General features: G+C 32.6%; 1 protein-coding gene across 1 annotated transcript; it reads right to left on the bottom strand.

Moving 5' to 3' along the window:
• Window positions 1-37,755: 37,755 nt before the first annotated feature.
• On the bottom strand, window positions 37,756-59,742 carry LOC129222503 (alpha-mannosidase 2-like). Its single transcript, XM_054857015.1, has 3 exons — window positions 59,371-59,742; window positions 41,630-41,802; window positions 37,756-40,488 (listed from the first exon to the last, which is right to left on the bottom strand). The coding sequence occupies exons 1-3, from the start codon at window positions 59,740-59,742 to the stop codon at window positions 37,779-37,781; spliced, it is 3,255 nt and encodes a 1,084-aa protein (XP_054712990.1). The 3' UTR covers window positions 37,756-37,778.
• Between the last annotated feature and the right edge of the window lie 12,347 nt (window positions 59,743-72,089).

Here is a 72,089-nt window from a genome sequence, read left to right as displayed (position 1 = left end):
TGAACTACCTCCACCATGATCAGTTCTTTATTGGTACATTTGAGTTATTTCTTGGCATTTTTCTGTTACGTAAAAAATTAAGGCTGTGGAAAAAAAACTGCTCTACCCCCCCCCCCCCCCATCACGTGTCCTGAATTTTAGCTTGAAAAATCTGGTCACATTACGTTACATACGTTAACTAAAAATAAATGAATTGGAAGAAATGAAATCTGAACCACCTACTGATAAAACAAATCTTTTTATTGTAACAAAATACAATGCAAATTGTAAAAATATTTGTTTTAATGTTGAAGATTAAAAAAAAAAAACCTCTAAAATTAATCTTTCTTTTAACAAAGTGCTGTTAAACTACTAATAGAAACTCATGAGCTATCTCAATTACCCAACTATCCCAGAGATAGGAGTTGTCCTAAAAATCCTAAAATTTTGAGTTTTGTCCTAAAATTCCTAAAATGTTCACTATTTTATTCCATACTAGTGGTACCCGCACGGCTTTGCCCGTAATAAAAAAATTAAAAGATCTTTTAGTTTGCCTGTATATTTCCAAATAATGTATGGTGAATTTTCTCGCCAATTGGCTTGTACCCGTGTTACGGTTCCACGTTATGATAATTTCGTATCCCGCCAATTGGCTTGTGCCCATGTTACGGTTATACGTTATGGTAATTTCGTAATTTACTCATCCATCTTATGATAATTTTTTTCTTAAAATTGGAATAGAAAAAGAACCACATCAAATTTTCGAAAAATCACTTCGAGGTGCACACTAGGGTGGGCCGAAATAAGCCGAAAAAAAAAATTTCGAACTCAATTTTTGGATAGCGCGCAAAAGTTGTGTAGTGAGCTAGTTAGCACTCACAAAAAATTTCTTGGATATGAAAAAATATCTAGCCGGCGCTATTTGACACTGAAAAACCGAAAAAATAGAGAAAAATGAATTTTTGTCGAAATTTTTTCTAAAAAACTAAATTCCAATATTTTGCTGGAATGCACCGAAAATGTTATATAATGAGCCAGTTCGAGCCCATAAACTGTTTCATTGATTTTAATGAGCATTTAACCGCTCCTTTCTGACATCAAAAATTGGAGAAAAATGAAAAAAATACTGAATTTCTTTAAAAACCTATGTGAAAATTATTTTTCGAAATTAAATCATAGACAAATTAATTAAATATCACTATTAATCATAGTAATTATTATCACGCAATAGTATCATACATTTTCTAGAATTGCATATAGAGATAATAAAATTTTGAAAAAGAAATCTTCAAATTTGATTTATAATACCTCATGCATAATGAGTATTAATTTTTTGGAATAATATTGTCCCTTGTTATCAAATGATGGAAGTTGTTTCCTAGCTTGAAGTTTAACACGAATGTATCCATCTCGTGCAGTTTCACCACGAACTTTTATTGCAGCTTCGGTTATTAGTTTCACACAACATTCCACAGCTTGCACGTGACAGGGAAATTTCTCGAAAGTGAACTCTGTAGGCTGTTCTTTGCACATTTCTTTCAATTTTTGGTCTTTTAGATGCACTGTAAGAGGTGGCTGTATTACAACACAATTTGCCCAATCAACTAAATCAACATAATCAACGGCTTCAAAATTGAGTTTAGGACGCTTAAAAAATCGTACACCATCCGAACTCTTCGTCTTCTTATTTTTAGAGTTCAGAATATGCCTAACAGCTAATTCCCGAATGTATTTTCTTGAGTTAAACAACATTGTCAACAGTAGCTGTTCAGGATGAGTGAAATATGCCTTATTTGAGAGAACTTTGAAAATTATCTCCTTAACGTTGTCTGGAAACTGCCTTGCAAGAGAAATCATTTTCCAAAAATTTTGGGCACCATACTGGTAGTTCGGTTTTATTTTTATTTCAAACCACATTGGAGCATAAACTGTCATTACATACTTTACAAGCATTGTAAGATTTTCTGATGGAGTTGGAGTGTCTATATACAAGTGTAACAAACGGTTTGCAGTTGTCAGCCATCGTGCATGACAGAGTTTGCCTGGGCTACTGTTAGCCACGCTAGAGGGACAACTAGCATATTTTACTGCAAGACAGATTCTATACAAATATTGTTGTTCTGTACTTAAATTTTTTATACCTTTCATGTCCAAAACCAGAAGATTGCAGTCAATTTTATCAAGTTTGACCACCGGATTTTTTTCACAATCTCTAAGAAGTTGTCCGATAGCTCCAGAATACGAATGTGGTCCCTTTGTGCAACCGTCCAATTCCAGAATAAGATGCCTCAGTGACAACTCATTAGTATGCAGCAGACTTATGTTTCACCGTAAAGGTCTTGTGAGATATGTCTCAAGTAAACGAATTACTCCACCTTTCCATCCCGTATTTACATTTGTTCCGTCTCATCCAATAACCGATAAATTAAGCAAGCTCATATTATACTTTTTTGAAAAGCCTATAATACCTTGCGAAATTTCTTTTGCAATTTCACCACCTGTTAGTGATAAATGACCAATGTACTTGCTACCTGGTTCTTCTATCAGTGCTATACATGTGCTTCAGATGCTAATTTTTGATGGCCAGATGTCTTTTGAAGGGTGTCATCTTTGCGGCCGTCAAAATACAAACTCTTTATGGCTGCCCCTTTAACTGCTCTTAAATCCATTTCTCTTGGCTCACTCCTTTTTTTATCGACTATATTTTTGTTTTGTTTAGGATAAACTAAGTCGAAATCAGCGAGAACTGCTGTAGCAATTTTAGCCACTGCTCTATTTGAAGCGACAGTTAGATCAGCTGCTAAAGCTGTATGAGGCATAAAAATGTCAGCATGTCCTGCATTTCCTGTCAGGGGGTTTCGTCTCTTAAGTGGGTAGTAAAGTCGAGAGGAAGAAATGGCTTGAGAATAAGAAGAATATTTGCGTTAAATTCATTGGTCAGTTTAAAGGACTTGAGAGAATTCACATTTTTTTAATACTCAAGGGCTCTATTTGTTAACCATATATAAAATAGTTATAAAATAATCTTAGGAATAATAGAAGCAGTTGAGCGCCGTTTATTATCCAGGAGAAACAATTGGAACCGAAGATTAAAAAATTAGCATCTTATATAACTATTTTTTATTTGAGTGTGTGCATTTTTTACAATTGGTGTACAAATGTCGCATAAAATTGATTGAATTTTCCCTGTTTTTGCTACGTAACGTATTGCGTAACATTTCCGTATTTACGTATTTCGAAACATTTTTTTTTTATTATTTTCATTTTTCCCATGTTTCAGTCTTAAAGGAGTGTAGCTAAATATTCTACGAAATGCATAAAAGTATTTGAGGATTTCAACTAATTCACTGACATATACTTCTAATGTTTGCTGAAACTAGCTTCAAACTTTTATTTTTGACCCCTCCTTTTTTTTAATTAATTAATTAATTTAATTTTATTATTATTATTATTATTATTATTATTATTTTTGAAAAAAATTGCATTTTTGCCCTTTTTTTCAGTTTTTCAAGGTCAAATAGCGCCGGCTAAATATTTAACAAATTTAGCGAAATTTTTTATGGGTAATAACGGGCCCATATAGCAACTTTTCCGCCCTATCCAAAAACAGATTTCCAAAAAAAGTTTTTTCGGCCCACCCTAGTGCACACCCTCATGCTACGAACTAACTTTGTGCCAAATTTCATGAAAATCGGCCGAACGGTCTAGGCACTATGCGCGCCACAGAGATCCAGACATCCTCCATACAGAGAGACTTTCAGCTTTATTATTAGTAAAGATTTATACAGAAACAGAAAATTCAGCCTAAAATGAAACTTTTTGTGATTATATGCCTATATTTTAGGATAAAAGAACTTGCTAGACCCTAAAAAAATTTCTCTAAAAAGGAAAGAAAGAAAAACCTATACTGCTACTTTCTTTTTTTCTGGGGAAGGGGGGGGGGGACATGCATTTAACCATAACATATGTTCAATAGAAAGCTGTTTGTATTATCTATACTTTATAAACCTTGCAATCATTCTTGTTCTGCAAAAAAGATATGAAAATACAATAATAAAGAAAATAAAACAGCAGACATTGCAGAAAAAGACGGGGGGGGGGTTAAGATCTTAATATTTCATTCCCCCCTCCCCTTGAAAATAAATGATGTCACTCTCAAATCGGATTAACGTAGGAACTTATTGTTTGCATATTGTGCATAATGCAATGCGCAACGGAGTTGAAAAACTTTTGCTCCACATAGATAATTTTGCATTAGACATTCATCAATGGCTTAAATTATTGTCAACCTTAAGGGGGAAAGATTTTCATTCCTTGCAAGTTGAATTGCTTGATGAAGCTTTGACTGATCATGTCTTGTTACAATATGTTGAAACGGAGTGATTAACTCTTTAGCCTGTATGTGATAGACTCATTGAGCAGTATTTAGTTATTGAACATGATTTCTTAAATCTATACTACATGTTCAATATGAAGGTGGCAATTTAGATAGATATAATAGAACTCCAAGTTCATTGAAAGATCCATTTACACTTCCACACTTACTTTTTGTCTCATTTCTCTATGACCTGCTCAAAATAATGTACTTCTTTTACAAAAAGAAAGACCAGTTGTTCATTTTTTGTACCTAAAATTGGGCGAACTTATTAGAAATACATTTTTAAAGTTCATGAAATCTAAAGTTGTGGGAGACAAAAATGTCTATTTCTGTAATAAAATGTTTATTCGTGTACTTATTACAAAGTCAAATTCATTAAAAGATTTTCCTTTAAATTGCCTGTTTAGATTAACCCAGATTCAAATTATAAGGTATTTCTACTTCATAACATGTCACTGTGTTGAAGAAAAAAAAATGAATTCATTCTGTTGTCGTTTTTAAGATTGACTTTGAAATATTTGATCACCCACTACAAAAATCAAGTTTATAAATTACATTTAAGTAATTAAAACTTGATATTTGTTATGCTAAAAATGTCCTAACATTTTACCAAAGGGTCATTCCATGTCAAATCAACCAAAAAAAAAAAAAAAAAAATTATTTTCAAATTTACCATCTCAGATTTTCATGAAAATTTCAGGGATTATACTGTTTGACATTCTAAATTCAGATTTACTTTAAAAAAAATCAATCTCTTTTGGTTAATGAGTTTTTAATTTTTTAAATCTGTAAAAAAAACACGTTTTTTTTACTCATCTGTTGCGCTTAAGAATGCTACAATTATAGTTGTATGGGGTCAATACAGTTGGTTAATAGCTCATTTTAAAGAGAATTGCATAAGCTTTAATTTGACATATAACTTGCCTAATTTTCTTAATTTTTTAATTTTTTTAAATTTAAAATTTAAATTTTTTTAAAGTTAGTGTCTTTTAAAATTTTTGAAAAAAATATATGTTTTTTAATATGTTTTAGTTGATTTATCCTAAAAATTTCAGAGTGGGGACATGATGGGATCAGCAGTTATAGCAAATAATGCAATGGTGCTACTTAGCATTTTTGTTTAAAAATTAAAAAAACAATAAATAAATAAAAAATACTTTTTTACATGCACAAAACTTTTTTTAACAATTTAAATTTATTTCAAAATATACATGATTTAGTTGTTTTTAATAAAATTATAAAAAATTTGTAGTAAAACTATGAATAGTTCATTTAATTAAACAACCGTTAAATTTCAAAAAAATCTTAAATTTTGGTAATCTTTTATTCCTTTGAAGTTCAGTAAACAGAACTAGCACAGAAACTTCGAGGATGTAATTTTGAAATGTATAAACACAAAGTAGAATTCGATACATAAAAATACCTTGTGCAGATAAGTCTTTCATCTACTCAGTTTGGAAAGTAGCTTTTTACTCGCCTTTGAACTTTCAGATTCTGAGAGATTATAAACCCTTCCAGTTTGTGTTGTAGGGTCAACTTTGGTTAGTATTTCCGTTTTATTTACTAGCAATACATCAGGAATATGAGGGTACTTAAAGGATGAAGAAGGTCCATGAGGTTGTAAAAAACTTACTTTAACCTCCTCATTTTCAATTCCTAAAACGCAACCTAGCCACCATTCATTAATATATACACATGTTACAAAACCAACTATATCATTCATGTCCAAATCATCAGCATCATCATGTTTGCTTACTATCTCTTTTTTTGTGTGTTGTGAAAAGGAGTTATATTTAACGAAAACTGTGCTTTTGTTTTTAGGTCTGTAATTGTGGAACTGTTGAGTTCCTTTCACTGTTATGGCTTCTTCAAACCTTGTTTTCAGAAATGCTCTTTTTCGTAATCTTTTTCTGTTGAATATATGAAATCGATATTTTTAATATTGTCTTTAGACCATTCATATAATTGACGGGGGGGGGGGGGTCATAATCTGTTCATTATAGACCATACGAAGACTTGCTTGTGCAGCTAATCGCTTAACTGTGCCGCCTATACCATCACAAGCAAAACAAATTGCACAAATGGCATTGACTGCTGCATAAAGGCAAAAAAGGAGGCGATATAAATTAAGAAATAAAGGAAAACATAAATATTACAAAAAATGAAACAAAGTAGCATGAAAGGGATGATAAAAAACAAATTATATAATTTTTAAAAACCTAGCATAATTACCAAAGTTAGTTCAGAATAAAATTAAAAAGAGAAATTAGGTAAAGAAGTAGAATAAGAGTTGAACAAATTTAAAGTATTGAAGTCCCAAGTTTAAATTAGCAGCTGCATTACTCCTCTTTAAAATAATGAAACCTTGTTAAAATCTATTAGTCATTTAAAGCGCTCTTTGTTATGTCTTCACAAAAGATAACTGCTGCTATAAAAAATTTTCCAGCACAAAATTCGACAAACAGATACTCCTAGTTCAGTTCGAAATAATTTGCGATTTTAGCTAATTTTGAAAGAATTGATCAGATACCACAATGTCGATATATTGGTTTACGGGAAAGTAGGCTCGTTTAGTTCTTTACGGAACTGCTTGTTTTAATCTCAGAAATGATAGGTAACAAATAAATATGTTTTAAATTTCAAAACGTTGCACCTCGTGTAGATTTCAAAACAAAAAAGCTTTAAAATAAAATATAAAAAATGGTTTTCAAATCTAAAGACGATTTCTATAAACTTGGTTCGTACTAAAAAGTAGGAAATAAAATAAGTATATGATTTCTTGATCGCAATACAACAAATTTGCAGTTAACCTTTTTATCTGTATATTTAGGTTAATTCTAAGGAATTAAATTAAAATTAAAAATTTAAAAATAGAAATAAACGATATACAGTTTTGTACAAACAGCTTCTATTATTCCACCTATATATTTCGTTCGTTTGGAAGAAGAGTGCCACAATACGAAATTTTTAATTGTCTTTTTTTTTTTTCGTTTAAATGGTTCCAAATGACGTTATCTTCTTTGGAAAATAATGACAGATTTTTTGTTCTAATGTGAACCACTGGAGAGCACAGCAAACTTCCTTTTCTTAATGCAAATTGCCTGAAGAGTTCAACTTCAAACGCTTCTCCTGTAGAATTTAATTTCTTCGTATTGTGGCACTCTTCTTCTAAAAATGAGCGATTTCTTCTTCTCAAAATGGGGTCGATTCCAAAATTTTAGAAGTATTTTTTTCTGAAAGAGCATGCTTAAAAACATAGGATCTTACCATTTTTTAAATAATTTGTTTAACTTTAATATTTTAAAATAATTCCTTAAATTTGTACGCTTTCATTCTTTACGCTTCCACCGATGACATCACAAATTACGAAATTCCATTCAGTGTTACCTTTCTTTTACCAGGAAACATCACGATCAAGGAAATTCAAAAAAATTCCAAATTGGTGGCATTCGAAAGAGCATTGGAAAACATGTTTATGACACTGAAACTACGTGCCCTCGTGACCACGTTATCGAAATATGATGTCTTAAAAATTGCCGAAATTTTTAGTAAAGTCGCCAAATTTAGCGAGTTTTGTTCAGAAATGGAAGGTACGGCGCGAATTCAATATCTGCATCTGACAAGACATTTCACTTCCAGCTTTGGTCACCACCAAAGCGCGTGAGAGATATCGCATTAATTCTTTACTCGGGGTGACTACCATGGCGCGGGGTGTCGTGGCACAGACTGCGGCATTGAAATTTTTAGGGGCTCGTGTTCCAGGATATTAACGTGCAACTGTATAGGGGAAAACGCCACAGCCCGAAATATTTGTTTTATTTTATTGTAAAAACAATGGAATTTTTTGTTATTCTTAAGACTGTCTGTTAAAAAACTGATATTTAAAACTTTTATGCTTCTGCGGGTGAAATATTTCCACTGAAAGAGTTTATTCGATGATGAAACTGTTTTGAAAAAAATATGATAACCGTAGAGAAACGGTAAACACACTTTAAAGTCTTTTTTTTTTTTTTTTTTTGAAAAGTCGTAAATCTGCTTCAACAGTATCTAAATACGAAGAAAACGACATTTTAAAAGATTTCAAACCATGTTCTCAAATTAAAAAAAAACGATTTCTGTCAGTTATTTCCAGTGTGTTTTTCGTTATGTGTATCGTTTTCAAGTTATGTGTAAACCCTCTAACAAGTCAAATAAAAAAAAAATGTATTAATGTTTATTTTGCTCGTATTTGAATTCCCTTTTAACGTGCAACATAATTGGTAAAAGTGACTTCAGTATTTTTAAAAATGACTAAATAACATGCAATATGATGTGCATTTACATTATAGCGACTTTCAGTTGCAGTGACAGACTTTTACGAACTACAGGGGTTGTTGTAATGAACGTCGACTGTAAAATTTTTGATAAGAATCTGTTATGAAGTAATTTCCGACATCGTTAGTTTTGCTGTGCAAATTTTTGACATTTACTATTCGTTGTTTTCTTTTTTTTAATTATTATTTTTTTCGATTTTAAATTAAACATTTTCGCTAGCAGTGGTGGGACAATAAAACTTCATGAACGATAATAACTTTTGAAAAAATAAATAAGAGCTGGGATACTACAATCCAAGATCATGTTCTTTCAACATCAAAAACTATCCATTTTATTTTCAATATATAAGCTTTAATAAGCATGTTTTTTTTACTTATTCATATTAATTCTCGTACATAATTATTAATTACTTACAACACATTTCATTACAAGAGTACAAACTTAAATTAGTTAAGTAAAACACACTTGAAATGCACTTAAATTCTGAAATGCATTATTATCACGATTACAAAGTTAAATCCTACGTTCAATTTCGTTATAAAGTTGTAGCTCCTCTGGATAAAGCTCTCTAGTTTCCATTTCACAGGCTTCATAGTTACTTTTTAATTTTACCTACACAAGTAAAGGGTTAATTCGAAACATCGTTTACGCGCTTTGCAGATGACCAGAAATGGAAATGAGAGTCTTGCTAGACGCAGGCGATGAAATCACGTGGTATTTTCCATTTCTTGCCAAATCTTTAAATTTGGCGAATTTTCGTAAGATTTCGACAGACTTTGACCCCCCATATCTCAAAAACAAAAGGACGAGGGCACACAATATTTGGGTCAAATTTTTTTCTAAAGATACTCTTTCGAATGCGACCATTTTAAACATTTTTCATGATTACTGAACTCGTGACGTTTCCCGGTTAGAGCAAAATATTTATTAATTCGTATCTTTACTCACGTGTATTGGCATCGATATGGTTAGCAATCGTAGAGTGCAATTATTTAATTCGCTTCTTGATTATCACAACGTGGAAACGCGGAATAAAGATACGCAAAAGTTCATCATTTGTGACGTCATCAAGACCACGCCTTGTTTGAAAAATCGGACATTTAAAAAAATTAATTAAAAAATAACTGTTGGAAAAATAAAAGTATTTTCTGGGTCCATGTTTTTTTTTTTTTTTTTTGCTTATTCTATCAATTTGAGTGACAAAAAGTACTACATTTGACTGAAGGAAACAACCCCATTTTCAATTTAAATTCTATTACTTGCTTCAGCACAAACTTAAATATTAAGGTATTAAGATTAACTGCGATTTTCGCGTGTTTTAATCAAGAAATTATATTACTTATTCATTTTATACTTTTTGATGCGAACCAAGCTTATAGAAATAGTATTTAGATTGAAATACATTCTCTTTCTCTCTCTCTTTTTTTTTTTTTTGTTATTCTAGAAATGTTATCTTGAAAAGCACTGTGAAATTGAACTTATAAAATACCAGTAAAAGAAATTGGAAAAGAAAAAAAGTTCATTGAAAAAATGACGGACAATTTTCATAAAAGTGTTCGCCCAGTAGTCGAAATTTGAACATAATCTTAACTGAAAATCTAACATGTATATGAGTTTTCTTGTTTCCAACATTTTTATCTCTTATACGTTACACTCTTATACATTCGTTCTGTATTATCGTTCTGTCGTTATCTCATTCGCTCATATACATTCGTTCACTGCACATGGGAACATACAATTTTACTTGTACTTACAACACAAAACAGTAAAAATTTATTCAGTTGTATGTTATTCTCGAAATAAATGAATGAACAGGGATATTTCGACAATGGGGTTGTTTCCAAAATTTTAAAACTATTTTTTTCTGAAAGAACATTTTTAAAAACATAGGATCTAACCATTTTTTAAATAATTTGTTTAAGTTTAATGTTTTAAAAAAAATCCTTAAATCGGTACGCTTTTATTGTTTACATTTCTTGCCGATGACATCACAAATGATGAAATGCCATTCTGTGTTGTCATTCACAGAGCAAAATACTTAATTTGCATCTTTACTCACTGGTATTGGCAACGATATGGTTGATAGCAAGCGTAGAGCCAAATTTTAATTCGCTTCTTGATTATCATAACGTGGAAACGCGGTGCAAATTGCGCCATCATTTGTGACGTCATAAAGACTACGCCTTGTTTTCAAAATCAGACGTTTTAGAAAAAATAATTAAAAAATAACTGTTAGGAAAATGAAAGAATTTTCTATGTTTTTTTTTTTTTTTTTTTTTTTGTTTTTGTTTATTCTATCAATTTCAGTGACTAGAAGTACTACTTTTGTAGTGATGTAAAATACCTGGGTATTTATTTTTAGGGGTAAATACCCAGGGTATATACCCGGGTAAATACCCAAAATAGGTATTTACCCTGGTATTTATTTCAAAAATTTATATTCAACTAAAATACTTTTCTGTCTGTATTCCACTATGTATATCTATAACCAACCATATGCAAAACAATAAAATTTTGCCCAAAAATTGCATTTTGATCACATACAGGGTGTCTATAAATGATGGACCCGATTTTAAAAAATCGTATTTTCAAAAGTTCTCGACGGAATAAAATAATGAATGCGTAAAATTTAGGGGAAAAGTACCAAGTTTTTTTTTTACCTTATAAATGTTCGATATGGGACCCTCTTGTCGCACGGCATACGTCCATTCGATAATCTAGTTCATTCCACACATTTTCTAACATGTCTCTGTTAATGGTTTGTAATGCTGCAGAAATGCGTTGTTCCAATTCTGGGAGCGTTTTCGGCATTGGTAAGAAAAACAACTTGGTACTTTTCTCCTTAATTTTACGCATTAATTATTTTATTCATTACTTTTGTAAATATGATTTTTTAAAATCGGGTTCGTCATTTATGGACACCCTGTATTTAAAGAATTATTGTGTGAAACAACTTAGCAATCTAATATGATATTCACATTAAATGTTTTGGATATGCCTAATCAATGTCCCCATCTTTCTTTTTCACTTTTCAAAGCAAAATTTAAAGTTTTACCAGTGCAAATACAAAGTGAGTGACAAACTAACGCCTCCTAAATACTAAATACCTATCGCGTTCTCCCTTTTAACATAGAGCAAAATGATCCCAGTAAGCATAATTTCGGTCTTCTGGCTACTGCCAACTATCGAAGGTCGAAAGCATTAGAAATTAAAAGCGGAGAAAACAATTGGTTAACTTCTAAATTTTAAAATTCACCAATTAACGATTTGATTTGAATTGTTTGGATCCATCATCATACAACACCATCCATGTATTGCCGCCAGGTAGCGTTGTTTGTGTACCGGCGGAGGATCACTTTTAAAGCAAATGTGATAGGCATTTAGTATTTAGGAGGCTTTGGACAAACTGATCACAAATCAAAGACAAAACTAGCCATAACTAGTAGCATGATGTTATGAAAAATCAAAGATGATAAATTGCGCAAGCGCCATCTATGTAAACTTAAATCCCTTTGTTTTACCCCTTAAAAAAATTAAATTATCCTGCCATCCTATTTAAGTTTTAGAATAGTTCATTCTAAGTTCTGACAGTTTTTTTGATAAGATTTCATTACACCTTTAATTAAAAAAAATTATAATATATAAATTTTTATATTTTTAATCTTTTATTTTACAGTTTATATTTTAAAAAGAAAATTATCACCTTTTGATACCACCTAAATTTTTTTGTTGGCAAAATGCGCAATTACTAGGGCATTTACCCAGAGGGAAAATACCCCAAAAATTATTTACCTTCCCACCCTACATCCCTAATTGTGTGTATTAAAAATAGTTCGAATAAATTTTCATCATGAAGTACCGGGGAGCAAATGCAAATGAGCAAGGCAACAGAAAACAATATTTTGATTTTGATTTTTGCTTATTAATGTGAAAACTGTTTCTATATTTGCCACGTTATCACTTAAACAGCAATAATATAAATAAATAAATAACATCATAGTCTTAATAACTTCTCAGTGAATTCTTCCAAGCATCCCTCATGCTTACTTTTTTTTTTTTTTTTTCATTTTGGATATGACTAACCTAGATGGTGATTTTGAAATCCTGAAGTTCATCATTGAATTGCTTATACTTGTCCAATTATGACATTGAAAAGAAAGATTCTTTGGTTCACGATATGTTTCTTTCATAATTTCATCAAGTTTTCCAATAAAATTTTTTATAAACTGTATAATACATATGTATGCATCAGTTTTACCAATTATTTCATATTTATATTTAAAGAAAAAATTCCAACTCACGTTTTGCATTTTTTTTTGTAAAATACCCAGTTTTTGGGTATTTACCCAGGCCTAGGGTAAAAAAAATATTTACCTACCCACTGGGTATTTACCCGATCCACATCACAACTTTTGACTGAAGGAAACAACCCCATTGGGAAATCGGCAACGTCGTCCAACTCTTGGCATGAATAAAAGTTTCTTTTCGAAATCCGGTTGTTTTGTGGTAATTCTATGCAAATGGATACTTTCCTATTTTCAGTTTACGTATATAAAAGAAAAACATTTCTCGCGCGGGTTGATGTCAAACGTTCTAGGCGAATGGAAAAAAATAGCCAACTTCTTGGTTGTCGAAATCTTCCCGAATGAAATGGTACAGAGAAAAACCAGTATATACCAAAAATACATAAATAATTTTCTTTGTAAATAGTCTATAGTATTTTATCTATCCTTGGGAAACAGTTTAAATGTCCCCCATCCTTGTAAATGAGCCTCAATAATAATAATGAATGCAAGAATTTTCATTCATTTAACATTCAAGCGGGAATTGGCAACACTAAAAATATTAGTTTCATGGTTGAAACACGCGGGTTACTCGATCATTTATATGAGGATTTTTCACTTGAACTTGATCCACAAAAATGACATGATTTGTAGTTCGTTGGCAATGGCTCACATATGCATGAATGAATTTCTTGAAATTTCCGTGAATTGTTGGTTGTTATGAGAGTTTGCTCAAAATACGTGACACATGGGAGGAAGTGGCGCCTAATCCATTTCCTTGAATTTGATTAAAGATCGTTGGTTGATTTTATTGGTTAGTAAATTTCATTGATGTTGAATAGCTTGCATGATTAAAACTCCATAAGTAATGACAGCTCCAAATGTCGTTAGAATCAAACTCTTTTCCAATGATATCATGCCCAAAGCAGAAGGCGAAAGCTGGTCTTCTACATATTCTGACTGTTTGGAAAGAAGATTAATGTTCACTATGATTTGACGATCAAGAAACCCGTTCCATTTGACAAATGCCTTTAGAATAATGTGCTTTATTTCCGAAAGTTCCTTCTGTATTGTAGAAATCAACACCACCAGCAACACAAAGAGAGTTGAATAAAGTGTAACATTTATAAGGGTAAAGGTGTTACGAATTTTATCTACTACCACATCTTGAGAAACAAGTTTACTTACAGAATAAAAAATGTTCAACAGCCAATAAGACAACAGATAAAATGTCAGTGGAGAGAGAATATTTCGAACGTCCTTCATGTAAGCAATATTTTGCAACAGCAATTGTTTTATCTGAAGAATGCTGTCAATGTAAGGATGTGATTGCAACAAAGTATTAATTTCTGCGTTCCTAACTTTCAGTACCTGCTTCATTTCATTATAACTTACGAAAACCAGAATTGCAATCAAGCCAGGATAGCAGTACAAAATTCCTACTCCACTAGCCGTTAAGAACTTGAAGATTACTTTAAGAACTGGTGGTATTGATTCGTTTTTAACTGTCCCAAACGTGTAATTTTGTTCAGATAAAAACACTCGATCTTGAATCAAAATTCTAGCAACATTTAGTAGAGCGTATGAAAATGTCAATATGCAGTACAATTGAACTTTGCCTTTATACCGTTTAAACAGGTTGGCTCTTAGCTCGCGTTTCAATTTATCGAGCTTTTTCATACTAAATGCAACTTCTTTAAATCTACTAGTAATAGTGAGTCGTATCAAAATAACACACATTATATTGGCAAGATAGGCAAGATTTCGTCTCGTACTTGTATCCAGACAGCTATGAACAGTTGCCATAAAGTAACTTAAGAGGACCATGTCCCACAATATTTTCAAAAAATGTAGCATATTATTATTTACCCTGTAAGTGATTTTCAAATAACGTATATCTTTTTTAGCAATCACTCCGAAGATAAGTATACAGTACAAAACAGGACTCCAGTTTTGAGTCTCATTCGTACTGTGCACAGATTTTTTGGTGAAGAGTTTCTTAAAATGCATGCGTTTAAAGTACTTTGCTATTTTGCTGATCATTTTGTTTGATTTCAGTTTTTCGTATTTATGTAGTTTACAACTATACCACAAAATTTCAGACTTAATACCTGTTTGAATTTTAGTTGAAATGAACGTTTCTATCAGGAAACCATTGACAGAGAATGTAAAATAACGATTTAACTCTCACATTTGTATTTTGGAAAACATAAATAATCAAAAACGCTGACTATAATTCATAATCTGTTGCTTTTGAAAAGTTAACTGTGCTGGAAATACGCTGCAACAGGGATAATGCTTGAATTTATAACAGGTATGCAGACAGAGAAAGTGTTTGACGATTTCCTTGGGCAATAAAAGTTTAAAGAAAAGAATCACCTTCATCAAAGCATTTTTTGGCAACGTTCATTATTTCTGAAGAGGATGTATTAACACTACGTTGATAAATCCATGTTGCTTTAACACAAGTTAGGTTACCAATTTGATATCAAAAACATTAGTGAAATATATTTTGTGTCTTCGGCAAGTGTAGGTTTAAGATCGATGATTACTAGTATAAATACTAAACATCAGCAATAAAAGTTTGAAGAAAAGAATCACCTTCATCAAAGCATTTTTTGGCAACGTTCATTATTTCTGAAGAGGATGTATTAACACTACGTTGATAAATCCATGCTGTTTTTACAAGTTAGGTTACCAATTTGATATCAAAAACATTAGTGAAATATATTCGGTGTCTTCGGCAAGTGTAGGTTTAAGATCGGGTGATTAAAAGTATAAATACTAAACATCACTATGATACCATAAGAGTGTCAATTTTCTTAGACAATCAAAGGTGTGTGGAGCAAGATTATTTAATGAACTCACAGAAAGAAATTCGTTACATCCTTCAAGGAACATAGCTAAAAAAACATTTTTCTTTTTTTATCCGATGTGAATAATGTAATGAAATATTGAGTTACAGCTATTCAATATCATCATAATACAGTCCCACTGTTTTTATTCAATTTGAACATTTGAGCTCTTCACAAAAATGTATACTTAAGCCAGAACCACCGGAATAGCTTGTAACATTTAACATAGAAATGTCAACAAAAGGCACAATGGGAAAAATTCGCGTCAGTCACTTACTGTTTGATCTTTGTCATTTTGAAGTTCTTGCTTATAATTTCGAGGTAGGTATCTTGAAATCGATCGTATTCCCTTGAAATGGTAGAAAATAACACATTGAAAGAAACTGAAATAATTCACGTACGTTCTTGAAAGAAGATCAAACCGCTCCTATAGATTTCTTTGAACAAGGAAACAACATTAAAAAAAAAAAAGTGGCACACGTGAATTGTTTAAATGAAAAAAAAAACAGAGCAACCTTAATCTTTTTATCTTTTTTTACATTAATGTTAAAAATACTCCCACATCCGCACTCCAATATTTCATGCTCGAAACCAAATCTATTACGTAGGAGTTAATAAGACTTATACCCAATAATGTAAACAATTTATTAAAAAAATATTTTAATAAATAAATAAATAAGTATAAATATGAAAATCATTTTAAAAATACATAATTCATTTTAAAATCCGCAGGTCCACCTACCTCTCACTCTTCTCCTAAGCGTAAATCCGAAAAAGGGTCATGGGCGGGGAGACCACTGACCATCCCTTAAAGCAACTAAATATAACCAAAGTCCTCATTTTGGGAGTTTCAATTTGAATAACTTATCGGGAAAGAATCAAGTATCCCCTGTTTGAGCCTGAATATTATTTACTACTCTATATCCAATTTATGTGCTCATGTTTTAATAACGATCCCCTTCTAAACCAGAGACTGGATATACCCTTGCCCGCCCCATATACTTCTACAAACAAATTTAACGCTCCTAACCACTACTCGCGCCGTGAGCAAAATACTCATACTAAAAAGAATATGAAACTTTTTTTTTTATTACTAGGGGCTCGGCTCCCTGCTAGCTGACGCTCATTAATTCCCGAAGATTGCTTCGAAATCTTATTTGATTCGCAAAGATTTAAATCGTCAGTTATAGAAAGAAACAGATTAATGAATCAGATATAGAATGAATAATGATAGAAAGACAGATCATTTGGAACAAAAAGCACCTATTCTCCGGGTTTTTGCAGAGCCGCAAGGGCTAAGGGGCTCCTGAGCATTGCAAAACTGCAGTTTTGTATATTTGAGAAGTCGCTTTCATACCCGTGGTCTTTAGTAATATATTTTGCTCTGAATTGAGTTAAGTCTATTTTCCGCCAAAATCGAAATTCTTAAAGTTTGTGAATAAGAAAAAATAAATCGAATCTAACAGACGTAAATATGGCCGAACAAAATAAGACATCATTAATTTGAATGGAGATGAGATATTTCGAACTTGATTAAAACGGCTTGAAACATTTTTTCCTTTGGAGATAGAAGCTTAGATTTTCGAACATAGGTCGAGAGAGATCTGAAGTAAAAAATGTCGCTTTTTCCAATGGCGTCAAAAAGAAAACTGTGGGACAATTCCTTAACTTTTGCTGATAGATTTAATAAAGAAAGTAATGCCTTAATTTCAGCTAAGCCTAAAAAAAATCGAGATAAAAACGCAAAAAACTCACCCCTTTAATAGGCAATTTACGCGAAATTTGAGCTTAAAAAATTAATTACAAAAAAGAAAAAAAAAATGTAATTTAAAATGCAAAAAACAAAACCCCAGGTGCAAACTCCGACGCTCGAAGTAATCATGTACAAAATTTCAAGGCTGTAGATGCTATGGGGTCTCCTGGACGCTGGCCCGCCAGACTTCCTTTCAGAATTTCTTTCCTTACTTTTTTTTAATATAAAAAGATAATTTCCTCAAATATTTCATTTATTTCAACTAATTCTATTTTATATTACACTTGCTGCTTAGAATAAATAATTAATAAAGTATTTTTCACTAAAAAGCTTTTAAAACACTTTTTAAGGAAAACAGGCGTTAGAAAAATCCTCACACGCGAGTTTTTAGTAGGCCATTCATTCATTTTTACGCGAGTAGCTGGAGGAAGAAAAATGCCGGATGGGGAAAAAAAGAACAAAAATCTCGCGTTAATATTAGATTGTTCGTTGAATTTTTGATACAGTGACCCCTCGTTACATCACGTCTCATTATATCGCTCATTGGGAAGTACATCATGCATTTCCTTTGTTTCCCAAAAATTATATTTAAAGGAAAAAAAAAAGAAAATTTGAATTTTTTTGACATCTTTAATTCAAATTATGCTTTTTGCAATCACTAGTGTGTGAGTGTATGTGGGCATGTGTTTGTGCATATACAGGGTGTCCTGAAAAAGACTGACTGTTTGAAAAAATTATTACAGAAAAACCGTTGATAAAAAAATATAATTCTTGCAGAAAATTCGTGTGGAGGACCGTAAATTTTCCCCCTCAAAGTAGCAAATTTTAGTTCAAAAATTTTCCAATAGTTGGCGCTGCAGATAGTAAGCCCATGAATCAAAGAAAGCTTGAACGTTACATCATAATTTTTCAAAAAAGTTTTTGATGAAAAAAATTACAAAACAATTTGTTTTTTTTTTTTTTTTCAAAATGTCGACCGTCGGCTGATTTTTGCTGTTTTCCGTTGGAATTTCCATTGAATTTGTACCATTTGACCCCCCTCCCCTGGAAAAATCCCCTGGAGTGACGAGCCTGCACGTGGTGAGTCCTGAGTCATTTCAGCACAAGAGAAAAAATGTACAAGAGAGGATGTTCAATAGTATAGTTTTATGTCAGCTTAAGATTTTTGAAATAATATAACTTTTACTTTAAAAATGGCATTTTAGGGTTTTATGCGGAAATTCAAATGAACGATAATGTGCCTCCAGTTTTTTTTGGGAACTTACAAAGTATTTTTCATACTATTAGAAATGAAGTAAAAAATTTTTTGAGAAAAATATACGTCTTTAAAAAATGGCGATTTTTTCTATTTATTTTTCCTCAACTTGAGGATTCTTGCGCGATTTCAAAAATAATTTACAAATTTTTTAATTATTTTTCCCGTTACTAGGATGCTAATGGGCATTTTTTCTGCGCTATTGGAAATTGATTAGAAAAAAAAAGTGTTTTTCCACACACCTTAATGTACATAAATTGAATCGTTACTTTTTATGACCTCAGTTACATCGCTCTTTTCTGTTTCCCGACAAGGCGATATAACGAGGAGTTACTACTATCTTTTAATAAAATTTATCTTTTCGAACTGAGACCAAAATGAGTTTGGGGTATTACTTACAGGTGCCGATATGCATGAGAGTTCAGTTAGTCCGTCTTAACACTTTAAGCATAATATTTATATAACAGATAAAAATATTTTATCCGCTGTATTTCAGTTGTTTTAAATACGAGTATCACAAATAAAACTACATGAAAATCAGTGAATCAGTATACGATAGAATGCAAAAGATAAAGTTAACCGTTTCAGAGATGGATGCTTTGCCAAATAAATATATAAATAAACGAATAATAAATTAATCAAACGAAATTACAATTAAAAAAACATGATCATGAAAAAACATGAAGAGCATTAAATGAAGTTTGATAAAAAACCAGCTTTAAAATAAGGTTTCTTTCCACTGAGATTTAAAAGCGAGATAAATTTTGTTATCTATTTTGAAACAGAATTTCTTTGGGATTTATTTCTTCTGTATGTATACTTAACATTTTTTTTTAATCAAGAATCCTTACATTACTCTGGGAACATTTCCGTCTTTAGCTTCAAGATAAAATGTTATCATATTTAATCACACTTTGAAGTGATAAAATTGTTCAGTATAATTACACTCAGCTCTGTGGTACATTTCTTTTTATCATTTTCTGAAATAAAACAGCGATGTCTTAAGATTTTCTTGAAAATTACCTCTTGTTGCGCAACAAATTGAGTGTGTTGTCCAGTTATCACGTCTTGTCTTAACAAAGGAAACCAAACATACAAAGCTGTATCTCTTAACAGATTAACGGAAAATAACTCTATAATGGGGTTGTTTCCTTCAGCCAAAAGTACTACTTTTAGTCATTGAAATTGACAGAATGAGTAAGAAGAATAACATGGACCCAGAAAATACTTTCATTTTCCCAACAGTTATTTTTTAATTAATTTTTTAAAACGTCCGATTTCGAAAACAAAGCGTGGTCTTGATGACGTCACAAATGATGCAATTTGGCGCATCTTTCTACCACGTTTCCACGTTATGATAATCAAGAAGCGAATTAAATATTTCGCTCTACGCTTGCTATCAACCATCTTTTTGCCAATACACGTGAGTAAAGATGCGAATTAAATATTTTGCACCGTGAATGGCAACACTGAATAGCATTTCATCATTTGTGATGTCATTGGCATAAGCGTTAAACGATGAAAGAAGCACCGATTTAAGTAATTAAAAGAAATAATAATAATAATTTGAACTTTGACATTTTGAATTCAAATTATGTTTTTCGCAATCACAAGTGTGTGTGTGTGTGGAGAGGGGGGGTATGTTTGTTTATGTGTGGGGATGGATGTGTATGTAGGCAATGTGTGTTTGTGTGTGGGTAGTTGTGTGTATGTGCGTTTTTGTGTGGGGGCGGGTATGTGTGTGTTGGCATGCATGTTTGTGTCTGTGTGCAGGCACGAGTGTTTGGGTAATTGTGTGTATGTGTAGGTGTCTGTATGTATGCGTGTGTGTGTTTGTGTGTGGGGATGGATGTGTATGTAGGCAATGTGTGTTTGTGTGTGGGTAGTTGTGTGTATGTGTGTTTGTGTGTGTGGGGGGGTATGTGTGTGTTGGCATGCATGTTTGTGTCTGTGTGCAGGCACGAGTGTTTGGGTAATTGTGTGTATGTGTCTGTATGTATGCGTGTGTGTGTTTGTGTGTGTGTAGGCATGAGTGTTTGTGTGGGTAGGTGTGTGTGTATGTTTGTTAGTGGTTGTGTGTATGTGTTAGTGTGCGTGTGTATGTGTTAGTGTGTGTGTGCGTATGTGTGTGTGTATGTTTGTTAGTGTGCGTGTGTATGTGTTAGTGTGCGTGTGTATGTGTTAGTGCGCATCTGTGTATGTGTGCGTATGTGTGTTTAGGTGTGTGCGCGTGTATGTGTGTGCGTATGCATGTGTGTGTAGGCAAGTGACGCAACCTGGCGACGGTTTTCGCTAGAGTAGCAGCATCGTGAGGCGGCCGGCGGACGGTGGTGTTGCAGAGGGAGGCGGGGGAAAATAAAATCAAAGGACATCAAAACAGTCAATAAGCAATCGTGATTGCTCAAAAAAAAAAACAAAAAAAAAATAATTTGAATTTTGACATTTTGAATTCAAATTATGTTTTTCGCAATCACGAGTGTGTGTGTGGGGGGGGGGGGGATATGTGTGTTTGTGTGTATGGGGTATGTGTGTGTAGGCATGTGCGTTTGTGTCTGTGTGCAGGCATGAAAGTGTGGGTAGTTTTTTGTGTGTGTAGGTTTTTGTGTGTGTATATGGGTCATTCCATGCGAAATGAGCAAATCAACTGCGGCTGACATGTCACAGATTTCAATGAAAATTTTTATTTAGATAAACCATGCATATCTATGAGGAAATGCAAAGTATGAAAGTTTAAAAACTGTTTGTTGCTTTGTTATTAAAGTTAGAAGTTGATGCTTACGCTAAGCCTAAATTTTCAGAGTTCATTGCTGCCAGTTTGTGACTCAATAACTCCATAAGTTATAAACGTACACTTAAAAAATAAATATTTCCGCATTTTATAAACAAATCTCTATTGAGAAAGAGCAAAGTAAAATTTACTCGGATTTTTTTTTGAATCGGAGATGTTAACAAAGATTAGTGATGTAAAATACCTGGGTATTTATTTTTAGGGGTAAATACCCAGGTTATATACCCGAGTAAATACCCAAAATGGGTATTTACCCGGGTATTTATTTCAAAAATTTATATTCAACTAAAATACTTTTCTGTATGTATTCCACTATGTATACATATAACCAACAATATACAAAACAAATTTTTGCCCAAAAATTGTATTTTGATCGCATATTTAAAGAATTATTGTGTGAAACAACTTAGTAATCTAATATGATATTCATATTAAATGTGTTGGATATGCCTAATCAATGTCCCCATCTTTCTTTTTTATTTTTCACTTTTCAAAGCAAAATTTAAAGTTTTACCAGTAAAAATACAAAGTGAGTGACAAACTTAACGCCTCCCAAATACTAAATGCCTATCGCATTCTCCCTTTTAACATAGAGCAAAATGATCCTAGTAAGCATATTTTCAGTCTTCTGGCTACTGCCAACTATCGAAGGTTGAAAGCATTAGAAATTAAAAGCTGAGAAAACAATTGGTTAACTTCTAAATTTAAATTTTAAAATTAACCAATTAACGATTTGAATTTTTTGGATCCATCGTCATTTAGAACACCATCCAAGTATTGCCGTCAGGTTAGTAGCGTTGTGTGTATACCGGCGGAGGATCACTTTTAAAGCAAATGTGATAGGCATTTAGTATTTAGAAGGCTTTGGACAAACTGATTACAACTCAAAGCCAAAACTAACTAGTAGTATGATATTATGAAAAATCAATGAAAAGTTGTGCTAGTGCCATCTATGTGGCAAAATTAAACATAAATTCCTTTGCTTTACCCCATAAAAAATTAAATTATCCTGTCATCCTATTTAAGTTTTAGAATAGTTCATTCTAAATTCTGACAGTTTTTTTGATAAGATTTCATTACGCCTTCAATTAAAGAAATTATAATATGTAAATTTATACAGTTTATATTTTAAAAAGAAAATCATCCCTTTTGATACCACCTAAAGTTTTTTTTGGCAAAATGAGCAATTATTAGGGGATTTACCCTGCCTTAGGATAAATACCCAACAAAATATTTACCTTCCCCCCCGACATCACTAATTGCGTGTATTAAAAATAGTTGGAATAAATTTTCATCATGAAGTACTGGGGAGCAAATGCAAATGAGCAAGGCAACACAAAACAATATATATATTTTTTTTTTTTTTTTGCTTATTAATGTGAAAACTGTTTCTATATTTGCCACGTTACCCTTAAACAGCAATAAAATAAATAAATAAATAACATCATAGTCTTAATAACTTCTCAGTAAATTCTTCCAAGCATCCCACATGCTTCCTTTTTTTTCATTTTGGATATGACTAACCTAGATTGTGATTTTGAAATCCTGAAGTTCATCATTGAATGGCTTATACTTGTCCAATTATGATATTGAAAAGAAAGATTCTTTGGTTCACGATATGTTTCTTCCATAATTTCATCAAGTCTTGAAATAAAAAATATTATGAACTGTGTAATACATATCTATGTATCAGTTTTACCAATTATTTCATACTTAGATTTAATAAAAAATTAAAGACCCATTTTTTGCATTTTTTTGTAAAATACCCAGTTTTTGGGTATTTACCCAGGCCTTGGGTAAATACCCAAAAAATATTTACCTACCCACTGGGTATTTACCCGATCCACATCACTAACAAAGATTGAAATTTTGCCAATTTACTTCAGATTTTAAATCACTCTTCTAGCTCTTTTAATGAAAATATAACAGTAAAAATGATTCAGATTGAAAAACTATCTATAAGTAACTATCTGCTCTAATTTAGTAACTGTTTATGAATTTCTTAATGACGAAATTGTACTTAAAAAAATAGAAAATTTCCAAAAATTTCATTTTTTCCTCTATTTCAGATAATTTTTTGAAGATGAGGGAATGCTCTAAATTTACTCAATTTTTTTTTACATAATATATTAAAGTGTCTTTTAGATGCTACTTAATTTTAATCATTGGTATCAGCGTATTTTTGTTACTAGAGTAACTTGAACTAAGGTAAAATTTCATTAGTTACTTCCTTTTATTTTGTAAGTTTAGCAAAACTAACCATTTCTTTCGTGTTTCATTTTCTCAAAAGCATGTTTATGAAGTACAGTCTGAAATGTACATTTTTTTAAATTGAAATAAATATTAGTTTTACTTGCTTTTGCATCATTTAGTCATTTATCTAATTCTTTGAATTCTCGTAATTTCACAAAAGGGTCGATCCATACAGGTTCCATACAGTATAAACTACTCGTTCATTCAGTAAGTTACCACCCTATAGCCACGGCTAAGGTAGAAATACATGAAATACACCGCCAGCTCAGTCAATTCCACTCGTTCATGTTCAAATATTTCTAAGTTATCAAATTAAAAAAATTATTTTGAAAATTACAATATGTTTTTCAGTATAATGTATTATACAGGGCACAATATACGCAATTTAAGAAGGTGCCATGACGTTTTCACACTTTTTATTTGTTTTAGTGTGTGAATTGACTAGCAAAATTGCTTAATTTCAAAGAGCTGTATCTTTTTTACAAACCAAATAGAAAAAACAATATGTATAACATGTATAGTACCTGAACGGAATATTCAATTGGCCAGGAAATTTTATTTTTAATTCCATCCCCTTTTGGTTTATAAGGGTCGAAAAATGTCATTTTCTTCGTTTTTCCGATTTTTGAGGGGCTGTAACCTATAAAGGGTGCACAAACACACAGCAACAGTTACATATTCTTTTTAGCATGGTTCCAGTGATTAGTTTTTGTCGTATTTCATTTTGTGTTTCCGTCCCCTACGTGAGTTATCCCCCTTTGAAATGAGTAAAATTTTTCATTTGGCCTTGAACTTTAACCTGTTGCCATTATTTTAATTATTAACTTACAGCTACGTAACTCAGCATGTAAGGCTATCAACTTATGCACTTTAACATCAAAGCGTTAAATTAACTGTCATAAATGTAATTCAAATAGATTAGGGCCAAAATGCAAAGGTCTAAAAGTCCCATTTTTGACTACGAAAATCACTTTTGATGACCTCTAAAAAAATCAAAGGTCTAGTTGAGAGAAAAAAATAAAAGTGGTTTTAAATATCTTTCATATGCAGCTTTTAGGAATATGAATTTCAAAAAAAAAAAAAAAAATGGTCGAGCGCACCCATCCGTTGAACCTGTATGAATTGACCCATAAAACAAAAAAAAAGGCTATTTTTCTGAATTTTATTTTACCTTTGGAAATCAAAAACGAATTTCGAGTTTCTTCAAGCAAATAGTAGAAACACAGCTCTATATTCTTGTAAAATTTGAAAGTTGTCTGAATTTTCCCTCATTTGAATTTTTGTGGGTATGTGAAGGGGAAAATCATCATTTTGCAAAATGTGACTAAGTTTAAAACTGATTTTGAAGACAAAGGAGTTAAAATACAACTTCAAAAGTATGGTATTTCTTTTATGATACTTAGCACATTATTGGGTATTAATTTCATCAAAGCTAATGCATTCCTTAAAGATTGAGATTAAAAAATAAAATGCTTAATTATGAGAAAATTGAAATATTTTCAGTTTTTGAAACTCGGTTAAAAGTTAACTATAATAACTTTGAAAATTTTACTGATATCAGATTAATTACCCTACTTCATAGATTGCAACAACATATAACTTTTATGTTTTCATTAAATAGTTAATAAGATACAAGCCTTCAAAAGTGCAACATTTAGCATTTATGAGAATGCTGTTTAATTTGACCAATTTTCAATCGCATGCAACTATTCAAATAAAAAATTTTAAGCAAAAATATTTTAGATGTTTTCATGTAGGCATAAAAGGAACCTGTATACCAAATTTCATAAAAATCTGTTACCATGCGGCCACCACTTTTTTGCGAATTTTGCTCATTTCGCATGGAATGACTCATATGTGTAAGTGTCTGTATTTATGTGTTTGTGTGTGTGTGTGTGTGTAGTTGTGTATGTATGCGCGTGTGTGTAGAACATGGATGCAACCTGTTGACGGCTTTCGCTATAGAAGCAGCAGCGTGAGGAGCCCGCCTGTCCACGGTGATGGTGCAGAGGGTGGCAGTGGGAAAAATCAAAGGACCTCAAAAACAGTCAAATGAAAGCAATAAGCAATCGTGATTGCTCAAAAAAAAAGAAAAAAAAAATTAATTTGAATTTTGACATCGTGAATTCAAATTATGTTTTTCGCAATCACGAGTGTGTGTATGTAGGCGTGTGAGTTTATGTGTGGGGGGGGGGCGGTATGTGTGTTTGTGTGTAGGGGATATGTGTATATGTGTGTAGGCATTTGTATATGTGTGTAGGCATGTGTGTTTGTGTCTGTGTGCAGGCATAAGTGTGTGTGTGTGTGGGGGGGGGTATGTGTGTAAGGCATATGTGTTTGTGTCTTTGTGCAGGCATGAATGTGTGGGTAGTTGTGTGTATGTGTTTGTGTATGTGTGTAGGAGTATATGTGTGTGTGTAGTTGTGTATGTATGCGCGTGTGTGTAGGATATGCATGAAACCTGGAGACGGCTTTCGCTACAGGAGCAGCATCGTGAGGAACCGGTGGACGGTGATGGTGCAGAGGGTGGCGGTGGGAAAATAAAATCAAAGGACATCAAAACAGTCAAATGAAAACAATAAGCAATCGTGATTGCTCAAAAAAAAAAAACCCTTAAAGAAATCATTTAAAAAATGGTCAGATCCTATGTTTTTAAGCATGCTCTTTCAGAAAAAAAAAATACTTTTAACATTTTGGAAACGACCCCATTTGAAGTTTTGAGTTGACTTTAAAACTTGACAAGCAAACTTAAAAAATTGCTCAGTCAAGCTAGAAGAGTTTTTTTTTTTTTTACTAAGTTCGCATTTTCTTTCTTTCTTTCTTTTTTGTGCACTAGGTTTCAGGTTATTCTTTTTACTTAACTGACTGTAATCGTAAGCAACGTTAAACGTTTTATGTCCATAATTTTTTTTATAGTGACAAAAAAAAAATATTTTAGAACCACAATAATAATTCAAGTGAAATAATGATGTATAAAAATCCTAAGATTAACAAATATGAGTCAATTTGGATAAACTTTCCTCAATTTGTGTTTTAAAAAATTACTACAATAAACAAACTGCAACTATGAGAATATGGGTATTATCACATCTTAAATGCTCACTTAAACTACTAAAAAGAGAGAGGGAAAGGAGAGGAAGTAGAAAATGTTTAAATGGAAAAAATGAAATTTAAGAAGCTTAAACTTTTAAAAATACGATAAAGCAAAAAATACAGCATTTAGCATTTGCGAACCCAGACTTTTACAGTGGGAAAACGCAAATAAATCTTTTCTGTCTAAACTGACACATATCGTTATACGTAATTGATATTATCTGTGGGCTAGGCAGTGCCCCCGCCAAGTCGAGTTAATACCTTGTTATCACAATAAAACAACGTTGCACAGTATTATTACAGAATTATTGAATTAAGTACAGGAGTTATTGATCTATACGGAATTACATTATATTTGGGGACAAGCAGACAAGATATATTGTACAATTCATACATCATCTTGTCTTGTATTATGTTAATTTTGACCCCATATGAATTATTCAGAGATTGATGACTCTGTGTGAGTGAGGGGGGGGGGGAGAGGGATTCATCTTATTACCAGTAATTGCAGTGATCAGCAGAGTGAAAAAGTTCTTCAGAAGAAAGAAGTTAAAAATAGCAGAAAAAGTTCTTGCAAAATGCTGAAGTGTATTAGAATTATTAATACTACAAGTTCGTTCACCTTTGTCGATATGACTCAAAGCATTTCATTTTCATTTGAAAACTGAATTTGAAAATTTAACCATGATATTTTTAAAGAATTATTAATACGCAACTCTTTTAAATTGAAAATGGAGAAGTAATTAATAAATGTAATGCTAAACGTCGAGGAAGCAGAAATTTAATTTAAAGAGATCAGAAGCCTAATGCAATGTTCTTGTTCAACTGAAGGGTAGTCACTGCATTAATTATTGTTGAGTTTAACATTTTGAATATCTTAGCTATAATTTTTTTATTAAAGTGGAGAAGTAATTAATAAATGTACAGTCGACTCCCGCTACAACGCGATCCGACTTACGCGAAATGGCTATAACGCGATTTTTTCTCCGGTAAAGAACTTTATTTCTAACGCGAATTCTTCACGCGGAACACAAAAATTTTCCGAAAGGAATCGCGGTTTTTTCGTGAATGGACCTTCATCCCTTTTGGCATCACTGAGAGCGGAAGTTCCCACACCGTACTAGTCTGAACATCGCTTATACTAATAACTACTCCACATTTTCCATTTATTTTTTTCATTCTATATGGGAAAGTTAATGAAATATGATGACACCTAAGAGCGCTGTTTCATTTAAAGTTTGTGAAGATAGAAGGAAAAAGAGAAAGTTTCAAAAACTATAGTGCATTTGTTTTTCTTACTACATAATGTACGTACCGTAGTAGTTTATTTTACGTCTTCTTATCGCATTGATCATTGATTTTGTGCATCATAGCAGTTTTTTATGTTAAATAAAATGTTTTTTTTTTTTAAATCCAATAAATAAAAATTCAATTTTTTATTTAAGAAACAGTAATGTATAGTTAAGAAATGTTTTTTAACATTTTGAGGTGGTGTTTACAAGTGTCTTTAATCGTATGGGTATGTTTATAAAAAAATTTATACATACCCTTTTCCACAACGCGAAATTCCAACTTACGCGAAGGGTCTTGGAACGCATCCCTCGCGTAAGTCGGGACTCGACTGTAATGCTAAACGTCGAGGAAGCAGAAATTTAATTTAAAGACAGCAGAAGCCTAATGCAATGTTCTTGTTCAACTGAAGGTTAGTACACTGCATTAATTATTGTTGAGTTTAACATTTTGAATATCTTAGCAATGATTTTTTTATTAAAATGGAGAAGTAATTAATAAATGTAATGCTAAACGTCGAGGAAGCAGAAATTTAATTTAAAGACAGCAGAAGCTTAATGCAATGTTCTTGTTCAACTGAAGGATAGTACACTGCATTAATTATTGTTGAGTTTAACATTTTGAATATCTTAGCAATGATTTTTTTATTTTAGGGGACATTTAATACATTAAAAAACTTTTTTATATTAAGCTTTTCTCGTCGTACTGAAATACATTAACTGAACTCAGATAAAAAAGAAATTCTAAAATATTTCACTTTTTTCGTGTATCAAAAGTTGTTGATTTCTTCACTTTTATCTACTCTGCAAATGCGTCTTGAAAATCTCCACTTTCAGGCATTTCATTCGTTTTCTTTTCTTTCTTTCTTCTACCCCTCCCCTCTTTTTTTTCAATAATATATAATTAAATGCTTTTGTAAAAGTCGTGTTTCACTTTTGCAATTTTGACAGTCCTTTCGTAATTTCAGAAAAATACGATCGTGGAGAGTAAACATGGATTGCTGAGATTTTTGTCAGTCAAATTAAGTCTATATATAATTTTGAATTTTATACAGATATTTTTTATTTTGTCATCAATTTGTGAACTGAGGTTGTTCAATAACTAAAGAAATCTACCAGTCTTGCGTCACAACATTGTCCTTCGACTACATTTGCTAGAATAAAGTCATTGCTATCAAATGAGTAACAATATTAATTATAGTTTTTGTTATAAAAAAGCGTTTTTAATTGACTATTCATTTTTTAGAGCACCCTCCAATGAAGCATTTAATACACCACCACATGTCATTTCAACCATTAAATGTAGTTTTTTTTATATCTTATCGTAGTAGTGCACAGGGCACCCACATAGTTTTTCTTTTAAAACATTTTAGTACAGTGAGGCAGTAGAACTGGTGAATATAATCTAAAAAGTGTCAGTTTAAATGGTACTAGATTAAGGATTTGTGGGCCTTTGTAAGTGCCCCATTTTTCCCCCATTTTCAACAAGTAAAAGATTTTCAGAGCCTTTCCATACAAACATTAACTACAGCAGATAATCGAAACTTCAATATAGTTTATGATTTACTGCTGTCGAGTAGTACATTTCCTCGAAAAATAAAAGGAAAACGTAATCTTTTATATAGCTGATTGGGGCAAAAGCAGTAAAATATCACAACGACAAGTAAAAGTTAAAATAATTTCCATTAGATGGCATTATAATATTTGAAATAAAGACCATTTCAGGTGGCATGATGAATTCCATTTTTTATGAGCTAAGTAAGTCAGTGGCACCCAACCTACTCCGAAGGGTACCCTTGTATCCCGTTGTTTTAGCACCCGTTGTTGGTGTATAAATATATCATTTCTGTATACGTAGTGTTTAGACGTGTATTCGTAAATAAAGAAGTTAGTAGTGATTGCTTAAACAAGGTAGCTGCTTGTTTTAGCAGTCACTAACACAAATGCTCCATACAAAATGCGCCATAAAATGCTCCATAGTAGAATCTACAACAAAACCAAAACCATAACAAAATGCTCCATAGTAGAATCTACAACAAAACCAAAACCATAACAAAATGCTCCATAGTAGAATCTACAACAAAACCAAAACCATAACAAAATGCTCCTTAGTAGAATCTACAACAAAACCAAAAACATAACAAAATGCTCCATAGTAGAATCTACAGCAAAACCATAACAAAATGCTCCATAGTAGAATCTACAACAAAACCAAAACCATAACAAAATGCTCCATAGTAGAATCTACAACAAAACCAAAACCATAGCAAAATGCTCCATAGTAGAATCTACAACAAAACCAAAACCATAACAAAATGCTCCATAGTAAAATCTACAACAAAACCAAAACCATAACAAAATGCTCCATAGTAGAATCTACACGCGTTTAGAGATAAGGTCCCAGGCAGGCTTTCATTGAATTTTTTTTTTCAAATCATGCTATACAGCAGCACCTACCAGGGAGGGTGGCAACAGTGAATTAAGCTTTGTTGTTTTGCTAATTTTACGGTCCGTGTTTTTTAATGATATTAGCAGTAAATTTTTGTTAATTATATTTTTTTCTGATGTAATCTGATGAAGCTTCCAATGAGGAACACGCAGGTATCTTTTTCTATGAATTTTGCTCAATTTTAAAGAAAGTACGTAATTTTGGAAAAAACACATTGAAGTTTGTATGATATTATATGATCGATAAATTTAAACTTACAATGACTTAGCTTCATGTCAAATGTGCTAATATCATTTGAAATTGACTTTTGCATTAAGCTTCTGGACTCACAAATTTACTTTGTGAAACTTTAATGTGTCTTAACTGTTTTTTCACATAACGAACTTTCATATTTTTACTTCTGTATGAACATTTCAAATTGAAATACTTCGTTCCAAAGATTGGCGGATTTTTCTTTTCATTGTTGGCGATATTTCTGCTTTTGCCTTAGCTTATGCAATTGCAGTATTTAATGAAAACAAATTTAAAGTACAACAATGGAAAGTGATTTTGAATTTCAGAAATCGCCATTAATTTCAACTGCAGCACTAGTGCCTACTGTTAATGAGACGAAAATTCAAGCAATTGATTTAACATCTTCAGAAAATGATTCCTCGTGTGATAATGTGAATGAAACATTTTCTCAAAGAAATATAGCAGATTTGTTTGGCATTCAGCCAGCAGATAAAGTAGTTTTGAGACCAACTATTAAACACACTTCTAATGAATTAATTGATTGCATTAAATATATTATTAATGCCAAAACTAATGCAAACAAGAGATACTTCTTTAAGGAAGAATGCAGATCTTTTATTATAAATATATTAACAATTCTGCAGTCAAGAATTATTGACTCGGATAATATTTCCTGTCAAGATCTTATTTCATCTATAGCACAAAATAATAATTTGTCACCTTCTTCACTTATTACTAAACTGACAGGAAATGAAGATTTTTCCTTGAAAGGAGTTGCTATATCTGACTTTGACACTTTAAAAATTAAAAAACAGTATAAAGACGTAGGAACTCAAGAAGATCGAACTGCCACAAACCTATTGTACACTACTATGAAAACTACCTCAACTTACAAAGATGCAGAAAACCAGGTAGGAATTGAAGAAGATAATATTTTCAACCTTCAGAATACTAATCATGTTATTTTCCCTACGCATTCCTCTGATGGATTAGACTTTCAAAATGAAATTTACGAAGTAGTCGACACTTCTCCAATACAGAGTGAGCTTGATACACCTCTAAAAGCTCATCTTCAAAATGACAACACTAAATTTTCTCCTGTTCATTCACTTAATAGTTTTTCTAAAACGTTTACAGAATTTAAACCTACCGATAATCAAACGGCTTCTCCTTTATATAAACATTCGTATGCTGATGTAATGAAGAAAAATCCAAAATTATATACCGTCTTAGTCTACCCTCTTCGTGAAAATACTTCTTCTTTCGATTTAAAATTACTTTTGAAAAAAGAATACAATCCAGCAAGCGACAACATACGTATTCACAAGTTACGTGTTATTAGGAATGGAGGTCTGGCTATAGATCTTTACAATAAAATAGACAAAGAAAAACTACAAAAAGCTCTCTTAACAATACCTAACATACAGCTTAATACGAGAATTAAAACTACAACTACAATAAACCCAAAGATTTTAATTCAAGGATTACCTAAAGAAACAACAACTGAACACATAAACCACATTATTTTTGAAAATACAGGAAAAAATTTAAACTTCAAAATTAATTTCAATTACAAAACAAGAAACGGTCGACAGAATTTCGTAATAGAGTGCGAACCTTTCACATTTAACATACTCATGAAATGCAAATTTTTACAAAATGAATGGGAAACTTACAAATTGAGAGAATATATTAATGTAAAAAGGTGTTATTTTTGCCAAGCATTTGGACACTTGTCTAGCAAATGCCAAAGTAATTTGCAAAAATGCACTTTCTGTTCTGGAAATCACCCTCAACATGAATGCAAAAGCAATTTCACGAAATGCGCAAATTGCGTTAAATCTCTTCCAAGCTCTTCGCCTTTATATTTGATTGATCACCCTGCTTCTGACTCATCTTGTCCATATTATCTTTCTGTTCTTCAAAAGTTGAAATCGAATATCAATTATGACGAATAATACTGTGTTTTCTATTAACTTTCCTTCCTCTCTTCATCATTTGTCTCATCCGAAATTGTTTACTTCATCTTCAATTTTTCCTTCTTCTAATATTCAGTTCTCAAAGTATTCTTTTAACTCTTTGAATTGTATTCAAATAAATTTAGGCAAAAGAAGCATCGCTACTAGTTCTTTAAAACTTCTATCTACTCAAATGTTACCGAAGCTTTTCCTTATTCAAGAACCATATTTAAAAAACGATCAAATACCAGAACAACCTAGTAATTGGAAAATTTTTTATTCTTTAAGTAAAAAAGCTGCTGTTATAAGTACTGACTCAAATATAATAGTTTCTCAAATAGACCAAAAAGAAAACCATATAGCAATATCAGCTGATTTCAAGGAAGATTCAATTGTTATTATTTCAGTTTATATAACACCAACAGAAGATGTTAGAATCCCTCTACGTAATCTCGAAAGTCTTTTGAGAAATATTTCAAATAAAAATATTATAATTATGGGTGATTTCAATAGTAGAAGTAAATCTTGGGGATATGCTGGTGAAGATCCAAGAGGAAGAAGAGTAATAAATTTTTACCAAGCAAATGACTTGCAATTAATAAATAGTTCATATGACTCACCAACTTTTGAACATGAAAATGGAAATGGCTGGCCTGACTTAACATTTATTAAAGGAAATTTAATTCAAAATGATAATTACCAGTGGAATGTTATAGATGATGTAGATTCCCTAAGTGACCATAAATTTATTTCACTTAAATTCCAAAAAGAGCTTTCGACTTATGCAATTAAACGCTATAAAATCACATCTAAAGGAATTAAAAACTTTGAAAAAGAGATTTCAGAAAAAACAACACCATTCATTAATTCTTGCCAGAATATTTTAACACCATTTGAACTTAATAAATTCTCAAATAATTTTATTACTACTATTCAGAATTGTTGCAACAATTCGTTTAAAATTAAAGATATTTCAAACAAATTTGAAGTAAAATGGTGGAATAATGATCTACAAAAAGAAAAAACAAATCTTAATAGATTAAAAAGAAAATTGAAGAAGCAGCCAACACCAGAAGAAAATGTTAGAGTCAAAATTGAATACAAAAAAGCCAGAGCCCAATATTTCCGAAACATCAAAAAACAAAAGACAGAAAGTTGGCGCAATTTTTGCAAGCAAGCATCTGATCCATTTGGTAAAGCTTATAAATCCTGTTTTGAAAAAATTAAGCGTCCAACTACTTTGCCAATTTTTAATGACGGAGCTACGCAAAAAGAAAATTTGGAATTCATTTTAAATGAACTTTATCCAATACCGCAAAGAAATCCGTTATCTAACTGCCAGATCTCAACAACTACATATTCATCTTTCAATGATCTTTCAAATGTTGAACCAGAAATTTCAATTGAAGAAATTAAAAATTCTTTGAATTCTTGTAATAGTAAAAAAGCCCCCGGATTAGATTCAATAGATTACGCAATAGTTAAACTAATCTTTGAAAAACTACCACAACTACTACATTGCTTTTATAACAAATGCCTCAAGCTTTCTTATTTTCCAGATGTTTTTAAAATTGGAAAATTGATTTTATTTCTCAAACAAGGTAAAGATATTAAAGATGTTTTTTCATATCGTCCTATAACACTTTTACCAACATTAGGAAAACTTTTAGAAAGAATAGTTGTTAAAAGAGTTCAATTTTATTACCAAAATTTTTCTCCAAAAAATCAATTTGGATTCAAAAAAGGATATTCAACAGAGGATGCTTTACAAAATATTTGGGAAAATCTTCTTGATTATAATATAACAGGTCATAAATTAATAATTTCCTTAGACATTCAAAGAGCTTTTGATAGCATTCCACATCCACAACTCCATAACAAAATTTCTCAATTACAGTGTCCTAATATTTTGAAACAATTCCTTCACAGTCTGCTTGAAAACAGAAAATTAATAATGGATTCTAATAATGAATTTGTAATTCATAATCAAATGATAGGCGTCCCACAAGGATCTTGCAGCGGTCCGTTTTTGTGGTCATTAATAGCAGAAGATATTCTACACACTTCAATGCCAAGAGGAGTTTTTATTCAAGCATTCGCAGATGACTTTGTGATTGGCGTTGTTAAAGAAACAATAAAGAGCATGGGAGATGAAGCAAACTCAGCTTTAATACAATTCAAAAAATGGGCAGATTATTATAATTTGAAAGTCTCAACAGATAAATCAAGTTTATTACTTTTTAGAAGAAAAACTAAGAATCAAAATATTAAATATGGGACTGAAAAAATTAAAAGAGTAAGGACTTTAAAGTATCTAGGAATCATTCTTGATGAAAACCTTTCATTCTTACCACATATACAACACCTAAAGACCAAATCAACCAATTATTTACAACATTTAAGACGCCTGGCAGGAAAATATTGGGACTACAATATTCGTTTCAGAGCTCGCTTATATGATTCTGTTTTTCTCAGAATAATAGCTTATGCATCTCCAATTTGGGCAAGCAATCCAACTACAAGATTGAATTTAAATCTTTTGAAATTACAACGTCCTTTGTTATTACATTTAACAGGAGCTTATGCAACAACAGCAAATAGTTCTTTACAAATAATCACCGGTATACCTCCTTTAGATATTCAAATTTCCTACGAAGCAAAAATGGGAACATTACTCAGACTTAATAAGGACGTTGTCACATGTTTTGGAATTCTTCGAGCGTCTTCCTTTGAAAAGAAAATCAAAACAATTTTATTTCATCCCAGTGTTTCCTTAACATCTTCATTACAAATAAACTCACCAAATTTGGAAAATTCAAGTACTAATATTTCTTCCTTCCGTTACTTCACAGATGGCTCGAAAACAAAACAAGCTACAACGGCAGCTTTCCTTATTTTAAATAACACAACTCCAACTGACGAAACCACATTTCTTCTAAATGTCTCCAACTCTATTTTTCAAGCAGAAGCGTTAGCAATAAAAGAAGCAATAGATCATGCTGTAACCCACAATAACTTACCATCAATTATGTACAGTGACAGTCAATCAGTCATTAAATCAATTGGTAATCTAAACCCAACAAACTCTTTAATAGCTGAAATCCAACAACAACTAATAAATCATGATAATATCAAAATTTCTTGGATTAAAGGTCATTCAACCTCTGCTGGAAACAATAGAGCCGATTTTCTCGCAAACCAAACAGCAAATGGACTCTTAGTACCAACAAAACAGCATCCTTTGCCATTTCCAAGAAGTTTTGCAAAGCATAAATTATTACAAGATCTACTGACTGATTGGCAAGAACGATGGGAACAAGACATAACAGGAAGACTAATCTACAAAATCCGTCCGAAAGTTAAACTTACTCCTTTGAATTTAAATAGACATGAAATTTTTTTCTTTACTGGCCATGGCCCTTTCCCTTCATACTTGAAAAGATTCCATATTAGAAATAGTGACCTCTGCAGATGCAAATCAATTGGAAATCCTCAACATTACATACAACATTGCATTCACACTTCTTCATTCCATCTTCGTTCTTCTGGCAATTGGACTCAAGACTTAAAAAACTATTATTCGTTTCCTGCAGCAAAAAAGAAAATTACAGATCTTATTACATTTCTAATTGACCACGAACATTTTCTCTTTGGATAATTTTTTTTTTACTTACTTACTTTTTTTTTTTAATATATAGGCATTAAGCATTTTAATTATTTTTTTAAAATTATTATTTTTATTATTAATTTATTAATTTATTATTATTATTTTTTTTTCTTTTTTTTAATTCATATAATTATTTTTTTTAAATATTTTTATTTTATTTATTTATTTTTTTTTCTTTCATCTATTTTTATTTATTTATTTATTTTTATTTATCTTAATGTAAATATTTATATATATTCTTTCTTATTGAACAAAATTATTTTCTTCTGTATATATCAAAATTTATTGTTTATCAGTGTGGAGTATTGTTAAATTTTCTCGTACGTCATCCCATAATTTGTGAAATTTAACATTGTTGAATGTGTACAAAAGGATGACGTATTTAATAAAAAAAAAAAAGCACCTACCAGGGCTCCTAGAACTATATTAATCCCGAACACAAAGGAGAGGTTCCTTTACCATTAGTAAAAGTTATCTCCAAATTTTAAATTTTGTCACTTACATCCCTTTGCTTCTCACTGCCTCATGTATTCCAAGCATGATGGGTATCTTAGTTTATTTAGGAATTTATAAAAATTTGTTTAAAGTCATAATAGAATGATGATTGAATATTTTTGAGGTGACGAACAGCGCAGTGCTTAAAATAAAAAGATTAAAAAAAAAAAAATTCTAAGTTAAAAAAAAAAACTGTAAAATTTTCTAGCGTGATTTTTTTTTTACTATTTTACTAATTAAATTTACAGATTAAAATTTTCAATTATCAATGCTAATTCATGTTATAACTTTGGAAAATATCTTTCTTCCTTTAAAATAAGGGATTCTTGACGCATTCTATCAAAAAAATTAGCAGTTCCTCTAATAAAGTATTAGAATCAACATTACTGAAAAAGGATATTATAGAATCAACATGTAATGTACTTTTTTTACATGGAGTTATGAAATAAACTCAAGACTATTTTTCTACTTTAGAATATGATTTTGTTCCGAAAGAGAAAAATAGTAAAACAAAACCTCTACGATTTAAGATTTTATTAAGCACAATGAAAGTTATTAGGGCTTTTTTTAACTCGCATACATTTGGATGGTATGTTTCATGGTAATCCACTCTACTTTATTTTTTATCGTATCTTTTTAATTTTGTGCGCAGGTATAATGTCATCAGTTACCTTCCTCATTGCCAATAAAATCACAACTTACCCAACAAAAATGAATTTTTTATTACATTATTTATCATCTAAATGTCAGTTTATAAGATTGGAGTTTTGGCACTGTCGAATTTAGTGTGTCATTGCTAAGAGGCGTAACGCCAGTTAAAGAAACTTTATTCATCTGCTTTGCTTCAGCAAACGAAAACGAAAGAATTCTTCTGTTTTCAATTATGTCATTCACAAAAGTACTTGTCCTGCATCCAACATTGTGGGTATGGAGGATCATCAGTGAATCATTAGATGGCAAAGAGTAATTTTTATGCGAAGGAATGGTACGTAGATTCACTAAGTGCACTTCGCTTGGCCATGGTCTAGTTAAAAACGAAAATTCCTCCTTCGTCAATTTTGCTTCCGGATTTTCAATCAGAAGCGTCACCACAGGATATTTTTGCTGTTGCGATATCACCTGCGTTCTTAAAGTCAATTCGGAATTTGCCCTATCAGGTTGAGAAGTAGTTTCTGGCAAAAGCCAGAAAGAAGTGGAAATTTTTTGATTGTCTTGAATACCTTCACCCACACCCCTACCATCATCATCGCGCATGCGTCTATCAATCATAACGTCCATATCACCGGACACTGACGTCACCGCATGACTGTGTGGCAACAAAAGATTCAGTCTAAATTGGTCATTATTGTCTTCAATATACATCGCACTTGTAGCTGGATAATAATTTGCCTGGATTGGAAGATTTGATGCATGCTTTCGTTTGATCATTTGGAATCCGTTAGAATCCGTATAAAAAGTTTTGTTATGCTTTACATCACTACTTATCCTCAATATTAACTCAGAATCCTTAATCTTTGAAATATCACTTACTACATTCATTTCCAAACCTTCTGGAGCATTTTCAAAGTTATATAACCGAACAGAAAACGTTAAAACGTCCTGGTAGATTATGTTCAATTCAGACATCAGAGGACCACGGATAAGACACAGAATGGGAAAATGGTCAGTTAAATTACTTACTAATACAGGGGGACTCAAGCTGGGATTAAACAAATATGCACCGCTTCGATACGCTAGAGGTTCATAAGCAAAAATATCAGTCTTGATAGATTTAGAAATTCCAGATTGTTTCAAATACACATTTTTTAAGCCTCCTGCTTTTGAAAAAGTGGCACGGATTGTCTCTGACTCCATTACTATATCTTTCCCAATAGGCTTTTCAAATTTAAACGCAGAACTATCAACAGTAGTCATTGGATCATCGTTCAGAAAGAGAGAAATTATAGCTTTTGTTGATTCGTCTAAATGTTCATCACTTTCTTTTGCAATTGTGTAAATTGAAAACGATAATGGTTTGACTTTCACTACAAATGCTAACTCAAATAAAATGTTCGACATGGTAAGATCGTTTGTCCATACGGGATTTATTTGGGACAGAATGATATTTTTCGAAGAATCCATAACTTTAACTTTCGCTGTGCGTACCTTAAAACGAACAACTTCTGTCCTTTCTATAGTCAGAGGATTAAAAACAATCACTTTGCGGCCATTATCCGGAACAAAGATCGATAGCTTCTTAGACGCTTCGTTTGATCCAGGTCTATAGATATCTGGATAAACTTGAGAAGTCCATGTTTGTCCTTCAGGAGTATTTTCCATTAAAAATAATTGAGCTACATGAGCTGTCACAGACATGGCGTCATTTATTCCTGTATGTAATTTTTGTCCATAATCTCTCATGACGAAACCTTTGGAAGTGCCAGTTATAGCGTCATGGTGTTGAAAAAGACCTAATTTCTGTCGCGCAGAAATCAGCAACTCATAATCTGAAATAAGCTTTTTCAGAACACTGTTCTCAGCTGTAGCGGTTGCAAAGCTGTAAAGGATTTCAGACGTCCTAAGCCAGCTTTCTAATTCTTGTGCGAGTTTTTTATAAAATGGTCTTGTGGTGTAAAATCCGTTCCAATAAGATGGCCTATTGTTTGCATAAATATCCGCATATGGCAAGAAATCTCCTTTTAGTGTGGGTAAAGCATTTAATGATTGGTTTTTTAATCGTTTATTGACTTCATTGAAATAATCAGCCACAGTGCCAAATCTTATGCGAGCATTCCATTCCTTTTTCTCGTTTATGTACCTCATGAGTTTTTGAAAATTTGTATGCTGCTGTGTCCACTCATTATAAATATTGTAGCGAAAATCGTCGCCAAGTGGAACTAGTATGATATTATGTGGGAAAAGCGAGGCAAACCTACCATATTGCGCCAAGAGATATCCTGCTTTGAGTTCTACGTTCCTATCTGTTATTTTATCAGCTGTGCTTTCTGAATATTCGCCCATTACTGATCGAAAATCATATTTTAGGCAAACGAATCGATCCGGTCCACATACATGCTTGAAACTGTAAAGATCAGACGGCGCCATATGGGTAAGAATTCTTGACGAATCTGTGAAATGCTGCTCCCAGTAGAAATCAAACCACCTCATTTTAGCAAGGAAGGCCTTCCAAGCGTAATGTATTCTGAGGATAATTAGTCCTGAAATTCCCGACGAAGATAGAATGTGAGGCATGGTGGCAGAGTGTCCGAAGATATCCACAGACCAAGCGAACTCTGGAGAAACTCCGATGTGGTGTTTTAGCCATTGGTGCCCTTCCACAAGTTGGTCTATGATGGCAAAATAGCTGGTAGTGGCTTCGTCGCTCATGACCCATCCTCCTGTCACAAATTCTAGTTTTTTCTTATCAAGCAACTTCTTCAAAGTTTTTCTGGTGTCTTCTTTTTGACTGTAAATCAATTGAAATATATTTATTAAAATACATATTTCATATGAAGCGAAAGAAACATGGACAAACATAGCATTAAGGTCACAATTAAAAAGATCGGCAAAATTAAGAAAACTGCTACATAAAGCAATTTTGCCTCAACATCGTATTAGAATGAAATACAATGTGAAGGAAAAAGTATTTTCTTTTCAGTTCAACTTTTCAGCATTGTTTTTGTCGCCCTTCTGGGAAATATTGTCACAAATCCAACACTGTTACTAAATATTTTTCAAAAGATACTTTAAAGCACAGAAGTGTAATTTATGATTTTTAATTTGGCACAATAAACATTTTTACACTTCATCCAAGATATTCATGTAAACATGGGGTTAAAGCGGGTTAATAAGTTTATGGATGTATAAGGTAAGTGAGCTAAAGTTGTCCATAATTAAACTTTGGTATTTTTCATAATTTTCTGGTTCGGTGTATTTTTCTAAATTTTTTGAAACTGAATTTTACACTTATCTGTAACACATATCAAGAGCAACTTGTTTTGTAAGATAAAATGTAACTGTTTTAACGATACAACCTCAAAACTGCAGCTGGTGGGCCATCTTTGAAGCGTAGTGTTCTAAAGGTGGTTCAATGAGTTAAAATCACTTTTAAATTAAAAAAAAAAAAAACTCGCCATTTTGGATCGAATTTTTCGGAGATCCTAGATCCTCAGGATTTGGCTTTAGGAAGCTGAAAATTAGCGTAGGTTAGTTTCAAAGGCTACACCTCTAGAAAATTTCTCCCAAATCGGACATGGTCGATTGGAGACCCCTAAGTCCATTGACATGGAATGACTCTTTAGTTAAAAAGGATCTTACCTTTAAATTAAGGAGCTACTAGTCCTCAAAAAAAAAAAAAAAAAGAAATCACTGCATGCAATAGCAGCCAATCAATGTCTTTTTCTCAAATTAACCCATTTGCACTGCATATGCAAGTTTTACAATGCGGCACCGCCTTTTTGTGATAATAAATCAAATTAATTCTACTTTTGTGGGGTTGTCTACTTTAGGAAAACTAGCCATCTTTAGCTCAACTACCTTAGGAATCAAACTTTCGCTTTTAAAATTATCGCTTTAAAAGAAGAAAAGAAAATAAGCAAAATGAGTACCTGTTCCACCACTTTGAAAAGTAAGATATCTCCGACCATATAAATTTGAAATCATCGGTCTGGTCCAAGAAAGTCACCATGTTGTTCAAGATGTGAACTACATAGTTGTCAAAGTAATCTTCGTATGTTCGCAACCATCCTGGGTCCACATGAGAATGAGGAACAACGATTACCTGAAAATAAATTAGATTATCAGAATTTCAGTAAAAATATATACATTTGAGAGAAATTTCCTTTAGTTTTTAATAATAATATTTCTCTGAACAGGATGATCAAACAACAAAAATGATGAACAAAGTAGTTCTTTATCAAAATAGGAAAATTCGAGCATTGTGCAGGGTATTTAGCAGCTGGTATATTGCATGGTAATTGTGCAAGGTGTCCGAAAACTCCTTAACACATTTTAAAAATTCATAGAAATGTAACAAATTGTCGTAGGAATATGCGGTTTTCGCCTTACACTTCAGAGGTTCAAAAATTTTTATATGACTCCTTTCAAAAAAGGGGAATAAAGAAAAAGAAATAAAAAGAAAAAGTAATAATAAGTACTATGGTGGTAAAAAAAATTGCATTACCCGCGCCGCAAAGGAGATTAATATCATCCCGTCTGAATTCAACGCGCAGTCAAGCATCCCGTATCCCAGATGATTTGAGGATGTATTTCTGATCAAGGAGTTGGTGGACTTCACTTCGTGCAAGGAACAGTAAACGCTCAGGTGTATATTGGCATTTTGGAGGAGAAATTTCTTCCTACTATCCGGGATAACTTTACTTCAGTTCCAACGTCATTTTCCAGGATGATTCTGCTGCGTGCCATAGGGCAAAACTGGCAAGTAACAATTTAAAAACCCGTTTCCTGTCATTAGACTTAAATTGACATGGGGTTAAATAATTGTTTTTCTCTAAACTCACACGCAGGTTCAGAAATGGAAAAATGAGCATGGGGTCAGCAGTTTGCCTTGGCCCGCAAACAGCCCCGATCTACGTAAACAATTATCGGATTCCTGCTGTTAAATGTTTATTTCATAAGTTTTGCAGAATTTTGCATACACTCATCGTTAATCGGTCGACCAAAAACTTCTCACATAATCCCATTGTTGTGAAAATGCGGGGGTGATGCATTTTTTTTTTTTTTTTTTTTTTTTTTTTTACCAGCACTATAACTTCTGTGACGGCTGTAAAGTCACAGCAAGAAAAACAAAAGAAATGTAAGGTGTTTAATCATTTTATTAAACAAAAAGCAATGCCTTTCATTACCAGAGTTCAATGTATGTACCATTTGTAAACATGGGATGAGCTTGGGTACCGTTTAGATGTTTTCGAGCAACATATGGGGCACACATTGAGCCCTGGTAATGCTTTTTGATTAATAAACTAAGTAAACACCTCACATGACGTTTGTTTTTCCTACTGTGACTTTAAAGCCGTCACAGGAGTTACTCATAATTACACATATTCCTTTTTTTTTCTCCCCCCCCCCTTTTTACTTCCTTTTCACAAAAAAGGAAGTATTGTATTCGCGAAAAAAATTTCACTCTAAATTCGACCGTAATTTCCATTTTGCTCACCCCCAAATTAATGTTGAGTTTTTTTTCCAACCCGACCACACGCGGATAAGTGCCTAAGAACGTATAAACACTCGAAATATCCATTTTGACATTCCTCGAGTTAATTACAACAACTTTTCTCGTGACGTCCGTACGTATGTATGTATGTATGTGCGTATGTATGTCGCATAACTCAAGAACGGTATGTCCTAGAAAGTTGAAATTTGATACGTAGACTCCTAGTGGGGTCTAGTTATGCACCTCCCCTTTTGGTTGCATTCCGGTGTTTCTAAAGGGGTCTTTTGTCCCTTTTTGGGGGGAAATTATTGTAATTTCGATGTATACTCAAGTGGTGTTATAATTTGGCGGACACTTGGCGATATATCGCCAGTCTTTTGGTCGCCAAGTTTTGTCGCCAACTTGGTGACAAATTTGGCGATTTTTTTTTCTTTCTTAAATCTGGTGTCAACAACTGGTGGTGATATTTAGAGAGTAAACTATTGAATCACATTAAAATTGCCAATAATGGGAAAATGACATTAAAATTGGAATAAAAGGAAGTCATGTGATGCACTTACCAGCTCGTTTTTTTTACAATGTCATAAAAGATTCTTGAAACTATGAAGTATTATGGAGCAAACCTTATATTCATACGACAATTTGCTGCTTTTCTACGAATTTTTAAAATGTCTCAAGGACTTTCTGGACACACTGTACTAAATACCTCAGTATCATTATTTTTATTGTAATTCTTTCATCTTCTGCAGTTTGTAAGAGATTTGGCTACAGAAGAAGACGAGGATCTACGTATTGGATATGTGTTGCGAAAAAGTCACAGAGATGGAAGACTAACTGTTTAAAGAATGATTTTGGACTTCGATTTTCCTTCTACACATTAGTGAACAAAAGATACAGAAATGAAAAAAACAAAACTAGTTCTAACAGGTAATCGAACTGGCATGGAATTGGACTTCATGTAATTGGATGACCGATATGTTGGCGTTTTTATATTCTTCTAATAGAATGGGTAAGATTTCTGCTTTCTCTTTTTTTGCAGGTCAGAGCTGGGGGGTTGGATAGTACATATCAGCATTATAAAAGAACTTGTCACCTTTTATAATACTCGTTTAATGTCAACCAATACTTAGCCTACCACGCAGTTGATATAAGCAAGCAAATTCTTCCTAATTTGATAAAAATGCAAATACTCGCTGACTTGTGCGTTACCGACCTCTATAGAAACCTTGCAAATTAGTATAATATGCCAACTGCTCCAGCTCTTTGATAAAGTAGCAGTTACTACCCATTCTATTAATTATCTTAATGTTCATATTGTTCAAATTTTCATATTTACATGGTTTTCAAATTACATTGTTAATGTTCTTTTGAGTTTCTTGCTGTTGTTTAGTACGCTTGCCACTGTGATACCTACGAGTGAAACTTTAAATAATAACATATGTAATATACATTTAATAATATAGCTGCATTTGCGTTAAATGTAGAATATTTTACTTCCAGTTTTAATAATTCATTTATATATATATATATATATATATATATATATATATATATATATATATATATATATATATATATATATATATATATATATATATATATATATATAAGAATATTCAAAAGAAATATTCATAGAAATCAAAAGCTGAACATCATCTCTCGCACGCATCGCGTTCGGAAACTAACAGAGCGACAAATACTTCGACAAAGTCATGAGAGAAACTCTTATTTCTAACAACCCTCATTGACGCAAATGCAAAAACGTCCATTCTGTTCGACAGGTATGCGTAGACATCGACAAAAGAACACCGCTGATGACATTGTGCATTCAAAATTACTCGTCAGGAAACATATTCAAAGCTAATGGCACGCGATCCGCAAGAATCGCATGACATGCATTTATAGACAGGACTGGAAATGCTGGGTTTTTGACAATGAAGCGGCAGATCGCTAACTAGGATTTCAACCTTTCATTTTATGTTTCGTAGAGGTGATTTTTTTTTTTTTTTTTACTTTCTCGCGCTTTGTAATTGTAATGTACCACACTTGAAAAGCTATCTTTCAAGGCTGAAAGCAGCATAAATCCTTCTTCAAGTCTAGAAAGGGTCTCTTCCATCCAATTTATGTTTGTTTCCCCATAAGCGGCTCATTGTCGTAGTTAAGAAAATCAACTTATTATTTTCCCCAGTACCGAAACGAAATTTTTTTTTCTTAATTTTAACTGAGATTTAACACAATATGTTTGTTCTCTGTCAAATCGTCAGATGAGTGGCACAGCTAGGTAACTGCATTTTAGGGGGGCAGGAGGGAGGTGAGAATAGAGTGTTTCGTTTTCTATTGAAAATTTCTGTTTGAAAAAAATGTAGATAAATAGTTCCAAATAAATTAAATTAGACATTGTAGTTTCATAACATTTGAATCAAGTCTTCATATTCCCCAAAAATCGTGGGGGGGGGGGAAAGAGAATGTTTCGTTAGTTTTTTATTTATTTATTTATTTTTTTGAAAATTTCTGTTTGAAAGAAAACACAAATAGTTCCAACTAAATGATGTTTAGGGTCATTCCATAGAAATGTCAACCACAACCTCAGAAATTTTTTTTCCACAAAGCCTTAATTGTGACCTATCATTTCATTCAGCATACTTTCTAGTACATAAATCCAGTAACAGTTTGCAAAAATTTCATTCGGTGTTTTGCTTCTGGCTCTAAACGTGCGAGGTTGTAGAAAAGGCTTAGCTTGTGCAAAAAACATGCGTCTACGTTTTCTTGTGTAATGTAAAAATTTTTGCAAATTTTTAAAAGTACTATGTTTATTCTAAATGAATAGATGTTGGCCCAACAAAATTGACTGTTCTTTTGCATACATTATAAGCTAAGTCTTTTAATTAGTTTGATTATTTCACAGAAAATATTTACGTTACGTTAGTCACGAAAATGTACTATTTTCTGCTTAAAAACTAAAGCAGATGATTGAACCAAACAGCACTTTTTATTTTCTTACATCTGTGTTATATCTACTTAAAAAGTGCAAAATATTTATTTTAGTATCAGTAGATATAAAATAATTAGTGTGACTAACGTAACATTTGAGCTGTGACTAACGTAACAGTTTGCATGTGACTACTCTAACATTTTAAAAATGACTGCTAATATTTAAAACTTATTTAATTTAATGTAAATTTTCGTGAACAATTTTGAATATGTAGGCATTCTATATTGGTTAAAAATATAAAGGGTAAAAAAATACCAGTAATATTACATTGTAGACCTTCTGTTTACTTAGAAAAATACTTTTTTAAAGGTCTTTATAAAGATACTTCCAATTTAAAGAATTAATAAAAAAGAAAAAGGGTGAGTAAAGCAAAATGAGTACTCTGCTGAATGTATATTCAACACAAGAATCCAAGCTTAAAAATTAAGATAATAGAAATACAGTTTTAACAAAGAAGAACGTCTCTATTTTTTAGAAAATACATCTCCACCTATTATTAAAATGAAGTAACGGCTGCTCGTTGGAAAACATTTGAAGATGTTACATGACACAGTGACAATAAGCGCTGCTGCCATATATTTCAGAAAATGCAAGAATGATCATTTAGAAATTCAAACATTTGCGGTGATATCTGGAATTAAAATTCATTCTGCAAAAACGTTCGAATATTTTTTTTTTCAATATTACATTTTAATTCAAAAGGATGCACAACACTATTCGTTTGATGAATTAGTAAACCTTTAAAAATAATATGCCATTGGAAAGTACTACGGAGTTTCTTATGACGATAACTAGTATATCAGCAGAATACTAGAATTCAGTGAAACTACCAACTTGCAAAAAGTTAATTTTTTAAAAGAGAGATATTTAAGGATTTAATTAGCCCAAGAATGATGTTATTCAGTTTGTAAAAGCAGTTTTTTTTATTTGTTTATTTTTTTTTCTCACATTCAAATTGAGTTAATTGAACTGAATCCTTCCATTCAATTTCTCACACTAATATAGAAAAAAAGTAAAGAAAGAACCATAATACAACACAAAGAAGGTTCCTAAAAAGTGTAAAAGTAATATAAGAACACGAAATTAATTATAAAAAGTTTTTTATATGCATTCATTGCCTGTTATTCGATGGTTACGTTAGTCACGTTACGTTAGTCACACACAGTTTTTCGGAAAAGTACCATTTAGGGCCAAAATTAATTCGTCTGTAACAAATCTGTAGTACGATTTTAAAAATAGATTGTTTACCTCTTACAAATATATCGGCCAATTTTAAATGTCTGCGTAAGTTTCAGAAAAATTTGCCTCGTAACATAAGCATTGTTTCTTAGGGTTGCAAAAATGTTACGTTAGTCACGATGCCTTTTTTGGTGAAGAAACACCTGCCAGCGCTTATTTTGCTTCAAATTCTTGGTAAAAATGAAAAATAGTCACCTTGTACATTTTAAATCTGCATATTAAACCAAAACACATTTATTTTTACTCCCGGTGTAAATAAAAAGAGTTTGAAAATCAGCTGCGAATGTTACGTTAGTCACTATGGAATGACCCTTTAGAAATAATAGTCCAATAACATTTAAACCAAATCTTTCCACTCCCCCAAAATCGTGAAAAAAAAAAAAAAATGTAGTTACCTATTTGAAGTGTTTACCCCACAAAATATAAATAAGCAGAATATAAAGTATTATTTTACAAAATAATTTTGCGTCCTCTATTATTTATTTACTGTTGCTCCACTCCCCCCCCCCTCATTTTTATTCCTTTTTTTGTATGTATCAAAATTTTAAAAAAAAAGAAAATAGTGTTTTGTCAACGTTTTCCAGCTTCGTGACTATGATACAATATTAAGAAAACGTTAATTCCACCCATGGGCTGTCGATTAAAAAAAAACCTTTCCGAATAATCTAATTGTCTTTTCTATCCATAATCATCCTAAAAGTTTTTCAGGTAATACACTCAACAATATTCTAATTTTCTGACTTTTAAAGTAAATAGAGGGAAATGGAAGTTAAATTCGAGGTCATAATGGTTTTATAACAGATAATAATTTAATAATTTCTTATCTGAAATTTTATTACTTACTGGTGGTACCAGCACGACTTTGCTCGTTATAGAAAAATTGAAAGGTCTTTTGGTTCGCCTGTATATTTACAAATAATGTATGGTGAATTTTCTCGCCAATTGGCTTGTACCCATGTTACGGTTCCACGTTACGATAATTTCGTATCTCGCCGATTGGCTTGTGCCCGTGTTGCGGTTCCACGTTATGATAATTTCGTAATTTACTCGTCCATCTTATAATAATTTTGTTCTTAAAATTGGAATAGAAAAAGAACTACATCAAATTTTCGAAAAATCGCTTCGAGGTGCACACCCCCATGCTACAAACTAATTCTGTGCCAAATTTCATGAAAATCGGCCGAACAGTTTAGACGCTATGCGCGTCACAGAGATCCTGGCAGACAGACAGAAATCCGGACAGAGAGAGATCGTGACAGACAGAGAGACTTTCAGCTTCATTATTACTAAAGATTAAGAGTTGCTCTATGCTTTTTTGCACTACAAAAATTCTTTTATTTTTTGAGATACAAACCATTTAGTGATAGATAAATTTGATTGAGTTTTGTACTCCCTTATTATTCACAGTAAAGGAGTCTTTTCGAAAAAAATGTAGATTTCTTAAATAGGCTTCAAGTCACCGTGTTGGATATAGTACTTCATTATCATTTATTGATGAAATATTTAAGCGTGCTGATCTACAACAGTGTTTCTCACTCAGTGGCGAATTTACCATGTCGCAATTGCTTGTCGCATCCTGCCTCCACGCAAGAAGAAAAGTCGGGGGAGGTCGCTGTGACCTCCCAAAAAAAGTCCTCAAATTTTGTCTGACGATTCGGCAAATTTGAGAACTTAATTGCTATTTCTGATTGACCGGATGTGAATCAATCTTTTACTATTCGCGACCCAGTTTTCAATCATAATGTTCATGACGTGCCCTCTTTACACCTCCTCATAAAATAAATAATAATGCATTTATGCATGTTTCGGCTTAAGCTACACTACAACCTAAACTAGAAATCAGCTCTAAAACTGAGAATTTCGCTTTCCAGCTAAATAATAGTTTTTCAAAACTTTCATTAAATAGTATTTTACTTCCATATGTTTTTCCTCAATTATTTAGTTAAACTACAAAATATACATAGGGTAACGGCACCAGTCACAGACATGCTTAAGAAATCGCTCTCATGTTAACTGAATTTTCTGAGTGTTTAATGTATTTAGACTTTTAAAACTATTTTTCTCAATTATTTAGCTAAATTACAAAATATACATAGGGTAACGGCACCAGTCACAGACATGCTTAAGAAATCGCTCTCATGTTAACTGAATTTTCTGAGTGTTTTAATGTATTTAGACTTTTAAAGCTATTTTTCTCAATTATTTAGCTAAATTACAAAATATACGTTGGGTAACGGCACCAGTCACAGACAAAGAAATCGCTCTCATGTTAACTGAATTTTCTGAGTGTTTTAATGTATTTAGACTTTTAAAACTATTTTTCTCTCATGCAACTACATCTCAACTAACGTTTGGCTGCTTCTGGATCCTCTGAATTAGTTGATTCTATTCTTATTTGCTCGATTTCGAAAAAAGGTCCAAGCCCTACTAACACACCGACTGTTCTAATGATACCTAGTAACAGATAGGATGAGCAAAGATTGCGTAATGGACAAAAATCCCCTTTTCTCTACAAAATGTGCAAAATTTTTTTATTTTTTAGATCTAAAACCTTATTAAATTCAAATGAACATGAAGCACCGGCAGACTTCGTGGTGGCTGTTCATAACGTTCTACTACTGCCTTATTAAATACCAAATGGCATATAAAACTCACTCTGATAACACTACATGGTTGACATGGGTCGCAACAACACCAGTTTTACCCGCCTAAAATTCTTATTATTTAAATCTAAACTTACGATTGCCTGTTATTGGAACTTTGTTACTCTGGTGCCATTACCCGACTGAGTTTATTCAAAAAACCATTGTTATTACAAATGTTAGACATAAGACAGGTATAGTGTTATATTTTTTAATTACACTTTTACATTGCACAATAAATGGCAATTTATCAGAGCACAACTGTACTACATTCTTGTGAGTAATAGCTTAAATTCTTTTACGAAACATCGAAATTTCGTGAAACTGACAATAAATGCTATTGTAAAAGAGATCCATTAATAAACAAGAAGGATCAAATCAAAATGCAATAACGTAAAAAATCATTTAGATTTCAGATAATATTTAAGTAAGGAAACTCCAGGTGTGTTTTACGTCGTATTATGCTTGAATTCCCCCCCCCCCCCTTTCTTTCAGTAAGTTGATCAATTGTTGGCATTTTGTTTTTTTTTTTTTTTTTGGAAATGCTTGTCAAGGCGGATCTAGCTTCAGATTTGGAGGGGGTTATTAGCGAAGAGGGGGTCAAAAAGCAATTTCAGGACTCAAATAAGGGGTGTGGGGCGAATTTTTCTGCGTATAGAGTCAAAAAATAAATAAATAAATAAAAATAACTTGAATTTTACATTTTGAATTCAAATTATGTTTTTACACTCATGAGTGTGTGTGTATGTAGGCGTGTGTGTTTGTGTGTGTGTGGGGGGGGGGTATGTTTGTTTGTGTGTGGGGAGGGATATGTGTATGTGTGTGTGGGGAGGGATATGTGTATGTGTGTGTGGGGAGGGATATGTGTATGTGTGTGTAGGCATGTGTGTTTGTGTGTGTGTGTGTGGGAGTAGTTGTGTGTTTATCTGTGTGTGTGGGCAGTTGTGTGATTGTGTGTGGGGGGGGGTATGTTTACGTGTGGGTAGTTGTGTGTATGTGTAGGTGTGTGCGTATGTGTTTGTGTGTATGTGTTTGTTAGTGTGCGCGTATGTGTGTGCGTATGTGTGTATGTAGGTGTATGTATGTATGCGTGTGTGTGTAGGCAAATGACGCAACCTGGAGACGGTTTTGCCCAACCCTGGAGACAGCATCGTGAGGCGACCGGCCGACGGTGGTGCTGCAGAGGGAGGCGGGGGGGGGGGAAATAAAATCAGAGGAATTCAAAACTGTCAAGTGAGAACAATAAGCAATGTGATTGCTAAAAAAAAAGGATATATTTGGTTCCTTAAGAAGGAGGGGAGGTCATGATCCCCTCCGCTCCTCTAGACCCTCGTCTGCTCGCGCCTCCCTTTTATGTTTATCGTGCTCTAGAGGACCGTGACCAAGGGGAGGGTTTTAAGAGTTAAACTCCTCACATTGGAGGTAAAAAAAGTAGAATGCAAGATGAAGAAAATGCACATTTAACTTAATTTTTTTAATTAATTATAGCATTAATGCTTGAGTAGAGTGCTCTTTTTAAAAACATTTTCTTTGAAATGTTGCTGAAATTTACAATTGTCCCCCCTTTACCGAATTACAGGGTGAGATCGCTGATCGAACGCTGAAATAACTGCTATTTGGAGCATTACGCTAAGAAAATAACTATCATTGAAAAGTACAAAAGAATAGATAATTATTTTTTTCAATGGTTCTATGGAATTTCACGTACTTCAATCAATATTTCAACAAAAATGGGGTCTGATATGTGCATTCTAAAAACATCTATAAGTGAAAGTATCGTATCTCACGTAGAATAAAAACTTTACGAGCGACAAGCTGTAGCATTTAAATATTAAATAGAAACGGATATGCTGACCTATTCATCATATTGGAAACAAAACCTGTCAACTAGTCCCAAAACAAACTTCGGGAATCAATACGGCATCAGGTATCTAGAGCGTAACACGAACTTTCGCCTCATTTGTCGTGGATTCTGACTATTATTGAAGAGCATATTTTTGCATTTCAACAACAATACCTCATTTCCTCCTGCAATGCTAATTTAGTCCACGTGGTCAAATTGTTTTTTATGCATGTTAATTACATTTTGAGTGTGCAAAGGTCAGCCTGAATGTATAACTGTACAACGAAATTACGTTCCCCCCCCCCTCCTTTTTGTGAGTCACTGACTTTTGACCCATGTTTGAATATGCAGTTTGTTTGAAGCATAATAAGAAGATATGGATGTTTAGAAACGCTGAAGAAGCACAGATGCCCACAGACTGCGCTATTGAACCCCTTGGCCATTCATAGCCCGACGAGAGGCCATGTCAGCCTAGTCGAAAACTAGGGGCCTGGGCCTTGGGGAGGGCCAGGCTACACTGACGCAAAAAAAAAAAAAAAAAAAAAAAAAAAAAAAACCCGAAAGAAAAAGAATAAATAAGAAGATTGAAAGAAAGAGGGAAAAAAAGGAAGAATGAAAAAGGGAGAAAAAATTCTGAATAAGCGAAAACGTAAAGATAAAGTAAATTTACTCTTTCGGTATTTTTTGCTGTTGTAACACAAAAAATATAGTCAATTGTTTTCTAGTAAGCAATTTTGATGCTTTTCTTTTATTTTTTCCTTTGTGGGGGGGGGGGGGGGGGGCAGTGATAAAGCTGACAAGGAGCCTGCATTGGCTCTCTACTGCCTTGAACCTCCTCGAGGACACCATTGTGACGCTGATAGATAATAAAAATTAACAAATACTTTTATAGAAGGAATAGGACTTAAAACTCAATGGGAGAAAGAAAGCTAGTAAAAGAAATATGAATAAACAAATAAACTTTCATCTACTATTTTACAAAACTCAAACTAGAGCATTTCTCCATATCTTCTCAATAAAAGAAGAGGAAAATGTTAATTTAAGACATTTGGGCTATTAAATTTTAAAACTTAAAAAATAAAATAATAAACGAATAAAAGTTTTTGGTTTTGTTTTTAGTAACGTTTATTTAACTCATAATAACTGGTTAGACTTAGTTAAAAAATGTTTGAACTCGAACGTTTTTCGTTCATTTTTCATATTTGTAAATTCGATTTAAAGAAATGAAATTTAGCATTTGTATCATCCTTCAGTAAAAAATAACAAAAATATTTCAATCGATAAAGCATGTAACAAACTTAGTAAATGTTCGATAAATAGACTTTTGCTGCATTTTTCTTACTAAAACTTAGTTTAGGACAATATCTCTTATTTTACACAAGACCTTTTTCTGTATTTCCCAGGAAAAAATGTAAACAAAGGAAAGAAAAGAAAATGGACATAACATCCCAACTAGTAAAACGATTTTTTTTAAAAAAACTAATCAACATTATACTCACTCATACATTACGTACTAAAATAGATTTTACAAATGTAACATTAGCCGTAGCATAAAAAATACCACAAATTTAGAAACATTTAATTTCCCCGACTGTTTTTTTTTTTTTTGTAAATAATTATTTTATTGCAATGTATAAGCATATTACTAATGTATATTATAATATGTAACATTGTTTTTTCAGTTCAATGTATTTTTTAACCCCCCTCTCCATACTTATGAAGTTTGGGGGAAGGTGTTGAGCACCCTCTTTCAGTTGAAGTATGAAGCTAAAATTCTTCCAGTATATTACTATCCACAAGTCTACAAATATTGAGGGGGTGTCCTGTTATCTGGGAGAATCTTTTTTTTTCCACATGTATTTTTGACCACCCTATGGGGAATGTTAGAGAAGCATTATTGAACTCATTATAACAATACTTTAGGCTTTATCGCACGCCTTTTTATTCATAAGGGGCTGTCCATTAATGATTATCCACTTTTTTCAACGTATTTGGCCCCCTCCATTATTTTGTCCTAAAGTGTCACACTTCACCTTACCCCCTCCTATTTCATTGTCCCATGTCACGAGGTTCTTTGGCTCATTTTTTGCACTGAAAAAGAGTTCTTTGTCTCCCGGAAAAACACGAATTCAAAATTATGAAACGCTAACTTGTTCAAAATATTGGTTACCTTTGTAGTACCTTAATTAGTAACAAAGTAATGAAATAATTCAATCGAACGCAGATGAAATAGCTCAATATTCAAAGTGGAGTCAAAGTCCTTACTCGTAGGCCATTAAAAGCTAAACTCCCCAAATATCTTTTTAAAAAGCATTGGACTTCAAAATCAATAAAAAATAAACTACCCACTATGATAGCCACAAAAAATTAAGTAAAAGTTTCGTAGCAATCTCAAGATTTTCAGTGTTCAAAATATCAGGCATATATGAAATTGTCGCAGTATCGTGGAACCAGAAGCTAAATTAACATTTAGCGTAGTAGTATGTTAGTATTCCATTGCAAAAGTTCAAAATTCAATCTAAAGGCTTTTTTTTAGAGGTATAGAACTTTAAGTTGGAAACACTGATATGTGTGCCATTTTGATAGCTGTCACTTGTTTTGTGTTCAGTTTGGTTTGCCATTTAATCATGAATAGACAATAAGGCGGTGCAACATGCCACACAGTGCGTGTCACAATTGATTTATTAAAAGAAACGTTCGGTGAACGAATAATTTAGCGTAATGAACCCGTGAATTGGCCTGCAAGATCATGCGATTTAACACCGCTGGACTACTTTTTATGGGGCTATGTGGAGTCTGTGGTCTGCACTGATAAGCCACAGACGATTGATGCTTTGGAAGAAAACATTCGCCACCTTATTACTGACATACGGCCTCTATTGCTGCAAAAAGTGAGAAAATTGGACTTTCCAATTGGACTTTCTCCGAGCCAGCCGAGGTGGCCATATGCCAGAAATCATATTTAAATAAAAATGGCAAAGAATCATCTTTTGAATAAAGCAACATTCATGGCAATTAACAATATTTAACTGTGTTTTATTTGAGCCTAAAATTCTCAACCTCTAAAAAAAAAAACACACTTTATATCCCAGTGCAATTGTATTTAACGTTCATTCCACGGAAAACGGTCATTTTGTCACGCACGTGATGCCTCATGCATGTCATTAAAAATAATATACTTTAAAATATTAATGAACAAATTTTTTCTGCTTAAGGAATTACAAACTTGTGTTGTCCGTAAATTCAAGCCCAGTTTTGTAAATTAACACCTTTCACTCATTTCGTAAATTTGCAATGATTCACAAACAGCTTAAATATGTAGAAGAAATATCAGGAAATATTTCCTTTTTATTTATAACACTAAGAAAAGAAGCAGATAACAGAGTCAGTTTGATAAGCTTATCATAAGCTGAAAAGTACTTTTTTCATTATATTTTAATTTTCTTATTCAAACGTACTTATCAAGCATTTTAGAGCGTAAGCGATACAGTTTTTCCGGTTAGATTAGTATTAATATGAATATAAACTGCAAGTGATGCAGCAAAAATGCTTTAGGTCCTTTTCAGGGGGTTCCCACAAAGAGGGGCAGAACTTGTCGTTAATTATATAAATGGGGTCGTTTCCAAAATTTTAAAAGTATTTTTTTCGGAAAAAGCATGCTTTTTTTAAACAATTTTTTTTAATAATTTCTTTAAGTTTAATATTTTTTAAAAAATTACTTAAATCGGTGCTCTTTCATCGTTTAACGCGTCTGCCGATGACATCACAAATGATGAAATGCCATTCAGTGCTGCCATTCACGGTCCAAAATATTTAATTCGCATCTTTACTCACGTGTATTGGCAACGATATGGTTGGTAGCAAACTTAGAGCGCAATTTTAATGCGCTGAATGATTATCATAACGTGGAAGCGTAGTAGAAAGATGCGGCAAATTGCATCATTTGCGACGTCATAAACACCACGCCTTGTTTGAAAAATCGGACATTTAAAAGATTAATTAAAAAAAAAACTGTTGGGAAAATAAAAGTATTTTCTGGGTCATTGTTATTATTTTTGCTTATTCTATCAATTTCAATGACTAAAAGTAGTACTTTTGACTGAAGGAAACCACCCCATTGACTACAAAAGTAACAATAATAACGCATTCTTCATGGCACTCTTAAAACTTTTCCCTGAGATTAAATTGTTTAACGATTCTTTTTCTACGTTTTTGCTTCAATAACATTTAGAAGTAAAGCATGTAATTGAGTTTTGCACCTAAACATAAAATGTATTGACTTCATACCTTGCTACTCAACCATTGGAAAATTTTGAAATGACGTACCTGGATTTTTCCCTTCGTAAAGCGCTGGAGGAATTTCTAAATGTCTAATTCATCACGAGTAATATAATTTTTACATGATGGGCATAGTTAAAAAAAAAAGATTAAGTCTTAATAAATCTTTTCCTGTATATTTACACAACAGTTAATAGTTACGTAATAATGAGTATTGATTTAATATTGACCTCTTTTTTTTTAAGCAATCACATTGCTTATTGTTCTCATTTGACTGTTTTGATGTTCCTATGATTTTATTTCCCCCGCCTCCCTCTGCAGTACCACCGTCGACCGGCTCCTCCCGATGCTGCTCCTATAGCGAAAACCGTCTCCAAGTTACGTCCATATCCCACACGCATACATACACACACACATACAAACACTCATGCATGCACACAGACACAAACACACACGCATACATACACACACCTACACACACTCATGCATGCACACCTACACACATACTCATGCCTGCACACAGACACAAACACACACGCGTACATACGCATACCTATACACACATGCACACACACTCATGCCGGCACACAGACACAAACACACACGTATACATACACACACCTACACACTCATGCCTGCACACAGACACACACCCGCACATACGCATACCTATACACACATACACACAGACACACACGCTTACACACACACACTCGTGATTGCGAAAAACATAATTTGAATTTAATAAGTCAAAATTCAAATTAATTTTCTTCATTTTTTTTCCCTTTTCCCTTCGCACATTTTCATTTAATATTGATTTGAAAACATATTGAAACATTTCCGACTTTAAAAATGCTTTTCTTTATTTTACCCTCATCTATGTACTCGTTGTCTAGAATTTTTATAGAGCAGTTTCCAGACTGTCAACGTTTTGACGAATTTGAAGAAAAAGATTGGCCGAAAATATTTCTATAAGAATTAAAATTCTCTGAGTGTTTTATGCAAATTCCAAAAGTTATTTCATAAAAAATTGCTCTATAGAATAAGCTGTATAGAAACAGGTCCTAAATTCGTATTTTACAAAACGATTCATGATGTTTTTATCTTAATTGCATAGAAAAATGTGCGTGCTTTTTTTTTTTTTTTGAAGTAATGCATTTAAAAATTGAAGTAAAAAATAAGTTTCTTCAAAAGTATCTATTTTTTATCTTAAACTTAAAAAAACTGACTAAATGCAGAAGAATAACGTTCTTTATTGGGGTTTAAACGTGTAGTTATATGTGAAAAAGAAATTTTTCCACAACTTCATTTTTGTGCATTGAAACTCTCTGCTACGTCGAAACAAATGAAATTAAACTGGATTGCAAATTTATACTTTGATATCAATTTTGGGGCTTTCGGAGTCGAGGGGTGGAAAGCGCCAACTCTGTCAGCTGCGTGAGCGCAGTAATGGAAGTCGCGGGCTTGACTCCCATCGGCTAACTGTGCTGTGCAATATTCACTGTGAAGCACAGAAAAATGCCTGTATTAATAAAATAAATGCTTTTAAAAAATCGATTTTTCCACTAAATTAGTTGTAAGAATAAGAGCACAAAATAATTCCTGTATGCTGGATTAACGTTAACACAGTAAATATGTTGTACTCAAAATGTCTGATGTACTCAAAAACATGATTAAATGTACAAAAACAACGTATTTTGAGCACTTAAAGCGTAAAAACAACATATTACTGCTATTTTTTGAAAATTTAATTTTTCCTAAAAAAAAACACGTTCTAAGGGGTCATGGTGTCGTATTAACCACATTCAAACGTACCCTTTGAATTTATCAAACTAAATAAAATATCAGGGCCGTGGTAGCTCGATCGGTAGAGTGTCGGATTCGTGGCCGGAGGGTCCTGGGTTCGAACCTCGATGGTCGAAGACCCACCGTCGTCATTAAAGGGGACTGGGCGACGTTAAATATGCTCGTGGTCTCAATGTCCTCCAAGTGAAACGATACTACTGGGGGTGCTAGCACCAGGTAGCTATTAGCTCCTGGACTAGTTCTAAATTCTCCTTAACTGTTCGATCTGGTGATGGTGCTGTCATTTATTGGTATATAAAATAATGGAGGCAAGGCACTTAGTATGCAGTACTCGACATAAATACAGTTGTAGTCAGTTGTGACTCTGAATAGGAAATAAAATATCAGACATTGTTTTTGTTTTATAGTCTTGGAATTGAAAACAAAATTGCTAACATCGAAATTGATCAATGATTTTCCTCCAATTTCAATTTCCACCAAATGATAATCAAATCTAAAACAAGTTCATTTATTTATTACTTCATTCACATTTTGAGTCAGCTGCGAAGAAAGAAGTTTTTCAAGGGGATTTTGTTCAAGCAAAGAAGAGTAAACGCTGATGATCAGGAATATACACAGAAGTAATCAAAATTATGCCAGACATACATATTAGGGCCGTAACCATACTTTCGGTTTCGGGGAGGGCTTTATCAACACATTTCTCGTGAAAAAGATGCAACCTAGCTAAGAACACTATATCTCTCTAACTATACCAAAAAATCTCTTTAATTTGGTATTAAATTTAAAATTTTTTAACTATGTTTTCACTACAAAAACCTGTTACGGGTTTTTAATTAATATCTTCGTTAATTAATGTCATCCAAAGATGCAACCTAGCTAAGAACACTCTCGATCAACTCTCCTTTCGAACAATTATCATTATTATTTTTTATTTTTTTTTTCAAAATCGGTCTATCCGTTTAGGCGCTAGAGTGCCACAGACAGACACACAGTTACATAGATACACGGACACGTCAAACCCCCTTCCTTTGTGTGTCGGGGGTTAAAAACAAAATCATACCAAGTATTTCAAACCAATTACTTTGCTCAAAAACTATTCAAACTCAAACTGCAAAATGAATTTTCCCCCTAATAATTAGGCCACCCGCTGTACATTGATTAACGACAGTCGCATATGTATGTAAAATATTTCATAGAGGACAGTGCTGTAGTTGATTGGGAAGGGCAGGGTGACCCCCCCCCGAAGCATTTTTTTTATTGAAAAAATAATGCAAATGTAATGTAAATTGGTTTCTAACCTTCCTATCTGGTGAATCCCCCAAACATTTTTTTCCAACTACAGCACTGATATAGGATACATCTGTTTTTAACCATACCTCCAAAGGTAGTTCCTTCCAGCTTTTCCTGGTTTCCCTATATCGATTTTCCAGGGCCTTATTCCAGTACCCCATGTTACCATTGTCAGGCACACTAAAGTCCAGCTTCGGGTACATCTCCGATGTATCCAAGAAACTTCTTGAAATGGTTCTTGAATTCGTATTTTTACAACCAGAATTCTCTTGAGAAAGTGTCCACGAAAATATGTTCCTCCACCAACTTCTTGTAAATGTTTCAGAGCGATCTATGCTCACCTGGTAGTAATTTTCACTAATCGGTGAAAAGTAAAGACTCACCAACAAGCACAAGCCTAGAAGTGTAATGGCCAACAGGGCTCGAGTTCGAAATCGAATAGGCAATCGCAGATGCATAGTGTTTTCAAAAGTATCTTGGGAAACTTACAAATTACTTTTTAGAAAGAAGCAGGATTCAACAGGTTCAAAGCGAAATCAGTTACGCCAAAATTGTTCTACTAGATATCATTGTTGCTATGAAACATGCTTCAATTTTTTGTCACATTTCATCGACATGAAAATAAATGAACGACAGAAGTAAAGAAAAACATCAAACTGTTTGAAATCTTGTGTGCAATACGTCATTGAAATAAAGATGGAGCATCAAAGAGTTGAAGATGGAATACTTCGCAATAAAGGCGTTTTACATCTGTCATATAACCAATTCATAATAAATGATGGAACAATCTGAATGATTTTTAAACATGCTTTTCTGGCGTATCATTTCTTTGTCCAGCGATCATTTAAATTTTATGCCAGGAACACTACAAGCGAAAAAAAAAATTTAACAATGAGTTTAGTAAGGTGAAATTTTAAACGGGAAAAAACGTAAAGCAGGGAGAAAAGAACTCGATAATTTGAAACGATCTGCCAATGCGGACTTTACCTTGCAACTGCTGGGTTAACTATAGCAAGAGTGCATCTAGTGAAGCGAGCAGATAAAAGCACGGGATTCTATTTGCCGCCAGGAAGCGACAAGATAACGTGTATCCATCGCCGCTTTCATCACAGCGAGGAATTGAATATACCGTTGGGAAAATGGTTTTTGTTCTCTAATTTCATTATGACTACAGAAAGACGGAATTACTTGTTTTTTACTGGCTCTAATGAACACTGCTGGTGGTACGTATGCGTTAATTTCTCAGCATCTAACAGGTTTTGACTGATTATCGGACATGAGAAATATTTCTAGCTTTAAAAATGAATCGTTATTCCTATTTTGCGCACTTTTTGTGGATGAAAGCATGTTTTAGGCTTTTTTGATGTTCAAACTTCTTGCTCAAAAAATGTTAGTACTGGTGATAAGTATTAATTTTCTTTTTTTTTTTTTTGCAGCAAGGAATGAAAAATTAGGAGTCCAGAAAATTTCTAGGAGAAAAAAAACAAAAAACCATACTGTTAGTGCTGCCGAGCTGAGCACAGAAGTAGTATCTGTACTTTTTTTACAAAATTGAGTTATTTCAGCCGGAGGTTCTTTGTAACGTATTTTACCTAAATACAACGTTTTATGGTCATTTGATAATGAGAGATATTTAAAAAAAAATTCTGAAAAAGTGACATCTGAATCACATACACGGAGACGCAAAACTTTAAAAAGCAATACTTCAGTTTGAGCTCGACTGCAGATACCACTTTAGTGCTTAGCACGGCAGTATAATAAATCAATAAAATGTTCCTTTCTAATTTTCCAAATAATACATTTTACACTTAATTTACGCGGCCTTCAAGCCGAACATTAGCAGCTGCACACTTTCTGGTTACATAAAATTTATAATGTAAATTTGAAATTTTATTCACTTATCTTTATTTTTACTAATAATAAAGCTGAAAGTCTGTCTGTCTGTCAAGATCTCTGTGACGCGCATAGCGCCTAGACCGTTCGGCCGATTTTCATGAAATTTGGCAAAAAGTTAGTTTGTAGCATGGGGGTGTACACCTCGAAGCGATGTTTTGAAAATTCTATGGTTCTTTTTCTATTCCAATTTTAAGAACAAAAATTTTCATAAGATGGACGAGTAAATTAGGAAATTATCACAACGTGGAACCGTAACATGGGCACAAGTCAATCGGCGAGAAAATTCACCATACATTATTTGTAAATATACAGGTGAACCAAAAGACCTTTTAATTTTCTATTACGGGCAAAGCTGTGCGGGTACCACTCGTGTTTAATATAACCAGGAAGATTCGAAATGGATCAATTTTTACTTCTGTTTGTTTAATGGGGAAATTACATGACAGTTACTGTTTTCCATCATAACGGTTTTAAACTAAGTTTTTTAAGAATATATTATAGCCTAAGTTGCTCCCTGATAATGTAGTTGTCTATGATGGAAAGATGGTTGAAGTCCGTCCAGTACTTTCGAAGATTACCCTGGACATACCACAGAAGTAGCCATCTCTACATAGTATAAAATGAAGTCTCCAAAAAGCGTCTGTGTGTTTGAACTCACAAAACTCGAGAACTACCCGGCCGATTTTGTAGAAATTTTCACAATTTGTTCCTTTAAGTCCTGAAAAGGTTTGCAGACCAGTTAGAAAACAATTCACAGGGTTCGTATGGGTCATAGAAATCCTGGAAAGTCATGGGAAAAAATAAACGAATTTCAAACCTGGAAAAGTCATGGAAAATTGAAATTTTCACTGAAAGTCATGGAAATTAATTTCAAGTCATGGAAAAATGTCCTGGACAAAGAGAAAGTAACAGTAACTGAATGAGCATTAGAAATCTTGAGTGACTTAACAGTATAGCACATAAAAGCTATTAAAAGTGGAAAATTGAATGATCCGAAAGTCAAATCTGAATTTTGAAATATCATCGCATCCACTTCTGTCGCAGCCACTTGCCTTTTTTTGCGATGTGATTTTACTGCTTGGACATCACTTATTTTGAATTTACTTTTATTTTCAACACTTCTTATGTTTCATATTCTGTAGTAGCGAAATTTACGTTCTTAGTTTTGTCCTGCCCACTCAAAAAAAAAGCAATTCAATTGCATCCGAGTTTGATTCCATCACTCGTAGGAACTTTATTATTAAATTTATCAGAGTTTATCTTAATTTGTTGAAGGTTTTAGAAAATAACGATCTTTAGTCAGGCGATAGAATACAGAAAAAGAGGAATTCGAATACTCTAAAACAGTAGTGCCCAACATACGACCTGCAAAACTAATCCATGCGACCCACTGCTACGTTCAATTTTTTTTTTTTCGTTAGACGGATGGATTATGATAGCGTGGTTGCTGAGCGAGTTTGGCGATAAACAAAAGTGTTGCGGAACTATTTTTACATTTAAAAGATATTATTTGTTGTCTTTTTTTGTTTATTTGGAGAAGTATTTTAAATTGCAGTAAAAACCGCTTCACTCGCTAAGGGGCTAAATAGAGTTTTAAAACAACTGGAAATCTAATTTAATGATTTGATGAAAAGTTTTAAATTACGGGAATTATACGTGTTCTGGAATTTCTGAACCTATTAATTTATATGCATTTGAAAATGTACAAATAAGTGAGCAAAACAAGTATACTTTTGAATCAGAAGATTGATTCATTACTGAATGGTTTTTTTTCAAAAACAGGTCTGGTTTAGAAACAAAAAACTAAACTATGTGGCTTTACTTTAAAGAACCAAAATACTGTCAAGTTACGTGGATGATTAAATGCACTGTTGACACTAAAAGGCAACTTTTGAAGCAAATTTATTGAAACTTAGTGATGACTCATTCAACCTTTGCCCCATTCAATATCATTCTGCCTGTTTATAAAAAAAAGAAAAAAAAAATTAAGCATCATCATATTCGTTTCACTGCATTTTTACTTTACTTAAATTTATGATGAAGACAAATAAGAATAGTTTAGTTTTTTAAGTGTTCACTTATATTTTTTCCATTATGAGTTAGTGCTTCAATGAGGCTATGGCATTCCATGTTAACGTTTTGCTAATGCTCATTTCCAAAAATGAGCAAGTTTGAGATCAAATAGTGCTATTCTCTTCCTGTAATGAGGCCATGAAAATTTTCATTGAGGTATGAAAAAGTCTTGGAAAAGTCATGGAATTTTTTCATCCATATAGAGTATGAACCCTGAATTCAATGAATAGTTCTTTTTTTATTCCAATTTAGACCCAATTTTCACATAAATTTCCGAATATGGGAGTGAAAAATTACTTGCACATATTAATATTATATATCGTTGAAAAGGGTAGAATTTTCCCGCGTTCTAAACATTTTGTTTCAATGCTCTAAATTAATTACGGCGGAAGTAATTTGCGTTTTAGCTCGATTTTTTATAAGGCTTAGCTGAAATTTAGGCACTACTTTCTTCATTAAATCTATCAATAAAAAGTGAAGGAATTGTCCCACAGTTTTCTTTTTGACACCATTGGAAAAGCAACATTTTTTACTCCAGATCCCTCTCCACCTGTGGTCGAAAAACTTAGCTTCTATCTTCAAAGGAAAAAAAGTTACAAGCGTTTTTAAATCAAATTCGAAAAATGTCATTTTGATTCAGGTTGTCAGCTATTTTATTTTCACGTTTCCTCGGTTACGCTTTTTGAATCCATTGTTTCTTTCCTTATTTTGCATTTAATTTCTTAAACTTATTTTATTTCGTATTTCCATGGTTACGCTTTGAAAATCCATCTTTCGCATTTTAATTTCTTAAAAATATTTTAATATCTGTCGTCATTGTTTGGAAGGGTAATTTTGCATGGTGTTTTTTTTCTTTTATTTAAGCCTGATTGTTGAATATATGTCACTTGACACGATTTTTCTTCTCAAGGTAGACCGGACAACGCAGCTCTTAATATATAAAGATTTGAAAGCTACTGTTAATGTGATTTTATACTTTTTCGTTTGTTTGGCGAAACATTTTTTATTGCCAAAGAAAAAACATCCGCTTCACTCGCAAAAGGGCTGGGTTCCGGTAGCGTGGTCATTAGCGCGTTAGGCGCTGAGCAGTTCAGTCTAGGATTATTGTTTTAAGGCAACCGTTAATGTAATTCATGGTTTTGGCGATTCGTTATGAAAGAAAAAAACTTTTGATTTGTTTTTATCTGAGTGAAATGTACGACGTTTTTTTTTTCTGACGATGATTTTTGAATGTTCCGTTGGATGTGTTTTTTTTTTCGTTAGACGGATGGATCATGATAGCGTGGTTGCTGAGCGAGTTTGGCGATAAACAAAAGTGTTGCGGAACTATTTTTACATTTAAAAGATATTATTTGTTGTCTTTTTTTGTTTATTTGGAGAAGTATTTTAAATTGCAGTAAAAACCGCTTCACTCGCTAAGGGGCTAAATAGAGTTTTAAAACAACTGGAAATCTAATTTACTGATTTGATGAAAAGTTTTAAATTCCAGAAAAACTTTAATAGTTTTTTTTTTTTTTTTTTTGAAAAGGTGTGTACGCATTTAATACAAAGAAAAATGATCATTTCACATCAGAAGGGGAGGGAACGTCAATTTTCTTCATTCAACGTACTTCCATTAAATTTTTAGCGTGGGCATCGCTGTGCGGGTACTGATAGTATAAAATGCAGGAAGAACTTCATTATTTTAAAAACAGTTTTTAGACTTCAAAGCGGATTAAATATAAAACCCATTGTTACGATAATTCGTTGCATTACATAGGCAATATTAAGAGTATTAAGAGTAATCATAATGAAAATTTTGAATCAAGGCTTCTCTGGAGCAAGCATGACATTTATTGCTTTTTCAGGAATTGAATCCTCATCTTTTTTACTAATAATAAAGCTGAAAGTCTCTCTGTCCGGATCTCTGTCTGTCAGGATCTCTGTCTGTCAGGATCTCTGTGACGCACATAGCGCCTAGATTGTTCGGCCGATTTTCATGAAACTTGGCACAGAATTAGTTTATAGCATGGGGCACCTCGAAGCGATTTTTCGAAAATTCAATTTTGTTCTTTTCTATTCCAATTTTAAGAACTTTTCACTGAGCGAGTTATCACAACGTGGCAGTGGCGCAGCCACGGGAGGGGTTTTGGGGTTAAAACCCCTCCCAGAACACAAGCACATTCATTTCCTCCATTAAGATCAAGGGAGAAAGCAGACTATTTGAGCTTTTCCAAGCAGAACAGGTTTCAACAAAATATTTTACTGTTTTTAATAATCGGGAAGCAGTCAGAGATTACTTTTCAATTCTTAAATATAAAAGTTGCATTTCATGATAAGCACCCCTCGTCCCCCCTGGTATAAGATAGCTAAAATAGTGTCAATAAAGCTCTACAGAGTATCATGGTCCCTCAGCACTTCCATCTCTGCACAACTCCTTTTTAGGGACATCTAGTGAGAGGAAGCCTACCGCACCCGATTTTCTGAGGCTCTTAACCAATTCTCATCGAAAGATCGAAACCGTTATTAGCTAGCATTTGACATTCAAAAATACATGAATATATTTTAGGAGGAGCTTTTAAGTGATCTCGCGAAAAACACGCAAAAAATGAATATAAGATTAAAGTAAAACTAATAATAAATATTCTGTGCTTTTCCCACTTTCTTCGTTTCATAGTGACATCAATACGAATTATTAATTGATTTTAAGAAGTTACTTAGAATGAATAATTACTAATTTGTAGAAATTCTTTGATATTGAATAATTATGCACAAGGCACCCATATGCAAAATTTTAAGGGGGGGGGGGCTCAAAAATTTTCCCCATGGTTTAGCAGAATATTTTCTCCATGGAAACCGATTTTAATACAGATTAAAGATGTTAAAATTTGACATTTTTTTATAACTTATTCATTATTGGCTCATATTAGTCATTAATGGCTGGAAAAGAAATTTTTATACATTTTTGCAAAGAAAAAAAAAGCACTAAAAGCAAGGAAGTTCTCATTTCTAAGGGGGGGGGGGCTTGAGCCCTCCCTACCCCCTATATGGACGCCCTTGATTACGCATTATAAATGAATGGGAAAGAAAGCAACAATTTTTGATTTTGAAAACCCCTCCCAGAAAAATTTTCTGACTGCGCCACTGCAACGTGGGTGAGTAAATTACCAAATGATCATAAAGTGGAACCGTAACATGGGCAAGCATATCAAATTGTCGAGAACATAGCAAATTCGTTATTTAAAAATATACAGGTGAACCAAATGACCTTTTCATTTTCTACTACGGGCAAAGCCGTGCGGGTGCCACCAGTTGTACATAAATAGCTACTTCTGTGTGTATGTATGTCCGGGGTAATCTTCAGAACTATTGGACCAATTTCAACCATTTTTCCAACATAGATAGCTATTTTATCAGGGAGCAACTTTGGCTATAATTTATTTCTAAACAACTTAGTTTAAAAACGTTACGATGGAAAACAGTAAATGTCATGTAATTTCCCCAATAAATGATTAAGTATAAAACTCATTGCTGTGAAAAATCGTTGCCGTACAACAGCAATATTAAAAGTAATCATAATACAAATTTGGAATCAAGGCTTCTCCGGAGCGAACATGAGTTTAAAGTCATTTAAACATTTGGAAACTACTTTTGCACACTTTTAGAGAAACATAGAGAGCTTTTTTTTTTCTTTTTGTGTGTGTGTATTATTTAATGAAATAAAGCTCACCGTTTCTTTAGTGATTTTTGTTTTTGTTGGTTCATAATTTGGAAATTCCTCAAATTTTTATATGCTTCAATTCGTGCGTTCGTTTCAAAATGAATTCTCGTTCGTTCTCTATACTTATTGCTGTTTTACTTTTATGGGTAAGGAAGAAGCTCGATTTTTAATCACTTCAAAGCGGTGTGTTTTGACTTCTTTCAGTTAAAACAGAAAACGAAAGACCCAGGCAACGTCTGGTATTTTTGCTAGTATTACATAATTTTCTTCAGAAACGATTTGCAGCACATTTTGTCAGAGCTTTAATAAGAAATATATAATCTCTATATTACTAAATCTGTGTGCCTCTGTCTGTTAGAGCAAGGGCAGATCCAGATGCATTCTCGGGAAGACAACTTTCGAAGTGTAGAATGGAATGCTTATAAGCAAAAGAGGGAACAGAAAAGTGTTTTTAAACAGTACGCCATAAATAATTTTTTTAAGAAAAAATCTTATAAAAAGACAAACCGTGGACAAGCTAGTTTATAATTTTAATCGTTTGCCAATAATAACAATAGCTTAAGTGCGAAGTTTTCAATTTAATATCATAATTCTGGAGGTAATCCGGTGCAAAACTGTAACTTAAGCGAATTTTTAATACATACTGTTAAGTCTTTTTAAAAAGATGATTGTGTTATTAAAACGATTGCCAGGGGAAAGTGTGATTAGAAAGCTTTTATTTGCATCTTCATTTAAAACAAAATATAAGCCAAAATATACACGCTATACAACATAAATACCTTTTAGCATGGGCGCCGGTAGAATCATATGCAGAAGGTTGTTCCTGCAAGTGAATGACTAAAAAAAATCTTATTAGTTTTTAACTTATTTTTTCATTTTCTTTTTTTTCTTTTTTTTTAATTCTCCCTAGTTTTTCTTCTTTTCATTTATTTTTCGTTTAATTTTTTTTTAATTTTTAAAAATTAAATGAATTATTTATTTTAAAGCGATTCTGAGATGTATTTTCATTTTTGTTAAAATTAACTTAATTTAGAAAATTTTGTGGGGAAGTTTCCCAGAACCCATCCGTTCCCTTTCGTTACCAAGATGACTTAAACAATCGCAATTGCAAGGCTTCAGTTTCGAAACATTCCCAAGGAGAGCCCACAAATCTTTCTTGTTCCTAATATCATCAAAGATTTTGTCTTAGAGTGCGTTTTTAAAGCTTGAAACCCTATTCATTCCCTTAATGAGACTAAAGGTGACCTACAATAGTGGTTTTAAGGCTTAAACTTTGTAATTGTATCGGGGGGTGAGCTCAAGAACCCCTTTGCTAATAACACCAACTGATACCGGCTAAAATTGCGGTTCCTAGACTATAATTTAGAAAAATTGACACTGATTATTTGAACCCCATCCCAATGATATTTCCACCTAGTAAAATCAAAGATGGCCGAGAACCACCTTTTTTGAGGCAAAAAGAAAAAAAAAGCGGTTTTAACCGCCTCGGCAGAAACTTGCCAACCCTGTTTCCTACACACACGCATACATACACACAAACCCACAGACACAAACACACATGCCTACATACACGCACACTTGTGACTGCGAAAAAAATGAATTCCATATGCCAAAATTCAAATTAATTTTTAATTTTTTTTGCCTCGCAGTGTTAAGTTTAAAACATTCAAGCTTACTACAGGGTCATTCCATAGAAATGTCAACCACAACCTCAGAAATTTTTTTTCCACAAAGCCTTAATTGTGACCTATCATTTCATTCAGCATACTTTCTAGTACATAAATCCAGTAACAGTTTGCAAAAATTTCATTCGGTGTTTTGCTTCTGGCTCTAAACGTGCGAGGTTGTAGAAAAGGCTTAGCTTGTGCAAAAAACATGCGTCTACGTTTTCTTGTGTAATGTAAAAATTTTTGCAAATTTTTAAAAGTACTATGTTTATTCTAAATGAATAGATGTTGGCCCAACAAAATTGACTGTTCTTTTGCATACATTATAAGCTAAGTCTTTTAATTAGTTTGATTATTTCACAGAAAATATTTACGTTACGTTAGTCACGAAAATGTACTATTTTCTGCTTAAAAACTAAAGCAGATGATTGAACCAAACAGCACTTTTTATTTTCTTACATCTGTGTTATATCTACTTAAAAAGTGCAAAATATTTATTTTAGTATCAGTAGATATAAAATAATTAGTGTGACTAACGTAACATTTGAGCTGTGACTAACGTAACAGTTTGCATGTGACTACTCTAACATTTTAAAAATGACTGCTAATATTTAAAACTTATTTAATTTAATGTAAATTTTCGTGAACAATTTTGAATATGTAGGCATTCTATATTGGTTAAAAATATAAAGGGTAAAAAATACCAGTAATATTACATTGTAGACCTTCTGTTTACTTAGAAAAATACTTTTTTAAAGGTCTTTATAAAGATACTTCCAATTTAAAGAATTAATAAAAAAGAAAAAGGGTGAGTAAAGCAAAATGAGTACTCTGCTGAATGTATATTCAACACAAGAATCCAAGCTTAAAAATTAAGATAATAGAAATACAGTTTTAACAAAGAAGAACGTCTCTATTTTTTAGAAAATACATCTCCACCTATTATTAAAATGAAGTAACGGCTGCTCGTTGGAAAACATTTGAAGATGTTACATGACACAGTGACAATAAGCGCTGCTGCCATATATTTCAGAAAATGCAAGAATGATCATTTAGAAATTCAAACATTTGCGGTGATATCTGGAATTAAAATTCATTCTGCAAAAACGTTCGAATATTTTTTTTTTCAATATTACATTTTAATTCAAAAGGATGCACAACACTATTCGTTTGATGAATTAGTAAACCTTTAAAAATAATATGCCATTGGAAAGTACTACGGAGTTTCTTATGACGATAACTAGTATATCAGCAGAATACTAGAATTCAGTGAAACTACCAACTTGCAAAAAGTTAATTTTTTAAAAGAGAGATATTTAAGGATTTAATTAGCCCAAGAATGATGTTATTCAGTTTGTAAAAGCAGTTTTTTTTTATTTGTTTATTTTTTTTTCTCACATTCAAATTGAGTTAATTGAACTGAATCCTTCCATTCAATTTCTCACACTAATATAGAAAAAAAGTAAAGAAAGAACCATAATACAACACAAAGAAGGTTCCTAAAAAGTGTAAAAGTAATATAAGAACACGAAATTAATTATAAAAAGTTTTTTATATGCATTCATTGCCTGTTATTCGATGGTTACGTTAGTCACACACAGTTTTTCGGAAAAGTACCATTTAGGGCCAAAATTAATTCGTCTGTAACAAATCTGTAGTACGATTTTAAAAATAGATTGTTTACCTCTTACAAATATATCGGCCAATTTTAAATGTCTGCGTAAGTTTCAGAAAAATTTGCCTCGTAACATAAGCATTGTTTCTTAGAGTTGCAAAAATGTTACGTTAGTCACGATGCCTTTTTTGGTGAAGAAACACCTGCCAGCGCTTATTTTGCTTCAAATTCTTGGTAAAAATGAAAAATAGTCACCTTGTACATTTTAAATCTGCATATTAAACCAAAACACATTTATTTTTACTCCCGGTGTAAATAAAAAGTTTGAAAATCAGCTGCGAATGTTACGTTAGTCACTATGGAATGACCCTACAGTGTTTACCCAGATCTCCCAGAAAAATTGCTCCAGCTAATAGGGTTTTTCAACTATGGGAAATATTTGAACTGCAATAAAATGTTGACTTTTGATGTATGACTTTTTGTTCATATTGTTTAACGTTTATAAGTATTTGGTTTAATGTATTAACTTTAATGTTACGATGTTTTTTTTTCCTTTTTTAAAGGGAAATAAAAGAAATGAGTCTTTTTAAGCCCTTTTATTATACTTGGCCAGATTGTCACGAAGTAATCTGAGGCCTGCTTTTGCTTACATTTCAGCAAATAGATCACTTAGAGAGACTTTTGGATTTCACTAAATGATTTGCTTAATATTAACGTACAACTTAACGTTGAAAAATTGAAATTCTGAAATAAAATTATTATTTCGGTTAGGATGGAGAATAGCAAATTTCATGTAATTTCCCCATTGAATGTTTAAACATAAAACCCATTGTTACAAATTTTGTTGCCTTGCAAATGTAATGTTAATAGTAATCATAATGAAAATTTTGAATCAAGGCTTCTCTGGAGAAAGAATGAAATTTATTCAGTCGTTGCTTTCTTAGGGTTTTTATCCTCTTCTATGCATCTATGCCAATAGTCGATAACGGGGCTAAGTAAAGAAACGTATTAGGATCTTTATCCCAAGTTACTTATATGTTGTGAAAAATTCTTTTGCTTATATCTCAGCAAATGGCCATTTACAGACTTCAGAATTTCATTAAATGATTTGTTTAATCTTAAGGTCTAACTTAGGGCTAAAAAATCAAATTCTAAAACAAAATTTTGTTTGAAAACGAAAAACTTTAAAATAACAGATTTTTTTAAAAAAAATACTAAGCACTTTTCATAATGCACTCAAAAGGACAAAATAACTCTTCTGGGTCAGAAGGGACAATTTAAGTAGTAGGTACAATTTTTCCTGTAGTTTTCAATTCTTTCAAGAAAAAAAATTCTCAAACGAAGAAAAGTGCGCTCAAATCATTTCAAACCAAACTTTCCCATTAAGAAAAAAGTGCATGTTTCAACACTCAAATTTATGATCGAAAGCTAGATAATGATGAAACATTCTCTACATGACTCGAGCCGCACTTTTCCTCGTTTGTTCAGTCTTTGTCTTGAAATCATTGAAAACTACAGGAATACGTAAATTGTCTTTTCTGAACCAGAAAAGTTATTTTGTCCTTTTGAGTGCATTATTAAAAGTGCTTGGTATTTTTTTTAAAAAAATCTGTTTTTAAAACTCATGTATGGAAAAGCGGTTTCCGCATGCAGCTGCCTCCTAACCTGAACATCTGGTTTTGCACTACAGATCATTCTGTCACAAAAGCTGAGATGGGCACAGAAAGCCTTAGCCTCCATGGTAGTAGCGCAGTGAGGAATACCTTCTGGATCAGGGTTTTGGTCGTAGCTGTCACAATTGACACTATATGTTAAAACCAAGAGCTCTAGGAGGACTTTTGACCCCAAAACCTC

The sequence above is a fragment of the Uloborus diversus genome, chromosome 5, assembly GCF_026930045.1.
Source record: "Uloborus diversus isolate 005 chromosome 5, Udiv.v.3.1, whole genome shotgun sequence".
NCBI lineage: Eukaryota > Metazoa > Arthropoda > Arachnida > Araneae > Uloboridae > Uloborus > Uloborus diversus.
This window is presented reverse-complemented; position numbering and strand designations above follow the sequence as displayed.

Coding starts and splice junctions, on each gene's coding strand:
- LOC129222503 (XM_054857015.1), bottom strand. CDS start 59,742: ATGCATCTGCGATTGCCTATTCGATTTCGAACTCGAGCCCTGTTGGCC. Junction 41,803..59,370: donor GGAAGGAACTACCTTTGGAG/GTATGGTTAAAA, acceptor ATTTATTTTCAG/GTAATCGTTGTTCCTCATTC. Junction 40,489..41,629: donor TTTTCAAAGTGGTGGAACAG/GTACTCATTTTG, acceptor ATTGATTTACAG/TCAAAAAGAAGACACCAGAA.